A 72,089-nucleotide genomic window follows, 5' to 3' on the forward strand; every position below is an offset into this window, starting at 1 on the left:
TCGAGTGATGAAAATATCCGTTATTCACTCGTTTCAAGCAAATATTTTTATTTTATGCTGACATACGTTGGCTAACTAAAGTTTGTGACACAGTGAATTAGCAGATTTCTTACGGTAATGTCAGCTGTTTACCATACATGTTCTGTTGTGCTATGTGTACCTGCGCACAAAATTAGTTCCACATCAGATTGATAACAATTAACTGATATTTCCAGAATTATGCAATTTCATAAGTTCTCAGCTTTTCCATTTTAATTTTGGTTGCAGACGCCACAGAGATGACAATGACATGCACATAAGGAAAAAGTAGTTCACTGACACCAAATAACTGAAGTATGTTCTGACCCATAAAAGTAGTTCATGTAGTAAACAAATATTGTTATTTTTCACTACAGTGAAATATCAATAATATTTTAATTAGAAAATCATGTAATTCACTGCTTAGCATAAAATAAAGTTAATTATTTCCTTCAACGACTCTGATATTGATAAAGCCCACATTTTCAGAGTTTGGGGGTGAATTCCATGTAAACCAGCTGATTTATTTTTGTCAAGTTTATTGAGAATATCAAAAGTGTCAAGGGAATGTTGAAACTAACATGATCGGGTACACTTTCATTCACGAATTTAGTAAGTTTGTCTAAATTAGGCTGTGCAAGATTAGACATGTCAACTGTTTGGGATATATTAGTAACAAATAGGTTCAGTGGGTTTGCAATATAGAGTTCATCAGTGTAACTAGTGCAATCAACTATAATTTCACATGGATTTGCAAGTTTCGCTGAAGTTAGATTCCGCAAGTGATTCCAGATGGATATGTTATCGGAGTTGGAGATGTTGGCGTCTCTAATAAAGGAGCGCTTGCGTTTTACATCGAGCAATTTGACTTTGTTCCGCCACAAACGATAGTTGGTAAAGTCTTTATATTTAAGATAGCAGTTTCGTTTGCGTTGTGCCTCTGCGATTTCATTGGTATAACATTCTGGTTGTTTAGGATTGTTTAATTATTGTGATGCAAATTGGGGCTTGTTCATTTAGAATAGTAAGAAAACATGGGTTCCAGATAGACAAGTCATAATATGTGACTTTTTTAAGGAAGGTTACCGAGATAATGTGTTGTGATAGTTGCCATTTCGTGTTAGTATCAGAGAGGAAATCAACATTAAAGTCTCCCACGATAATTACTTCATTGTTGGAAGACAAGGCAGGCTCTAACTCATGTTCAAATTGGTCACTCCATGAGGAGAGGGAGTTTGGGGGTCGGTATGCTGAGCAGATAGAGATAAATCGACTACAGAGGAAACTTAACTCGATCCATATTGATTATACAGTATAAATTTCAAAATCTGTTTATTTGAAACGTACATGACTATCTCTCCTATATACTGTGGTCGATCTTGTCTTTCCAAATTAAAGATCCTAGTCGATATATCACAGTCGTTTACATTACAAGATAGAAACGTTTCGCATAGTCCAATTACTGCAAGGTTGAATCCATTTTGTAATAAGTCTTAGTTCATTGATTTTTGGTACGATGTGTCTTACAGTGAGGTAGATAAGTTGCAAACCTTTCTTTTCCAGACCAAACTATGTACAGTTTACATGTTCCCAGTCGTTGTATGAATGAATACAGATTTATCAGTTATTTAAGATGATGAAGAAGTGACCTTATAACGGTGGCATGCACAATTAGAATTAGTACTTTGGGCAGAGACACTCGCAACAAATATCTCCAAAAACATGATACTTTTTTTATTGAGGTGTATATTTTGTAACGATTGTACCAAGATTGACGTACCTAATGTTCATACTTATAATTGGGTACCGCACGTCATTTGCGTACTGTTCTATGATTGAAGGGTCCCTTTTCTAAGGTCTTGTATTACGTTCGAGTCTGCCTCGATAACCATGCCATGTAATGTTTATTACGTTGAAGTTTCTTTTCCCACTCATTACGGGCTTGCATTGCAGGTCTGAGGCTTTTGTTTCCCATGTTGGTTTTGCGCAGATGGCAATTACTTATTCACGTTGGAATGTGTTGTTTTGAGTACAGAAGTAACACACACACACACACACACACACACACACACACACACATATATATATATATATATATATATATATATATATATATATATATATATATATATATGTATGTATGTATGTATCTATATATATATATATATATATATATATATATATATATATATATATATATATATATATATATATGTGTGTGTGTGTGTGTGTGTGTGTGTGTGTGTGAACAGGTTTGTTGTGCCCGATTTTTCACGTGGATCAGGTCAGCGTGAAACAAAATAGATGGCAGCTGACCCGACGCGAGCAAAAAGCTGTCGTGGTTTGATACGTATGGTAGTTTGAAGGATCTGTAAATATTTATCGGTATGTCATGATATTGCGTCCTATCAACTTCACGTCTTGGAATAAGGCAAGATATAACGTCCTTGTCTACCTGGATTAAAAACTGGTTCATGAGGGACATTAATTTGACTTCAAACTGATGTAATTCCAGGTCTCAAATCGACGTCCGTTTCACCGACTTGTACAATAATTGCACGGCATTTTTGTAGGCCAAGTTTGTTCAGTTCTCTTTTGAGACTATTAGTGGTGGCACCAGGGTATGGCTTCACATCTACCTCGAGTGAATCTCCTCTGGTGTTGATACACTTTAGGATAGATGATCCTATAATCAGTGTCTTTGTTGGTTTCGGAAGAGAATGACTATGTCGATTTTGGCCTGTTTGAGAATGTTCATATCTTTATTTAGCTCGTGTTAGTTTATCAGTTCTTGGTAGAGTCTTGTCGGTCTGACTAGTGGTTGTTTCATTACCTAACTTTGGGTGTTTTGTATTAGTTTTTATCAATTCGATTACATGTTGTGTTTTAATCAATGAAACAGCTGATTTCTGATTTATTTCAAGTTTGTCATGTAGTGTTTGCTGTTTTATTTCTTCAAGTTATATTGAGGTTGAATTGTCATACACAGCCATGCGGTTTATGATGATGGATATTTGGTCGTTTATGTTTGCAAATATTGATTCTATACTGTTTGACATTATTTTTTATTTGGTTTAAAATGACCGTTGTACAAGAATGTAATTCATTTATGGAAGCCTGAACTGTTATAAAGTCTTTATATATTTTTCTAAATAGGGTACAGAGCCAGAGTCATATTGGGTATGTTCTGCTAATACCAACACAAGTATCATGGTTCATGCAAATATTACACCTTGTAATATTTTTGTTTTGACTTGCTTGTTGCTTTACAATAAGAGCTTCCCTTTTTATACATTATCAGCTTCAGCTTCTGCGTGATTTTCGTCTGGGTTCGTCGGCATACTGCTCGAGGTTTTATATGCCCGTTTCACATGTTTTATACTGTCGTCTTCAGTGCTTCGTTTGTTGTTCGTTCAGGGTACACATTATGCACCAATGTCATTATCATCTGATTCGTCGTCTTCCTGTTCTGAATTAGGGTCATGACTGTCTTTGAATGTGCAGGTTGGCTCTTCGGCAGGGATTTTTTTTTCTTTTTCTTTCTGGAGTATTGACTTTGTTGAGTATTGCCTCCGTTTACGAGCTTTTAAACGCTGTACCTCAATGTTGAGCGTGCTACTGATGTAGTGTTCCGCGCTGTCAAGAGGCGTCTTGTTATGAGTGCACAAATCAAATCTCTATACCGAATTATGCTGCATCAGCATAATTCGTCCTGATAAAGAATGTGCATCTTTGTAGTAATGCAGTGTCAACTTTTGCAAGATCTGGATCCGTTTTAACTGGTACAGAATGAAGGTCGCAGATTCACTATTGAGGGTTTTATAGTAAAGTTTCACTTTAATGTACTTAAAGAAGATTTGCACGGAATATAACATATGGACGATTGGTTATTAGAGTAGATACGGTACTTTGTGATGTTCAAGCTTGGATACTTTGCACACACCGTAGTCTACAGTCAATAGGTTGACCTGCATCCTTTGTTAAACAGATGCACTCCAAAAATAGATTACCTCATTAAGATAAGAATAGACTTTTGCTTCGTTGTTGTTGTTGTTATAGGGTTTAACGCCATTTTTTCGCACAAGATAGGCTATACATGGCGGCCAGTATTAATGGTGGAGGAAGAACCCGAGAAAACCCCGGAAAGAACCACCGACCCACGAGAAGCTACCGGCAAGCTTTCTCACATATCCACTTTTGCCGAGCCCGAGATTCGACTACCGTTTCGTCCGACTTGGATAAAACCAAGATACATAAGAATCAATAAAGTATCAAAACTTGAGTTTCAGTGTGTGTGTGTGATATTGCTTTTCAATGTAGCTTTATCAAGTTTTAAGTCATATAGCTACGATGTCTGCAGTGTGGCAGTGTATAGTGATGTCTTGCACTGGGACATCATGCCTTAGAGATGTAGCATTATGTCCCACCCAGTCACATTATTCTGATACAAGGCCGACCAGTCCTAACACTAACCTCTTAATGCTGAGCGTCTAGCGAGGCAGCTGTTAGTACTATTTTATGAAGTCTTTGTTATGGCTCTGAAGGGTTCAAACCCATGAGCCCCCGCTTCTGAGAAGGAAACTAACCACTAGGCCACCGGAGACATCAAAACTTGACTTTGAACTGATTAGGTTATTCCAAGATGAGATAGCTCTTACCTTTGCATCAACTTTCGCAGAAAACGTATTCCATTCCGTTAAGTACAACTATCTTTAAATCCGGCTTTTGTTGACAAAATCACCCACAGCTTCCGCTTCTGCTTCTAATGACAATATCAAAGATATGCGGCGTACACGACAGTTTTCGATAGCTCAGTGGCCTTGAAAATGTCGACATGGTCCAATTGTGTGCAAACAGCAGCTGGACATTATTTCAATATCGCCTAATGATTCACATCATCGATCGCCGTGTATAACTGTATATGGATTATACACATCCTGCTAGAACTAAATTTGTAACGGAACACTTAAGAAGGACCTTTGAACGAAATTGCCCTTCATCTTCAGTGAATGAATATAGCAAACAGTACATGGCTCTCGTCCCAATCCTAGTTATTTTAAGAGTCCGCGTGCAAAATCACTTTAAGTCTTATCGTACAGGATCATGTACGCTACACCAGTGATGTTGATGTTGTTGTTGTTCTTGGGTTTAACGCCATTTTTCAGCACAAGGTAGGCTATACATGGCGGCCAGTATAACTGGTGGAGGAAGAACCCTGGAAAACCCAGGAAAGAACCACCGACCCACGCGAAGCTAGTGGCAGGCTTTCTCGCGCACCCACGCCTACACCAGTGAAGGATTTATTCAAGTACAAAACAGTAAATAGCTTCTGGTGTATTTTATTCTAGTATAATAGTTAGCCATACTTAATCATTGATGATATGCAAATAGCTGTTCCCTATCCATATTTTACTGCCTGATCTTGTCACTTTTTTTTTAAATCTGATGGCATGAAAACTTAAAGTATAGAGCCATGCTACTACACGCTTTGCAAGTCAAGTTGCATCTTTTGCGTGGGCCAATCACTTGTAAGTAAACACTGATGCATCTCTTGAACACGCAGTATGTACAATCGGTAGCCCCGCCACTTATGAAACAAAATAATACACGCTTTGCAAACGTTAATACAAAACCCACAAATACGTAGCATATATACAGCTGCTACATTGAACGGTATGAGTGGAACTGGGCGGCGAAACAAGCCACTACCATTTACGTCCATGGATAGTCAGAGTCGAAGAGAATTTCTTCAAATATTTCTGAACTTTAAATGGTCACGACATGGATTGGTTGGTATAATCGTTTACAACAGCTTGTTCAGCACTTGTCTACATCGCACATATGAAGTACGAGCCATATAACTTTCTTGCAGATACGCCGAGGTATGAGCCATATAACTTTTTTGCAGATACGCCGAGGTCAAAAGCAATTTGGACGAGTGATATACTTTGAACTTTCTTTCAACTGATTTAAATAATGCTTACCTTGACCGTATGTTTCAGCCTAAATTAAATCTATGAATTAATTGTTATGACTTTTAGGAAGCCATGCCTAGTCAGGAAACACGGGGAACATATGGCACAAACCCTGACCTAAAGAACGCAGATTAACACAAAGAAAAGCACAAATTATGAAATGGTCAAGGTGAACAAAGTTTCAGAAAGATTTTATTTCTCGTGAACAATGTCATACCAACCCACGTGACCCCACCAAGGAGAGCGCAAACAAAAGTGCTACACAAAAAATCTAAGCGCTCTCTGGACCGTGAAACAACATTAATTGTACTTGAATACTCCAGTATAATAATAGCATCAAAGAAAATGACCTAAACACCAATTATGACCTAGAACGTATCGAGTCCATCAGTAAAGCGAGAAATTAATAAATCGTGAAATAAAGGCCACAGTGACGTAATGTCTACAGATGGCATAGCAACACTATTGAATAAATTACATAATTCCATAGCAATGGTATCGAAGAAAGTAAGCTATACTCAAGGTGAAGGAAATTAACGAAATTCGAAAATGATCTTGTCTTTGTAGTGACATATACACAAGGAGTAATAATCGTTTCCATTTCATTCGAGCTCCAGCGTGTGTGCTTTTGAAATGGGAGGTGGGAATGGGATGGGGGTGGGAATGAACGAAAATATTCATTACGTGGAATTATCAAATGTCTTTAAAACAACAGCTTACATATGCAGTCCCAACAGGATAACATCGAGAAATGTACATTTTGGGAGTTATTGTCAGTAATTTTACAATTTCCCTAGAGCGTTCTGGGTAAGAGCCAGCCCATATTAACCTAGATAATTATTGTCAGTGTCCTGAAAACTTCACTAATCAAAGCAAAATACCAAACAGACCATGACACAACTATAAGGACTGAAAAACTGATCCCGCCCCCTCCTCGAAAGTTTGTAAATCCTAAGTAAAAGTGACTGTGATACCTTTATATCAATAATAAACTGCCATCTTATTATTTACTGCATCGTTTTCCCATTTTTTCCATTTTCCTTTCAAATTTGCCAAATGGTGGAGATTATATTAGAGCCGATTGTATTTTATATAACAAATTTTCATTTCATGTGATGTATTATTTGCACAAATTGTTTCGAACATTTTTGCATATACATCATTATTTCTTATTCAGATGAAAATATATTATTTAGAATAAAATATGGCTGTATAATTTATTCACTTTCCTTTTTCAAACCATGCTCAAATGTCACGAAGAAATTACCTGCCAATTCAATAATGCTATGCTAATGTGATTAATGTAAGCTATTATTTGTGTTTGTATCGTCTTATCTAACGCACATCACCAATGCGTACTATTTAAACCATTTGGATTCAGTTTACTTCTGGGAGGAAAAAAATAAACATGCAAACTCTACATGTATTATTATAAAATGAGCTATTTCCAAAATTCATTTTACAGGTCATCGTTTTCCTTTGAACATAGCATATTTTTGCAATTATCTTTAATACAAACTTTCAAACCAAATATGTTCATGCCCTTAAGTTCTGTTTATATATACCTCGATAGTGCAATTATGCGAGAGAGAGAGAGAGAGAGAGAGAGTGGTACTTTTTCCAACATGGCTCCAAATTCCCTCTAATCCCAATTCTATCCTCCGTATAAGATTTGGTCGTCTATTCCTCCTGTATGAAGATTCCGCAACAGCAAGGCACAATATGCACCAAACAAACAGAATTTGCCTCATTTTGCTCATATCTGAAGTTGCATATATATATATATATATATATATATATATATATATATATATATATATATATATATATTGTGTGTCTGTGTGTGTCTAGCAATGATACAGTCCTGTCAAGTTTACTGGGTTAAGTCTGAGATTTCGTGTCTTAGTGTTTGAGTAAGACGATTGCAGCAATAAAAAATAAAAATACATAAAATAAAATAACACTGACATACCACAGGCGGATCCAAGATGCCCCTGACCCAAAACATTTATCTAATTTGGGTAGCTCATCACTGCTAACCTACATATTGAAATTACGACTATTATTCGTGCTATGTTATTATAGTTAACCACGCCTAAATGATATAAGAACGATAGCATTGCTTTATTTCTTTTCAAAACTTACACACTGTACAACAGATGGTACATTCGGTGTTTGTTTTCTTCTTCTCAGTTTGGCCTCATGGATCTATCACATTCTTCGTCGAGATCACATTGAGGAATATGTTCGAGTTTTTTTGCAGTGATGGCAATAACGACGATGATGAAGAAGTGATGACATGGATATTGCACGAGTGCTAATTTTTTTTGCATATCAAGAGCAACACATTTTAGGCTCAGGTAATGAGCCATTTTTCGAACATAAGTAGGATTAGACCATTTTAACAATATCTACAGGAAAGTTAAACGAGATTTATATATTAAATTTATTGAAATTACTGCCTCATTACTGGACTAACCATGTTTCGCTGTCATATAAATTATTCCTTTTGCAGAATTCAGACCTTTGGGCTTATGATCAAAATACATTTCAATTTATAGTCAAGTCCGTTATATTATAGAGATATCAACATTAAAATGTAGTGTTGGTTTTCAAAAGGGCTAACTATGGACATTTTTGCTTTTCTTTATCCAGCATTTCCGGAAGGGGGGGGGGGACAAGATTAAAAATCAGATAAATATATCCGCAGTTATGGTGATACATTTAGAAATGGTGATGGGCACAAGTCAGAGGGGAGGTCATGTGATATAAAGGAGATTTGATGATATAAGACCTGAACTTAGCTCTAGTATCCACTAGAGATGAGTGTTATCGCCAGTCAAGTTCTTTGCGTTATCGTTGTTGTTGTCGTTGTTTTGGGTTTAATGTAATTTCTGAGCGCACATTAGGCAATAATTGCATCCAGTATAGACTATCATGCGTTGAAAATGGCGTTAAAGACAAAACAAATAAAATATAGCACAAAACAAAAAAAGAAAATTCCAATAGCCAGTATACTCCCCAACTAATTTTTGTTCTCTTCCTTGTTTTTCCCTTAGATTAAACGCACACTCACTGTACTGAGAATAGTTTCATTTTAAAATGTAAATAGAGACCGGTAAATCATTTAAGTACAAGGTAAATTAGATGCTACTTGTCGGTTTTCAAGCAAACCGAAATGATATATATATATATATATATGGGCAGAGCGTGATTGTAGCGTTCTGGTCACCTTTGATTTCACCTTTGACAAAGTAATTCCAGCCCAAAGCTGAGAACACCCATTATGAATTGTACATATAGACCGGTCACTCGTTTAGGTACAAGGTAAATTCGATGATACTTGTCGGTTTTCAAGCAAACCGAAAGGATATATGGGCGGAGGTTGATTGTATCGTTCTGCTCATCTTTTAGCTACGATGTCGTAGCCTCAACTTGATTTGTTGTGGTTGAGGTGTACGTTTAATTTTTGTTTGCTTCTTTGTGTGTGTATTTTATTTGTTCTCAAGGGTGAAATCTTTGATCATCCGATCACAACCATTATCTTCCCTCCTTGTTTATGATGTGTTTGCATGAAATCTAAAACACGGTGTCGAATTTATCAAACATGGTAACTAGTAGCCGTGGTCTGTTTCACCGTTTTGAAAACAATTTTTTTTAGTTCGCTATATATAAAGATTTACATAGGAAACTTACGCTTGAAGAGCTAGCATATATGAAAATATGCACATTAATGGAATACATGCTTCCTTAGCAGTACCTCCCTATATCCATTTATCGGGATTTTTAATTACATTGTGACAATAAACTGCCAATTATAAGTACAAGCACATAATAACTTTCAAAGATTATATATATATATATACATTGTCTTAATGTATCATTTATACCATATATGTATTCCTTTAATATAAATGCCCTGCCACATCAAGAGAGCGTACTTAAGAGACGAGAAAGTAAACACTACGTGCCTCATCGATATTCGCGGCGGGTCAAAGGCACATGTAACCATTCAAACCTAAACTTTGGATGCGGAGCGAGATAGAGAGAGAGAGAGCATGGATATTTGTTTATGATAACATGTTTAAATATTTACTCACCAGTTAAGATGTGTACTCCCCAATACCAAGCTATTAAATATGAGCTTTATAGCTTAGATACGAAAAATGAATCATACTCAGTTCTGTGCATTTGTAACTCAGGCACGTGCACTACGTGCAGCTTTTAAGTGCGCGATATAATAGTGAGATTAAACCCATTTCATGAACTAGCCAAATGACATTCAACGACAGGGTCAAACGTAAAGTGTATACATCTAAATTGAGAGTCACATATACACAGAGTCCGTGCGTTCTTGAATGGATGCGTGAAACACATCACCACATACACAGCTAAAGAGATACTGAACTTGCTCATTTTACTATTCCATCCTTTTGTTGTGCGATAAGTAAACAAACAACTATAAAGTGCAATATAAAGGACTATAATGTATACACAGACCTAAGTCTACGAACATCACGCGTCCATCTGACCAGAGAGATCGCCACGAATTCTTGTTCAGTGGTATAAGGTCGTCACTGGGAATATCACATACTGAAGGAACTGACTGACAGATTAACATTTCAAATACCAAATATATTTTGCTTGAAGTCTGAGTCGATCTATATGCGAGTATTGACTGACTAGCAGGTTTTAGCACTTCAGAAACATTAGGTATACTCTAAACATATCCACAGTCATGTATTCCTTTATTTGAAATTGTAACGGGAAAATTTGGGTTTTAATTATTTAATGATGCAAATTTCTCAGAAAACGAAAACTAACGACATTTCAGTGTAATTTAGTAAAATATGTACAGTAAAGAGGAAAACGTTTTCGTGCGTAGCATCGACAGCATAGTTTGCCGCTTTTGTTATGGCCTATGCAAAATTTAATATCCAATTAAATGGAACTAATCTTTGTCAAAACCTATTTATTTCATTCGTCAACAACAATACGTTGTAATTGAAACTGAATAATTCAACATTTCCGCAATTTCTTCCTTAATAATGCTAGCGTAACCTTTCCGTAATTAATCAAAATGTCTGTCTATAAATCGAATAGGGTTGAGGCCTTTTGATATAATCCGAGTTGCTTACACGTCATTATTTCCTTAGAGTATTTGCAACGATCATCTTCCATTATCCTGAACAGTTTTGTTTATCATCTACTAATGATAATTGAGATATTTATATTGACATGGTCTCAGGTCACACACACACACACACACACACACACACACACATATATATATATATATATATATATATATATATATATATATATATATATATATATATATATATATATATATATATATACATAGATGATGATCAGTGAGCCATATTCCCTTGCTGACACTAATCTGTGCTTGCTGCTAATATTACAAATTGGTGCCTATTTTGAAAGTGAACATCATAAACAAGACTGATTATTTGTATTTTTATTATGTTGGAAGGATGAGAAAATGACCCTTTCTGCTATGTACTCAATATATCCCCCAAATTTTGTTGTGTTGCTATCCATTATAGTATGTCCGGTCTCTATGCACTTTGTTATTTTACTTTTGTCTCCAAGGACCGTTCTTATGTAGTCTGGGAAAGTTTGACGCATTCTTCATTATGCCGTAACATCAGTCGAATTACCTTCGTTATCGCTAGACCAAATGTCCGCATTATATTAAAAGAATCATGACGATTTATCTCGTCATCATTCTATATCCGGGGATTGTAGTTGATCTGCTGGTAGAGCATCAAACTCTTCAACCTACGGTCATTGACTTGATACCCGCTATGGCCAGCGGGTCGTCAGCTTGGGATTTTCCTCTTCTTGGACAAGGTAATTAGCTCCCATTTTATCAGCGTGATACAGCCACTGAAGTGCTTAACAGGTCATTAAAATAGACATTAACAGCAACAAATCAGTCTACATTATCTCTTTGCAATCTTCGGTGTCCTCTTTGTCCTGAATTTTCCATTCCATGTCCGCACGATAACCCTATCTACAATTGATGAATTTCTCAAATAATATTTTTTTTTGCAGCTTACTATTGACTATGTTTGCATTTGGATGGGATATTGTTTCTGATTTGACACATATCGATAGATAGATACGATAGATAGATATATATATACATAGATATATAGATAACAGCGGAACACAACATACAAGTGTTTGTGAAATTCAATGAATAATTTTTTCCCTAGATTAAAATAGGGAAAATTTAAAAGGAACACAGAATATTGTGAATCAAATCCTAAGTAGAATTTAAAGTTACATCACAAGTCTACATGAATTAAGTTTCAATTGAATTCCAGTGGTGTTCCAAATATATTGCAATATTAAATATGTTGGTCTGCTCGTAGTCTCGAATGTACTGGTATGCCAATGGCGTGTACTGTGTCATTGCATTGATAATCTTTTGAGGTGTCACAATAATGCAATCTAAAATATTCTTGCCTGAATTTGTTTTTCACTATAATTCCAAATTAATGATTTAATATAAGAAGCATTAATGAGCACAATGAAATACAGGTAAATAACTAAATAAATCCACCCAAATTAAAATCTGAGAACGACAATCGGACCGATTCTGCTATGGATGTTAAAGTATGAACGAAAATCCTCAAGTAAACAAGTTTTTCATACATCTCCAAGTTGTCCTGGTGGAAATTACCGTTTTCTGCAAATACTCTGTCAACAAAATGGGGAAATTTCTAGCCTGAAACACTCTAAGGACACAATCAAGACTTTTGAATTCAAACTGAAGGAAACGTATTTACAATTATTAACGATCTGAGTTAAACTATAAATATTGAGAAATATAAGCTATGTATTATGGTGTTTTCAAAATAAATGTCACTAATCAGTTACACCATTAACTTGACTGTGGGTCCCTGAGTGGCCGAATGGTCAAAAGCGCTCACCGTTACGGATAACTGCCGGTATATCTATGTCTGCTTGGGTTCGAGTCTCGGGCTCAGCCAATATGGGTACGTGATAAACATGCCAGTTGCTTCTCTTGGGACGGTGGTTCTTTCGGGGGTTTTCCGGGGTTCTTCCTCCATATTTATACTGGCCGCCATGTATAGCCTATATTGTGCTGAAAATTGGCGTTAATATAAATGTGTTTGATTCGCAATTAATACAATCGACCGTATGATATGTTCTGTGTAATTGGTTCAGTTGTGGGTACTGAGCTGTTGTTTAGACCCTTAAAATATAAAACAATGAATCTGCCTTGCCAAAAACAATATGCTTGTACTAAAAGCATTTACTTTAATTAAAATCAGACGTTAACTGTTCTGTGAATGCGGCAGAGGAGGGGGTAAATTTAAACTTTGCTCAGTGTCCATGCACAAGTGCACCTATATTTTGCTACTCCTCACGTGAAAATACTGAATTTTTCACCCACTCGATATTCGTTGTTTACTCATTTTAAGCAAATACTCTTCATACCTTTTGGAACAAATAAACTACAAGATATATAAAAGTTTTCGAGATGACGTATGCATTTAAATATACAATATTACATTATCATTGAATTAATAATATTCCATGTTGAAGCCATAAGAAGCAATATGCATTTATAATAAACAATTACGGTACATTTCAGCTCAGATTTGATGCTGAAATTTTACGTTTCATGTAGTTAAAGGAAATTTGTAAGCTTGCGGTTTGTAATATGCCTTATTGGGTACAAAAATAATTTATAATCTTTCAAGAATTCGTTTTATTTCATCTTTGTTCTACAGTTTCGGTGGCCAATTGGTTAAAGCGTCCACCTCTGATGCGGGAGGTCACGGGTTCGACTCCCGGTTGAGTCATACTAAAGATTTATATAAACAAAACTGGAACTAGCAGCTGCCTCGCTTGGCGCTCATGATCAACAGGCTAAGGATGAGACTGGTCGGCCTGGTGTCAGGATAATCTGACTGGGTGGGACATCATGGTACATGTCTGTGGCATTACGCCCTATTGTTAGACATCACCATAAACTGCCATACGGCGGACATCGTAACGATATCACTGAACAATTGTTAAAGCTACGTTAAAAATTCCAAAACACTCACACAAACGCACATTTACCCTCTATATTGTACATCTTGTAATCCCTAATTCCAAATTTATGTAATAGAAAATGTCTTTAAACTAAGCTGAAGAGGGTAAATTTGAAAGACTTAAAGATTGCTTGTTAAGTTTTGAGACATATGGAGACGACAATAACAATACAATTGACGCAAATCAATTTTTTTTTTGTTTTTGTCTCAACTCGCATCGCATTTTAAACCATATCTGCTGTCATAAGGATAATCGTTATCCTGGCCGTGATTTCCGGTAAAGCTATTCATCAGCTCCAAAAAGTGCTCAATACCACCAGTATTATCAGGCTTTCCCGGGTACCATTTTGTATACAACATGGGCTTATATCCTCCGTCTCGTCCCATCCACCGCCATTCGTTCTCTGCCAGTCTGTCGGATCCGTCTATCCAGTGATGCACATCCTTCGTAGATCCTGTGAATAAACATTCATCGCAATACAGAGACTTATTTCATTTTAACTTATTTGTTTCTTTGTTTGTTCCTTTGAATAATCTCGGCTTTCAAATGCTCAAAATATTTTGAAAACACAAAGTTTCGTTATCGGATCAACCAGACCTAATTGTCCATATACAAAATGAATGAAAGAGTAATTAACTCGCAAGCTAAGTTAGTATAAAGCAGCTACCAAGCTCAATACTTACTAACTAAATTAAGATCTCGAGTCAAAGATAAATCAGGTGAGAGACAAGGCATTCAAAGTGATTCCTAAATACAGAGCTTCCAGTCTCTGAAACCTTTACTTAAGTTACCGCTCTCATGTTGAACCATCTCTTTCAATACCAACATAATGCGTGACAGAATTAGCAATTGCATAGGAGGATAATGTCACCATTAATGTAGTTAGTGGATCGCACAGTTTACTTTGAGTACAGTAGGCAGGCTTCCGTCATTTTTGTTTGTTGTACAATTGCCCTTCAAACATGCATGGCGAGAAGGTAAAACTGATCCACAATCAGTGAAACGCAATCAACGAGGATATATGTGGGCATATGCAAGCTTTGTTGTTGTAGGGTTTAACGCCATTTTTCAGCACACGATTGGCTATACATGGCGGCCAGTATTAATGGTGGAGGAAGAACCCGGGAAAACCCAGGAAAGAACCACCGACCCACGAGAAGCTACTGGCAAGCTTTCTCACATACCCACATTGGCTGAATCCGAGACTCGAACCCACGCAGACAGAGGTGAGATGGCAGTGATCCGTAACGGAAAGCGCTTTAGACCACTCGGCCACTCGGGGCCATATGCAAGCTGAGTTCATCTTTGGTAGAGCGCGGTGTGTCCTTTCATCTATGCTAAATGAGGCAATTGTTTTGGCAGGACTGTTCTTGGATTGCAGGAATATTTGTGTCCTGGAGGCAGGTACAGCGGATACTACCCCCAGAAGAAGAGAAAAAAAAAGCTATCAAAGGGAAGTTTGGAAAGAAAGGCAACTAGAGAGTATATTGGCATTTGGCTGAAATATCTCTATTTAATATGTACACAACCAATCTCTCAAAGAGGACTGCAGACGATGGAAGATGCAGGAAATCAGTGAAAAGGTTGAAAGACTAAGACTCGCAGACAAAAAGGGAAAACCGAAAGAGAGGCTACGGGTATTAGAATGTCAGCGCAGTGCTCATTTAGCCTCAAGTGATGGACTTCAGGCAAATACTATGTCCTTAGGAATGTATCTGCGAGCCTTTGAGCAGAACACAACACCATAATAATATACGGTATAAATATCAGCGAGAAACGAATCTGCAGAAACATGTGCGGAGAGGTTGTCAACCTACTGAATAATAAAGTCATGTTGCAGTTAGCAGACGCACAAATTCGTACCGTCCATCTCCTTATACTGTGTGTGTGTGTGTGTGTGTGATTTTGATTGTTGTACGTTATATTAACAATGGTGCAATCATATCGTTGCAATGTATGCAGTGTGTCAGTTTACAGCGATGTCTAGTACTAGGGCATCACGCCGCAGACATGTAGCATATGTCCCATCCAGTCACATTGTCTTTACAGAAGGCCGGATGTGTCCTCCTGTTAACTTGTTTGTCAATAGATAAAAAGGACATGTCTGAACCAATCATATTGTCTTGACAATACCTTGTCTAGCGCGGCTTCCATGAACTGCATAATATCTTTATATGTCTATATAAACAAGTGTGTATGTAGATAATCAAGTGTGTATGCACATAGGAGAAGGTACACACACACACACACACACACACACACACATATATATATATATATATATATATATATATATATATATATATATATATATATATATATATCGGCAGCTAACTGCAAGGTTAAGCATTTTTTTATTCTGGAACAGAGAAAATGACTTGTGTTGTAGATGCATCATAACTAGTTAAGAGAAATCAAAGAAATAAACTTGATTCTGTGTCGATTGTGGATAGTTGGTATTTGTGTTTAAACTTAGCATGTGTAGCCTATGGTCGCCTATGGTAGGCAACTATCCACATAATCTGACAAAATATATTGAACCCTAGAAAATGCAGACCAGGCATATATAGCCATACCACACACTTATGCTTCAGTGTTTTAGCAAATCCAGACGGAACATCTTTATTTGATTGGTTCAGTCTAATATGGATTGCAGTGCACTACACGGTCAAATAGATGTTATCATGTATCATTGTTGTTTCAGAGACCCCCACCCAACCACTTAAAAAAACAAACAAATTATTATCTTATTCTGACATGTCCTGGATATTTGCTAACGAGTGAAGAATATTACTTGGATTTGATAGAGGTATTATTAACATCGAACAACAGAATAAAATAATTTTAAGAAGTCAACCTCTAGTCATTTGCAATTAAGTCATTTAATGAAAAGTGGGTTTCATTAAAAGTATTCTAGGTTGTTTATACGAATACTACCATTTTATAAATGCAACATAATCGATGCTAATTTGTTTTATATTTTGTGTACAAAAGTAGTGCCGAATATAACTGACATGGTCCTGGTATATCTGAACTTGTAATGTATGTACTGGATTTCCTAAACAAATGTGGCAAAGTAAATAAATCGTATAATGACAGAAATTAGCGTAGGAATACATTTTATGTTCAATGCGTTTTGAGTAGTTTTTAGCGTACCTTTCGAAACCCCCATTAAAGGGGTTTCTATTTCACTGTTTTGTTTTTATTATTGACGCCTATATCGGATGTCGCTTCTGCATCATTTCAATAACTTTAAAAGTTCAAATGGCTGAATTTCTGTCGAATTCGGTGAAAATGTGTTTAGCGGTTTTAGATAAAGAAACTCGTTGGTACGTACATAGTTTGCTTTTACTAACGTGGGTTATTTTTGTAATAGGAACCGGCGTTAATTGTACAGAATGAGCGACCTCATTGCAGAAACGATTCTGTTATATTTTTTCAAAGTTATGTCCGTAGTTTGTGAGCCAAGGTCGTTTATTGACTTTCTATTTTTTTATAAAGGCGATTTTTAAACAAATGAGATGCAATTGTACCAAGATGGTCATGTTCTGTTTATATTTTTTTAGGGTCCATTTAATTATGTACGTTATTAGTAACAGCATCTATTTGATAACAAATCGACCTTAAGTTTACATGCCAGAAAGCTTTCGCTGAAATCCAAGTAGAAATAAGGGCTGTTAAGATTCTTGATACTGGTCAATTACGAAGAAGTACTGGACTTTATACAAGCCGACGAATTTGAAAATGTCTACATTGCGGCTTATTCTACACTCCATGCTCGCTTAAAAATTCTACGAAGCTTTAGAACTGTTAGGAGATCATGTCCTGTACTTCTTCCAAATGGTTGAGGGCTATTGATGATGTGCAGTCGAGAAGAGAAAAGTATGACATCACCGATGGAAAAGTGATCATTCATATGGCATACCTTGTACCTCCATGGGAAGAAGACGATGACTTCACTTGATCTGCTTACCGATAAATTTACCTAGCAAGATATATATAACGGCAAATTTACGAATGAAAGGGAGTACGTGACTTGAAACATCAATGCTAGGAGACAAGTGGTAGCTGAACAGATTTAAAACAACGGGTGTGAGAGATATAGAGAGAAACATTAACTTTATCCTATTTGATTGATTGTTATTTGTATTGTTTTAGCTTTTTCTTATAAATGAAAATTTAATGTAAATAAGTTGGACATGTGGTGATTTTTAGAAAGGCGTGACCTTTAATTTTAAAAACTAGTTTAATAGAACCAATAACTAAACAACTAGTAAGTAGATTTGTTTCACGTCGAAATGTTAATGCATTAAATGTTTAGCGCTTAGACCATAGCACAGACCAGATAACAAATGTATATACTTGAATAAATGTTTTGTACCCATACAACAGAGTTTTCTGTTTCGAGTCTCTATGTATCTGTGAATCTTTCTTTAGAACATTTGTTATCTGCTCTGTGTGTTTCCATCTTATTTTTTATAATGTGCATTTGTTTGTTTATGTATGTCTATTTTTTGTCCCATCAACCTTTGTCACTATAAATGCATTTCACCCTATGCATAGTTTTGACCCTATAATTCCCCAGGTACAATTCCCATGTTACATTCCCGTTGTCCCTATACATGTCCACCTATATTAAATTCCCAAGGACCTTATAGTGCCGTGATACCTTTTTGTTAATGTATTCTTTTTTTTCAATAGTTCGGTAGTATCTCATTAATAAGTTAATATCTGATTCAACACAGATTAATGACTACTCCACACATGATGGGATTAATATGAAAAAATCAAATTAAATCCTGGAAAATGTATGAAGATTTATCATGAAAAATTCAACGATAGTGAAGGAGTACCTAATACATGTGCACGTCAGTGGCACTCATCGTTTATTGCACATAAATTGAAAACAATGCTGTATTGGCATACGTTAACAAACACTTTACAGTTCGTGTTTTCCATAAAAAATTATATGCAGACTAAACATGCCATTATCAATGAGCTAGCACCTTTGTGTTTTTAGCACAAACTGAATTTAGTTTTCATGTTAAAATTAGGTTGATTTAGTTTTATAGTGCTTCATCTCTCTCTCTCTCTCTCTTCCGCATAATGTCTCCCTCTCTCTCTTCCCCCGCTCTCTCTCTCTTTGACCTACATACATACAGAACATACTGAGAGATGTGGTCCCCTCATATAAAAAGACAGACAATTAAAAAATACTTGGTGTGAAACTCAAATGTTTTATATAAATGCGTTACATTAGGTGCACGTTCCCCAGATATAAAACATTAGTACACTTTTACATTGAAGTGCCCACAATGATACCCAGTAGTACAGTTTTGCATTGAATCTAAAATTCCATTGATTGCAACAAGTATCAGTGTAATGTGAGAAAGCAGAAATGTTTCTTTTGCACCTGCGGATAAACACAAACACACTTATTTTGCATTTCTGCCATTGCTGTAATAATGCACAATTTCCCTTTTGTTCTACTTTATTACTGACTTCATGCTGTTGATATTTAATTAGGAATAACACGTATGCATTTCGCACTCTCTTGATAGATGTTCAGCTTCCTCCAGTTACAATCTTCCTTAATTAACATTTTCTCTTTTTTTTTTGTCTTTCTTCCATCTGCTATTTTATTATGGGGTGGGGTTGGTGTGAATTTTTTAAATAGCTATGTGAACTTGTTATTTGCTAGATAATGAGTGTTTCCACATTATATTCATACTGTAGTTTGCATTTATTGTTTCTTATGTGTCTTATGTGATACACAAAAAGTTATTAATGCATATATGTATACTGCTATGCCACTAATTGAACAAGATTATTAAGTGTTCTCTTCTGATCTGCCCTTGATGCATATCAGTTGCTCCTGCGCTGAACTCGTAATCAAGTGATCGCTGTTTCAATACAAAGCAAGGCCAGTTATCACCTATGTAACTATGTAATCGGCTTGAATAAAACCAATCATATGTTGAAAGTAACTATTAACTATTAAAACCAAACAACCATGCGGCCACTAAATACCTGACATATGGAATGAATCGTAAAAAACGCATACTTCCTGCACTAACACTACTTCTTGGACTGAGGGAGAGAATTATAAATAGTACCTGCTTCCTACACAGGCACTACATGTTGCACCGAGGGAGTAAATGGTAAACATTGCCAGCTTGTTAATTATGTTTGACAGGGGGAATAAATCCTACATAACGCACTCGTGATTAAATGTCAATGCAGGTTTGACCGAAACATACTTCTAAATAACGCCATGCTGATGAATATTAAACTAGATTTGTCGTTGTAAAACTACAAGGCCGCCACATAAAGCAAGATAAGTTCACACAAAGTCAAAATCGGTAAAACATATAAAAATTATAATTGAACCAGATCAAATACATCTTACTACAAATATGATTGTTATATTTCACTGATCTACCTTTCATGTTTTCTCCTTAATAGGACAAATCAAGAACAAAAACTGTTAGGAAAAGATTTTTAATTGGTTGCTCAAAAATCGGAAAAAATGTTGTCATTTCCAGCAAATATACTCAGCTCACACACTTTATGTCCGCGATACTGTAATAGTTTGTCTGCTTGTGCGATAAAACGGATTCGAACAATGGTGGGGACATCAAGAGTCCTAATTCTAGAGAACTTTTAACCTCTAAGTAATGGTAGACCACGTGATTCACGCTATATCAGAAACAATATGTGATGCAAACAACCTTATATCAAGAACAGTTTATTCAAGGCAACGAACACTCCATTGTCTCCTAAACCAAAGTGGGAGGTTGCGCGCACATAAATAAACAAATTACCATACCATACTATTTTTTGGTAAAATTGTTTTCAGTCACATACGTTTAACGATAATAACAATTGTCGTGGACATTTTACAACTAGAACTGAAATTTTAAACAATCTATATTTAAATGTTCAAAGCATTTAAATCAGTTCAACATTTTGTCAACAGACATCACATGAAAACAGTATTATCCAATTATTTATGGGTTGCCTTGTTCCACACTAAAATAGAAGAAAATACTTTCCATTTATTTGACAAATGTTTAAGAAAACAGAAGAAAGAAAGAAAATTATGGTAAGCAAATAAAGGTGAAGTTCGTCTGTAATGGCTATGCTAAAGACAACCTTTCCAACTCAGTAAAAAGGAACTACAGTTGAATTAAACGTTATTGAATTAAATCATTCTTTATTACAATAAATGTTGCAGCAAATACGCACACACAAACCTGCACACACGTACACACACACACACACACACACACACACACACACACACACAAACATATATATATATATATATATATATATATATATATATATATATATATATATATATATCGTGGATGTCAGCCCTTCATGTATGTTCATCAAAGCCTCTGTCTGTAATGACATAGAAAGACACACACACACACACACACACACACAAATAAATATGTATGGAACGGGACAGAAGCCCTAATTACCCATCCCCCGTGTATGTGCGTGGCGGGGTTGTAGTGGGGGTGACGGTAGTGGTATTTTAACCATATAGATGGATAATCGAACATGATTCAACCATGGTAGCCGACCCTGATAGTAGTAAATGATAAATGACTATGCCACGCAGCAAATCCTGACTGATCCAGTTTTGGAGATCAATCCGGCATATATTCCGGCAAGTTAATTTAGAGACAAGACGCCACCCGTGACAGCCCCTATACGCTTTTATATTGCGCGCCAAATCCTTCAAAGTTGATGAACTAAAAAATCGTAGCACGGGCTGCAGAGATCGTACGAAGAGCTGAAGAAGGCGAATTGGAAATAGCCTAGGGCGAGCAGAATCAATCGTTCGGTTAACTGAAAATATCGAAGGGTGAGTCTTATTAATCGTAAGACGAGCTGGAAAGATCGTAATTTGAAGTGGATTTTTCGCAAGATGACATGGGCTAATACATTTTTGAGCTGCAGCAAACATATGATGAGTTGGAGTTGGAGAGTTCGTAGTGATATATGTAGTAATCGTAGAGGAGCTAGAGTAATCGTAGGACGAGATGGAGCTATCACATGTGAAGCCAGAGAATAGATCGTAGGGCGAGCTGAAGTAATTGTAGGGCGAGCTGGAACACTTGCAGGGCGAGCTGAAGAACGCGAGCAGGAGGAGAGGACGAGGTTGAGTAATCTATATTGTATTTGTGATAGCGTATATGCTATCAATAAACTGTGTCGAGGCTCTAAAGCAGTGGTTCAGTGAACAGTGTCATTACATTGTATTGTGATTCCAGACCAGCGTTTTTATATACTGTAATTGGTCTTTGTTACCATTCCAGAAAGAAGGCTATTGAACAGCATAATTATATTTTGTCGACATTCTAAACCAGTGGATCATTTAACAGTGTTATTATAGAAAATCGTTTTTCCAGAGCAAATTTTATCTGACAATAGTTAGTCTTTATTATCATTGAATAGTGTCGTATTTTATCGTGATGGTTCTTCTGACTGTCATTTGTCTGCATTATCATTCCAAACAGACTCTTCCTTGAACAGTATCATTATATTGAATTGTGACTGCAGAACAAAGGTTCGTTTTAGAGTAATTGGTCTGTAGTATCAGTTCAGACCGTTTGTTCATCTGACAGCATCGACATGTTTTATCCTTTATGCCATGTCAAAAGCTGAACTAGTATCGATCGGTCATCATACCAAACGTTTTTATGATCAAAAATTATAATGGTTCCACTGATAAATCGGTGTGGTTCAAACCAATAATGGTTTGATTTAGTGTTCTAGTCCTTAGATCTAATGTGAATAGATGCCAACATGCTTAACACGTTTCACGCTACATTCATGTCCTCCTACTGAAGCTAAAATTAGAAAATTAATAGATGTATGTGTTAGCAATTCAATGCAGTACATTACCTATCATGACTCGTTAAAGCGTCAACATTGATATACAAATTAAATAATGGCGGCAATTATGTTCCCAGAGACGTGTAACGGAGTAAAATACATGTTCAATTCTTTTTATCCTCGACTTAGAGCAAAGACCAGTTCACGTAATCGATATTTAGTTACGAAGAATATACTTGAATGCCTCTTTGTAGCAATGGACTTGTATTAAATACACAACACTGAGTTCAGTTTCTTTTTTTCTTGTATATAGTACCAGGAACAGCAGATCGATATGTTTCAATCCCTCACATTACACGGACGAACGTTAGCGTTTTCAACCCAGTTCATAATTTTTTTTGAAAAGTCACACATATGTACTTCAGTGCATAAATTACTACCTTGCCTTGATTTCTGCAAACAACAATTAATTTTTCTTAAAAATAAAATGACGCGAATCGCTTTGCAATGACTCGCCGTACAGAGAAGTTATGTTCATCGCTTATCCTTTATTGTTCAAATTTCTTTCCACCTTTCTTTCCTAACTTTGTCAAAATCGTTTCTTACACATGTAAAATAACAGTTTCTCATTTTATCTTCTTTCATTTACTTATCGTCATCATTTGTAGTTTATCTTGTCGCTTTATATATCTTGGCGACATACTCATGTTTGCAAACTGGTAAGGGAGACTCTTTACTTTGACTAGTCAGCAAATTCATTTTCTGTCATTAAAACTTAGTATTATTGTTAATCATATATCCTCATACATTCAAACATTCACATATATGTATAACTTGTGCATCGTCCAAGCGGAATAACATCATAATCTATTGTTTTTCGTTATAAGCCCTCATTAGTTTAAGTCTTGAAATTATTAACTACAAAGTTATGTAGTAAAATATATTTAGACCAGCTTTAAAAAAAAAAAAAAAATAAATATAAATCTCCAGGTACATTATCGGATATACTGAGATAAAAAAGAAGACAATGAACGAACAAAAAGAAATTAGTTTGCCTCACCTCGCTTCGCATATGAAACCACGTCTAACGTCACCAGGTATATCGTTGTAGGTGCCTTGGACAGCATTGATGAGCTCCAAAAAGTGCTCAGTACCAACAGTATTGTCAGGTTGTCAAGGGTTCCAGCTTGTATACAACATGGGCTTTGATCCTCCGTGTTGTCCAATCCATCGCCATTCACTCTCAGCCAGCACGTCTGATCCGTCTACCCAGTGACAAACATCTTTTGATCCTGTAAAAAAGAATTTTTTTTTTTTTTTTTTTTTTTTTTTTTTTTTTTTTTTTATCGCAATGCAGAGTTTTATTTATGTTATGTTATTGGTGTCTTTTTATAGGTGTGTGTTCTTTAGAATGATACAAGAGCGAACAGTTCATCTGAATATGGACCGGTGTATGTTTGGTTTCTCTGACAAAATATATAGCTCCGACCATATATCCCACAACCAGAACATAAACATAGTAATAGTCATGACATAATAGGGTAGACTAGGAACGCGGACGACGAAATCTTATTTGACATAATGCTTCCTTTCGTATACAACCATTAAATATGGCAACACTCAGTGTCTGCCATTTTCCACCTTTCCAACCGAGGATATCCCATATATTTAGTATGAAGAGAGACTTAACTGGATGATATATAAGGTCTAAACATGTTGCTGTCAAAATACTGGCAAAACGCGAATTGGATATTAAAGTAACATGCAGACTGCTTCGGAGGTCAAGCTGTAATACGTAGAGTTAACACTGGATGAGATTTTGTTACTATACATTTTCATGCTTCCCTATTATTAATGTACGGGTAATTCCATTGATAATCGCATCCTAGATAATTTTCACTTTCAGCTTATATCCGCCAACGGGCAGTCGACTAAGTTCCCTGGCATATTTTGTCTCTAAGTCCTGATATATATATATATATATATATATATATATATATATATATATATATATATATATATATATATATATATATATATAAGTAGTGAATAGGGATCCTATAGCGTCAATGGGACTTATCATTAAAAACACCCCTGGGAACATATAGCGTCAAGGGAAATTTAACATGGAGAAAAATTGTGGGAACATATAGCGTCAAGGGAATTTAACATAGAGAAAAATCGTGGGACTGTATAGCGTCAAAGGAATTTAAACAGGGTGGGACTGTATAGCGTCAAGGGAAATTGAACATGGGATTTTTTAAAAAATTTTTTTTAAAAAGGGTAGGCAATGGAAAGGCTATCTCTTTTCGAGAAATATGGGGGCCCTGAAAAGGGCCTTTGGTTTTTCTTCTTCTTCTTTTAACTTCTTAACTTCTTCCACCATCCTCTTATTTTGTCCATCATTCTTTCTTCTTTTTCTTTTCTGTTTCCGGCAGCCAGTCCGGGTGGCCCATGGCCCGGAACTTCTCTTGGATTTTCATCCAGTTTGTGTTCAGTTTTTCGAATTCATCCTTTTTTTTCTATTTTCTTCTTCTTTTCTTTCCTTTGACCACTTTTCTTTGATCTTCTTGACCTCTTCGGTCAGCACATTCCTCATTAGTTCTTCAGCTTTCTTAAGTTTTTCTAACCCCCACTTCGCGAAACACCAATCTGTCCATTCTACAATGTCTTCTAGAAAGCACCTTGCACTCGTCACATGATCTATCGCTTCTTTTAACTTACCCACTTTGACATACGGTGGGTTAATTAAACCTCTGATTCTCTTCTCCTCATCCTCTATCATTTCTTTTACAATATTTACGGATAAGTGGAGGCTGGTTACTTGTCTTGAGACGAAGTCTTTTGTCACTGCATACCTCCATTCCTGTTCAACCCTTTCTACTACACTCAATCCATCCACCATCCAATACCAACTTCCCATAAGATCGTTGTATAAAGCTGAAGCTGCTGGCATCTTCTTGTTTGCTTATTCCGTAGAATGGGTTCCAATGGCCAACACTGTTAGTTTTATACTGAAAGCGCGGACGTGAAGGAAAACATCCCCTTAAAACATAAAATTGATCTTACCTAGATTATGACCCAACAACGTGCGGACGTGAAGGAAAACATCCCCCACTTTTCTCATTTCATATAATAAAACCCAAACTATACTCTTCACATACGCTAAGAAACAATAAATAAACCCATAATCTACTATTCACACAAACTTACGCAAGCCCTTACAAACACAAACACACCAACACATACCCTCACATTTTTTTAAAAAAGAGTAAGTGTTTATATTCACACTACTCTACCTACACACATTGGCAAATTAATAGTTATTTCTTTTCTAGAGTATTGTGTAGCCCTTAAAAGGGATGTTTTTTTTTTTCAACTCCAGATGCACCTATCTAATGGTTGCACCTTCCAGGCCTGGCGCCACACACGCATCTTTGACTCCAGTCTCTTTTTACTTTTTGTCTTGAGAGTGCAGAGGCGGGATGATTCGCTTCAGCACCCCAATCCTCTGTCTCGGGAATATTGTATGACATCCTCTCTTCTATTTTCTTTTCCTCTTCTTCCCTCTCTCTTCTTTCCTCCTCTTCTTTCTTTATTCTTGCTTCTTCTACGATAGCCTCCGCTGATAGTTCGTTTACTATGCGCCTGGCATATTCCAGGTGCATCTGGAGTTCTAACAGTTTCACAATTCTGGTGTTCATTCTTCTGGCGGTGTTGATCAATCAACAAGGGTAGCTGGACTGCCTAACGAGTTTCAATTTATACTGAAAGCGCGGACGTGAAGGAAAACATCCCCTAAAAACATAAAATTGATCTTACCTAGATCATGACCAAACAACAACGCGCGGACCTAAAAGAAACACTCACTCACTTTTTATGCTACCCATCATTATTTTAAAATTTTTTTTATAAATCACTTCAATAGACTATCCACATACGCAAAGCAATCCAATCGAACTCCAAATATACACCTCAAACACCCCAAAAAAACATGATTTTAATCTACTATCCACACCAACGTACATGAGCACTTACAAACACACAAACACATACCCTCACATTTTTAAATAAAGAGTTAGTGTTTATATTCACACTACTCTACCTATACACATTGGCAAATTAATAGTTATTTCTTTTCTAGAGTATTGGGTAGCCCTGAAAAGGACTGTTTTTTTTTTTGTTTGCTATGGCATTCTTTTTTGTTTCTAAGAATGCAATGTCCTCTGAGGATAGACTTTCTGGCGATAGGTCTGCTTCTTCGGAAAGAGAAGAAGAACTCTTTGGTGTCGATACGACAATCGACAAAGCCTCTGTCAGCTTCAGGTTGCTGCTGCTGCTGTTGTTGTTGTTGTTGCTGCTGTTGCTGCTGTTGCTGCTGTCTCTGAAGTCTGTACTTCTCTGTCCATTCTTCTTTTTCCCTGTTCATTTCTTCTCTGAAGAGTTCTTCTATCAGGTCTTCAGTGATTTTTAACATTCTCACGTTCTCTATTTCTTCTGGCTTCGGTATCAGACTGTGTCTGACCCTATGCAAATTCACGTAGGTTTCGTTGAGTTTAGCTAGTTTGGAGCACATCTTCTTAGGAGGATGAGTCGACAATGGATGGTTAGACTGGAAACAACTCCGGTTCTTAAAGTCAAAGCGCGGACGTGAAGGAAAACATCCCCCACACGGTTTTCGAGCCGCAACGTTCAGTGAGTGTCATGAGAGGGATAGCAAGAAATGAAAGAGCATCAATCCAACATTCTTATAGCTAAACAAACCACAAAGGCATTTTTTTTCAAAACACAACATTTTTTATCCAAAAATCACTTAACACTAAACAACAACTCTAACAGTTTTAACAATAATCCAACACTATAACATCAAACATTTTTCTTCAAATACAATCTACTTTAAACAGGGCTGACAACGTTGTGAATGAAATTATGATTTCCACTGTTGGAAATCATTAGGCCATTGATGGACACTACGTTTCCTAGCTTGAGACAAAATATAAGCATAATGGTCACAGAACCATCGATCTACTTTCACATCTTTTCTAGCAGAAGAACGAGGATCAAAATGAGTCACTAAATGTTCTAAGGAATAGCCCAGGCTGCGATGATGCAGAAAATACACACAATATTGTCCACACACCAAGGAATCTGTGCCTTGTAATTTCACATTATTGAATCGGGTGGTTTGAGCATTTCTTCTCATAAAGTCAATGATATCGTCTTCCAAAGGGGGCAATCCGTACGAATCGAAATATTCCACACATCCTTCTTGAGGAAAGTAGACGGCTACCCAGTGGGTTCCTGGGAGATGACTGTCGTCCGTGTTGATCACGTAAGCTTGATGGTCTTTAGGTTTGCGATGAGGGAGTTCATCTTTAGCACAGACGACAGGATTCCAAGAAGCCGTATACGAACTGTGGTTCAAAAGGTAATAAAGTTCCCAGGTATCCATTGACTTGTGTGTGCTTTTTTCTTCTTCACAGGTAATAATAAGTCGTCAATTCGATCCTGACTTTTTGCTTGAAAATGTCTGACGAATAAACGGTTATTCGTTCTGTTTCCTCACTCTGATTCAGGAGAGCTTCGATACGATGGATCTCTTGAGTGGTTAATGGTGGACAAGAATGTTCACGCAAGTCTTTATACCACTGGTGCAACATGTCTTTGTTTGAGATGAGACTCCAAGCTTCGTCCAGATATTCGTCCAATTTTTCTTCTTGACTCAACATCAGGCATTTATCGTGTTGAATTTGACTGGGATGATCGTTTTGACATCCATAGCAATTTTTCTTGATCAATTCCGTCATTTTGTCGACCAAGTGTTTGGCAAAACAGGAGACTAAATAGGCTTCTTGTTCTGGCCATCTTGACTTCATCATGACAACTTCTTCGTCTTTGTCTTGGGATTCTTCTTCTTCCACAGTTTCCTCACATTTCATGTCTAAAGTTTCTCCACTAGGTAAAGAGGGATAACAGTCTTCCATGGCTTCTAGTAATCTAGAATGACTTCTCTCAAACTGTTGATTTCTATGGTATTATCAAATTCTGCATACAGGAGGACGTTCACCGTTACATCAGGGTCTCGGTTTGCAAACTGAATTTCCACACGAATCTGGCCTGATTTTATAGGGTGGAAATGTCCCTCGTCGCTGCCTTGGTCAGGAGTGAAATCGAAAGCCCACAAAGCATAGCCTCCTACATAATCGTCGTACGTAATACCGTGACTGGTGTTGGTTCCTAACTGGCGGGTGGCTTCGTACAGGGACAAGTACGATCTCAAGTAATTCTTCTTCTGAAAGTCAGGCTCAAAGGGTCGGGTACACAAGGTCTTGCCATCGCGACTGACTTCGATCTTGGACACGCCAAAGTGTTGAAAGTAGAAAGGATTTTTAGCCAAAGCTCCGTTGAAGGCTTCATTTTCGACGATACCAACGATCAAACGCTTGGGTAGCTGTCCTTGGAACAGATGATCTTCGATCATGGATCGCTGTCCCTTGGGAATGGTGAAGGTTTTCACTTCCACGCGTCGGATCGGATACTTAGCGGTCGTTCTGCTCAATGTCTGACTGATGTCGTTACCCACTTTAGGTAACACTTCTACGCGTCGTACGTAGAGCCTGGCTCCCTCGATGACAGTTTTGCAAGCAGTAGTACCTATCAAATGGAAAGCGGCACTGCTACGATTCAGTCTCAGGCGGACATTCACCCCGTTCAGCAAATATTTCTCTTGCAACCACATGTCCAAATGCAAACGATCCATCAGTTCTAAACTTTGTCCGTTTTTGATTTTGTCTCTTCGTTCTACAAATCCGTCATTGTTTGGTGTTTTGGTTGCATCAGTTTCGAATGTTTCAAACTGGCCTGCTTCGTCAGCTTCCCATACCACACAGGCATTGAGATGAGTGTTCTTGGCGTCTATTCCGTACGTCAAGAGATTTTCCAGGTACGCTCGATAAGGATAAGTATCCATGCTGCTGCTGACCAGTTTGTTGTTCAAGTACAAGTCCACTCCGCTAAACAAGGAATGCATGAAATTGTTGACGGGATCTATTACCTCATCGCCATCTAGAGTCGAATTGTCCTCATCGACAACTTTGACTTTCAAGTACAAGTAACTGCTATTCAGATCGATGTAATCTTCGGGCTGTCCTTTGATTTCAAACTCGATGGGAGCTGAGGCTGTCAATGAGGAGACGGGGTGAAATTCCACCCATTGGGATTCTTGCATCGTCATCATGGTGGGGGGCATGGCAAACAGATCCAGTTCCGTCTTGGAACAAGCGCAAGACTCTCGGTGCATCATTTTTTGGCTCTTTTCTCAATAATCGAAAACGTCTAAGTCTCGAACGGTTCTTCTTTTCTTGGCCTTTCTCGCTTGAAGTCTGGTGAAAGGGTGTTTTCTTCGTCGTCTCTTTCTGCCTTGTCCTTGCTGAATGCCTGATTCGGTAGCGTGCAGGGCATTTATAGGTGTGTCTCGTCGGCCTAAAATGTCTTTGCCCGTTTGCAGCAAGACATTTTTGCCTGCCCTCATGAAGGCTTCTTTAGGGTTTTGTTTGTCGATGATGACATTTTGGAGAAATTCTTTGCCTTGCGTCAGTGCCGCATCTTTCAAGGCGTGCAATCCGCGTGTCACCATCGGTTTCAACACCGGGACCACCGAACGAAAGGCCGATTTCAGCATATCTCCTAAACCGTGTCCTCGTTGTTTTGCAACCCCTTGGTACACTGGATACATGACTTACGAGTCGTGAGAAAACCGTTTTCGAAAATGGAGTTTCACCGTGACTTTTCCTTTGGTGAATGGAATATTTTGTCCCAAATCTCCTTTTATAGTAATGTTGACCGTGTCCAAATACGACTTGCTGACCGGCAAATAGTGAGGATGGACAAATTCGCGGTGGACGTGGTAAGTGTTTCCACCTTCCTCGTCAGCGTTCGTGGCAGAATCCACTTTGAAAGGAATGACACGCAGTAACGGTACGGAGGTGTGTCCCACCACGTTATACTCCACCACATCGGAATACACAAAGATCAAATTCAGTCCTTGGTTCAGTTCTACCGGGGTACGAAAAAACTTGGCAAAAGACTCGTTGTAGTAAACGATGGGTAATTCGTTTTTCTTGAGCATGGTCTTTCTCATGTCCGTGTCTCCGCCCAACATGTCAAACAATTCAGGACAAAATACAATGGACAGGATTTTACTCCGCTCAAATTTCATCAAGAAGCGACGTGCTACTTTGTGGTACTCCAGGGTGACACTTTTGTTCTTGACAATCTCAAAAGCTTTCCCAAACACACCATTAAACCTGGAGGCTATGGCGCTGACCACATGATGACCACTGAAATAATAGCCTGGGAGAATGGACAAGTGGTAGGTCCACTTTTCAGTTTTCTCATTATAGGTTTTAATGTCAGATATGGTTGTTTTCTTATCCAGCTCCTGTTGCAATGGCTCGTCATGAACTTCCACATGAAAACAATTTTGATTGGGAAGGACATTGAGGACTTGGGTCGGGTGAATCATTTCTACTAAAGCCACTTCCCAATGGGCTTCGTGATCTAAGGGGATGGCCTGAGGTAATTTAGCCGTGTAACAGCACAACGTGTTGTGGGGAAACACCTCCATGGAACTGTCACTGGGTAAAGTTAAGTAAAATTGGTTTTGGTGACTCATAATTCCAGAGTTCTGTGGCTCTCCGAGGGGTTACTGGACGTCAGAGGCGTGTCTCCGCCCAAAATGGGGTTCTGATTGTTATTGGAGTGGTGACTGGCACTGGCACTGGACACAATGTTTCCGTGGTTCCCGTTCGAGGAGAATTTCAGGGAGGGATTGGGAAGCAGGTAACCGATGCAACTGCTCAATAAAATGGTCCACAATTGTTTGTCTCCTTGTTGCAAACTCAAATTGGCAATGGCTGCCCCGATGACACAATACACCACGAAGATTTGGCAGAAAAAGACGATTTGCGTTTTAGGCACACGTTCTCCACACCACACCCACAAGGGTTGTTTTTGTAAATCTTGCACAGAAGAACTGGGTGAAGGAGGAGTGGTCGACGTAGCTGCGTCTGCTGTGTGAAAGGGCATGATGGTCACTTCTTTTTATAGTCGATGACTTGCGAAGCGTCGATCCAAGAATCGAAACTGGGTGGATATCCTTTCCAACGTACTTTGACTTCTTTGACACGTCGTTTGCCCACTTTACGGGTTCTGCGTTCGAGAATGCTTTCGATGTCGTACACGTCGTCTTCTTTTTTGGTGACACGTTGTAACTCGGGTAAATAAAACGTTCCTTTGAGTACTTCTCCGTTCATGTCTCCCAATTTATAGACGGCAGGATGACGACCATGCACTCGTCCAGTGACGCGAAACAATTCGGTCGTCCAGTTAGGTAAGTAACCTTTGTCGAAAGTGCGTTTGGTTTTGCCAATGCGCACCCAATCTCCTACGGCCAACTCTCCACTTTTCTTGGGGACAGCCCTCGTCGGGGACGTACCGAACAGGGGCTCAAACACCAACACTTCGTTGTCGGGAGTCACGTCTTGCGGGGCACGTCCAATGCTTCGATTGTAAGATTGGTTATACGCTTGCACCATTTGCGGTAAGATGTCGATGTACTTCAGAGTGTGGTGATGCGTAAAATATTTCCACATGCGTTCTTTCAAAGTGCGTTGAAAACGTTCCACGATGCTGGCTTTGGTTTCGGGATTCTCGGTGGTAAAAAAATGAATGTCACGTTTCTTTAATTCTTTTTGGAAAGCTTCGTTCAGAAATTCTGTGCCTTTGTCCGTTTGCCATCGAAGAGGGTGACGACCGCTTTGTTTCAACACCCGTTGCAGGGCTCGCACTAACTCGCTACTCGATTTGGAAGTCAAGGGCACAACCCAGGCAAATTTGGAAAAGACGTCGATGACACAGAACAAATATTTGTAGCCACGATTGTAGCTGGTCAAATGAGAGACATCGGTTAAATCGGCTTGCCATTGATGATCGATGCCTTCCACTCGGGTACGACTTCTGGCAAACTTGCGTCGAATGGGTTTGTGTAAAGTGTAGGTAGCTTGTTCTTGTAACCATCGTTGCACTTGAGGTAAACGGAGACGTTTCAGCCGCGTTTTGGCAGCACGATACAATTTTTGAACTCCTGCGTAACCTGCAGGATGCGAGGGATCGTAGTAAATGCTGGCTAAGGACTTTTTCCATTTTTTTGTGTGTTAATAAGTCACCCACTCTTCGGTGATGCTACTTTGGGTGGGACGAAAGGGTGGTTTGGAAACGGATTTACGTGTCCGATGGGCTACGGGAGTAGAAGTCGAAGGTAGTGGTGGTGGAGGTGGAGGTGGCAATGGAATGGCTTTGGTTTTCTTTTCTTTTTTCACTTCCGGTTTCCCTTCTTTCTTTTTCACTTCTGTCGAAGGAGGCGTGGACATCATCTTTTTAACCCAAGCTTTCATTTCTTCTCGTTGGGGTGTGGGGGACGGGGTCAACAAGGATGCTGCAATCTTACTCGAAATGGGAGCTGCTGACGGTGTTTGAAACACTTCGCGCATCTCTTCTTCCTCAGGTCTTTGTGGGGTAGCATCTCTGGTGACCCTTGGGGATGGCAGTGGTGGTGGTAATGATGATGATGGTGCTGGACTTTTCATCAAGGTCTTAAAATCTTTCAGAGTGGGTAGAGCTGTTTCGTCTAAAGCTTTCTGGTGAAAGAGTTGCAGTCGTTGCAAGAGTTGACCGTACTTTTGCGATTTTTCTGTTTCGGACAAATCTTGGCGATCCATCAAGGACTGCAATTCGTGTTGTAACTGGGACATCTCGCTCAAATTGGGATTGGGAGGTAAATGCGGGGTGCGTTGTTCTTGCCACCGATGGTATTCCATCCATCGTTTGTAAGGCACTAAAGCTAGTTTTCGTCCTTCCATGGGGTTGTCAGGGGTGGATTCTGAGATCTTGGGACTTCCGAGGGCCTTTTTATCTTGCTCCCACCAGTCCTCCCAACATGGTTCCCAAGACTCCTTTCAGTATGGGACCTAACAAGAGAGGTAAAATGCCTCCACGTTGGACCAACATCTTCTTTTTTTGACGAATGGGAATTTTCTTTTGAACCATTTTCCGAAGAACGTGACGATGTTTGCCTAAGCATTGTTTCTGGTGTTTGGACAAAGGGATCGTGCCTTTCAAAACGTTCAAACAGCATTCGCACACGGTATCGATGACCTCTTTGGAGGCCGTTCGAATGAGTTTTTTTCGTAGGGGTGGAGAAGCTTTGGACAGGACAGATAACATGTCCCCATGTTTGGCTAAACGTGGTGGCAGTCCTTTCCTTTTCTTTCCTTGGGGTTTTCTGGAGGGTGACATTTTTTGCTTGTGGGTTCCGGAACATTCACCGAACAGACACTAACATCGATGACTTAACGCACACCCTTTTATCTTTTTTTTGGGGACTATCGCTTTGTCATAAAGGTGACAATGTTTATCCCAAAATCGCCAAGGAATCCTCCCCTTTGTTGACGCCTGTTTTTCTTGGAACGACTGTATCTTTTCTTAGGGTAATGTCGATGCTTGGCTAAGCGCTTTGTCGGATGACGCGTCTGCCTTTGTCTCTTTCTTTTGTGGCTTATTGGAGGTGACATCTTTTACAAGTTCACTGATACCCCCGACTTGGTCACAGGCCTTTTTTATACTGGAACGCGTCGCCACTGATTGTCTTTACGTCGTATCAGTTTGAGGACAGGCATGACACGTCGTGCAGGGGTACGCAACGGACTAAATCGAGCCAGTTCTTGCTTGGACAAATCCAGTAAACTTTGTAACATGCCCGATCTTTCATGGACTTTGATTTTGGGAGAAGGTACTTTGTGAGCAGCAGCCACTGCCGCTAAATTGGAAGGTCCTGCCACTGGGGAAGTTCTTTTGGGGGTCATCAACGGAGAAGTTCTTGATGTGATCAACGTCTCCAAGTACTCTTCAGTTCCTGGTGACATCAACGGAGAAGTGGATAAACGTGAGGCTGCCGGAGACGCAGTCACCGCTGTGGCAGGTCGTGGTTTGCGAGTGTAAGGTTGCGTCCTGGCCGAAGTGCCTCTCTTGCGACTAGTTTTCTTCTGTGGACTTTTCTTTTTCTGGGGACTTTTTTTCTGTTTCTTTTTCTGGGGGCTTCTTTTCTTTTTCCGGGGTGGTGTCTGGTAAGAGGAGGGTCCTGCCACTGGAGAAGTTCTTTTTGGGGACCTGGTCTTTTTCTTTTTCTTCTTGGGGCTTTGTTGGACTTTTGTCTTGGGGATAACTTTGGGGGCATTAGGATCCCATCTTAAGAGAGAGCGAATGATGACCCCTCCTAGAGTACCGCTCCCTCCAGGTTTCAAAATGATTTGTTTTTTGGTTTGAGTGTCGATGCGGGGATCGGCCAGTTGGACCAAAGCGACTTTGTTTCGACCGAAAAAGCGTTGGGTTTGATGAGGAATCTGAATGATTCCTTGGAGTATTTGACGTGCCGTCACCGTAAACCATCGTAAGACTTCTTTGAGACTAGCTTCTAAGACACGAGCTCGTGTTTGTGGATCTTTTTCTCGACTGATGCCATACAAGGCACGAATCAATTTGACAGGAAGATGCGACTGAAGGGACGTCATGTTCGCACTGTGTGAGACAGACGAAAAGGGGTCTGAGGTTTTTATATATTTTTTTATGGGGAGTGAAATGAAGTCGAGGACGGAGACGTGTACAGGACAGGCCCTCCGTTTTGGCATCAGTGGTGAAACAAGTGGGTACGAAATCGCAAATCCTCGGGGGTCGTAGGTTTCAAATCGACGAGTAAATAGGCGTTTTGAGTTTGAGTGGCATCGTCGTACGCCTGAGTCAGCCAAGGCGTTCCTAACTGTTTGGCTAAGACTTGCACTTGCGATTTATCTCGAGGGCTTTTAAACAAGACCACGTAATGCGCATTGAGACTGATGGTGCGATGGGCTTTACTTTGTTGAAACAAATTTTGGGTGATGTAAACGACACTGGCATTACGGTGATGCCCTTTGCGCGTGAACCACAGTTTAATTTCTTCTTCGTCTTCTCCTAACATGTCGTCGAAAATGACCAAATGGGTTTGACGGGAGTCAGAGACGATGCCGTCGTCTTCTTTAGGAATGCCTTCCACAAACACGATGGAATCGCCTTGACTTTCTCGCAAGAGGCTGTACGCCGATTGCCACTCTTTGTAACACCACACGATCCGTTGAGGGGGCCGATCGATCAAATGATGTTTATGTTCGATCAAACGTTTGACGAATTCGGTTTTGCCAGAACCGCTAGGTCCAGCAATGAGCATGTTAAAGGGATGGCGAAGATAAAAAGCCTCCCAACTGGCACGATCTAAGTGTTCGTCGATGACTTTGACAGTAGAGGAAGAGGGAGCAGAGACAGCAGAGGTAGCCATAGTGTTAGAAATGTCACTTGTGACACGAAAACAAACAAGACAAGAGTTTATATACTTTTTCAGAACACGTTTATTGAATGTTCTTTTTTCAAACATGAATACGAAAGACAAAAATACATAAAAGCCAAAGGCTTAAGTACAAGGATAAAAGGCACATGATAACTATGAACGTGGAATAAACACAAGTGTCTGTACAACATGTTTTGGGTAATGTTCTAACCAGTTCTATAGTAGGGGGTAAGGTCACACAAGTGTCCTCCCGAAAGGGTCTTTCAGGCCTGTCCACGACAGTCCTGTCCTGGGTGACGGGTTCTTCTGGCACCGTCACTAACACGGGTTGAAAAGTAACTTTTTCCTTGAACAACTCTCGTGCATACTGAGCCACTTCTTGGGTCCAAGCCTCAAAACCCCATTCTTTCCAGGCACGGACATCTGTCCAATGGGGATGTAAGTCACAAGCTACACACACATCGTCATACACGTCTTGGGTAGCTAAAAGTTGACGAATCTTTTTTTCCTGTTGAGGTCGAGAAGTATCCAGATGAAATCGCAAGGCTTTGAGCAAAAGGAGTTTTTCGTGACCATTTAAGGCCATTGAGGTGGTAAGTACTGGTCGTAAAGAGTCCACAAAGAATCGGCTGGTAAACGAAATCCCAGAAAACAAGTCACTAAGACACACACCACTTGTCGTCCCAAATTGAATGGATACAGTTCTTGTAATAATCGATGGTAATGATCCACGGTTTGAGTATGGTCATTGAGTTCCTTCCACTGAATCTGTTGGATGACATGTGACATAAACCGTGGTATGGCAGCCTGTTTTTATATTCTCTTTTTTTCGGATGCAATACACGTACTTTCTAGCCAGAGATCTTCGTTCTCCAGTAGGGAATCTAAATCTTGCATACTGTAACCGAAACGTCAGAGTTCGTTTAGGTGTTTCCTCTTCCGCTAAGCAGATTCCACGTAAAATATGTTTGTAATCCTTTACCTTGTCTTCCTCAATGTATTGCTGTAGGTGAATCTCGAAGTAACCATAATCATGAACATGTCGATCATTAGCGACCTCAAAGTTTTGAACAATGTCTGACCATTGAAAGAATTTCTGACGAATCAGTTCTCTTATACCATTCAGGTACCAGTGGTTAAAGATCTGGTGACGTATCGGATGCAATTGTTCTTTACGTTTGACTTGTATTTTGACCAGCTCTCGGTAAATCCTTTCTCTCAACTCCTCAGGCAAGCCCAAAATGTTCTCTTGTAAAGTATCCATAAGTATATACACTGTTTTTGGAATCGTTGGGTGGTGACCAATAGCCTCGTTTAACTTTGTGCCTAATGTAATATCCACTCATAATCAGTCTTCTTGTACTTTGGAACATAGCATAATTTAAAAACGTATGAATCACTTTGAGTTTGCGTTTCACTTGTATTTTGATCAGTTCTCGGTAAATGCGTTCTCTCAACTCCACAGGCAAAGCACGAATGTTCTCTAGCAAAGTATCCATGAATAGGTCATACTAAATCCTCTTTGGTCTGACACAAGAAATGTACTCTTTGCACAAACATGGTTTTACTTCAGTGTCGAATTTAAATCGTTGAGTCACTAATCTACACATTGCAATTCGTTCAGAAGTTTCCTCTTTCACCAAGTTGACATTGTGTTCAAGATGTTGGTAATTCGTTAACTCTTCCTCTGGAATTCGATGCAGTACGTTTACAATGATGTAGGTAGAATCGTCCATACCAAACCAATCCTTTTTAAAACTAGACGATCGTTCATCAATGTCTGTCCGATGAAACACTTTCAATTGAATCAATCCTTGTATAGCCTTCAGGTACCAGTGGTTCAAACACCGGTGACGTAACGGATGCAATTGTTCTTTACGTTTCACTTGTATTTAGACTAGTTCTCTTGTAAAGTATCCATGAACAGATTATTATGGTAAGAAGTTACTTCAATGTCTCGGTCCCACTAAAGGTAAGTAATGACAATTCGGTGACCATCGAGCATGTTCTACGTAGGCCGAATCTTGCGGTTCCCAGTGGTGAAGTGACACACCGCAACTGAAGCACTTGACTTTATCTCCTTCGCCCAAGTAGAAAAATCCGGCTCTGGCTAATTCTTCAGGGGTCGGTCCTCCCAGACACTTTGGCCATTTTCCTTTGAACGATTGAAGACGATTTTCAAAGTCGCAGTATTCCGACAAACGCACAGGAAACGAATATTCGTCTTTCACAGGTTCGTTTCGATGAGGGTTGAGTGACATGGGCAGGAGTTTGCTCAGGGCTGGATGACATCCGTAGGGAGGTAAACGTGAAGGTCGACATTCCCCTTTAAACCCGGTAAAATGTCTAAGAGGACGAGCGGCATCGCTTTCGCATCCCTCAGGTTTGACACGCAAAGCATCACTTTCCATGATAGGGGCAGTGAGAACAAAGTTCCCATGATGCTTTACGGCATCGCTCAGGTCACAAGGTACAGCATCGTATCCATCGCAAGGCTCACAATCGCACTCGTCTGCAAACTCCGCTACGCAATTACAATGGTAACCACATGGACAATCGCAGTTTCCTTCCGGACATTTTCCGTCGCAATGTCTGGGTCTTATTCATCCAGTATTAGTCACACTAGAGGAAGATACAACTTTTTTACAATCCCCAAACTGGAACGATGTCTCTTTCAAAGTATTCATCTTGTTCGCTCGGTCTTGGTAGTCACAATGAACTATCGATCTTGCCTAGGGTTCCTTTTTTATATACAGACCAATACCGACGTGACCGTACGGCAACGTAAAGTGATTGGGAAGTCTCACTCGCTTCTGGTACACGATTTGATAGACTTTTTCCAAGGGTCGACTGACGATGTGGTGAGTGGGTTAACGTACAATCTTGTTCGGTTGATAGGTGGTCACTTTAAAGTTTCCATCCTCTCCCGATTGTAAGGCTTCTTTCAATACCCCAAAGTTGACCACTCGACTGGTACGATAATTTAGAGTCAATCCTTTCACTTTGCACGTCGTGTGCACTTCTCCTTGTTTGTCCCGGTATTCGTAGCCGTAATTTTTGGGACCGCCACTGACGAAACTTAGAATCTTGTCGTCGGGATGCTCGTCTGTCCAGGCTCCTAAACGGTCTCCTTCGATGTCAGGGTGATGTTGAATCGGGTGATGGATGTAAATGCAACTGTCCGTGTCAAAGTACAGGTCGCGTTCTTCTAACAGTTCTAAAGCTTCGTACAATTTTAAGCGAGCATGAGCTGTCACGTAAGCCGCAATGATGACATTTCCAAAAGGGTCGTCTTGTACAAAGTCCAGATCTTCTTCGTAATTGACCAAGATTAAATTCTCTCGAACGACGTCCACGTGTTTCATGTATTTGGTTTTGTCGTGAATCATCTGGAAGTAGCGGAAAGGTTCTGTCAAATATTCCGTCTTGGGTAAACACGGTCGTTGTGCCATTTTACCCCACAAGCAATTTAACATCACTTTGGCAAACGATCGCCTGCCTTCGTTTTTCTCGATGTGGTCTAAAGTGATGCCTTCTTGTTCGTAGTATTTCTCTTTGAATTTTATTTGGTCTTCGGGAGTGTGACACCAGGAAGGATAGCCGCTGGCTTCTTGCTTCAGTTTCAAAAAGGCATCCACGTAGTCGGCGAAAATGCCTTTCTGAGTAGGGTCACCCTTGCGGTATTGTTTTGTCTTGGGAAAGTGGCAAATTTCGTACACTTCTAACAGTTGGTATCCCATGTCCAGAGCTTTGAACAATTCTACGCTGACCCAGGTTCCCGTCATGGCCCGTTCTTCCTGGCTGTGCTGACAAGGTTGGTCTTGGTTGCACGTTTCGGCACAAGTACGGCACAAGGGAAACATCAGTTTGCCTTGACAATGGTGAGGTAAGACGGGATGGTACAAGTCCGTGGGCGGCAAAACTTTACACTTGATCAAGCCTTCGTATTGTCGAATGTTTTTCAGGTCGATGTGTTCCGTCAGCAATTGCGGGTGGCCTACAGGAAAGCGACAATAGTTGCACACGTAGGGATACAGCGAACACACGTCCAAGTATTTGATTTCTTCTCCTTTCTCTTCGTCGGCTTGGTACAGCAAACAGGTGGCATTGGTCCTTCCTCCGTACAAACTATCCCTCGGGTTCAGCGGGTCCATGAACTGGTAACTTTCCACGACACGTTTAAACTCGGGATCGGTTTTCATACGGTGATCGTACTCGTGTTCCCACATTTCCACCACTTGGTATCCTTGCTGTTCTAACTTTAGGCGCCGCTGACAAGTGTCCTGGTACAAGTCTTCCATGGTTCGTTGCAAAAACTGCTTTTTAGTGCCACGGTCAGGGTAACAGACGGGACATCCGTGAAATAAGCAACCGTTAAACTCGTAAACGATCTTGGGGTTTTCTAAGTCCCAGCCATCGACCGAATACGTTCCGATGGTCTTTTCGCCCCCTCCGTTGCGGGCATGCTGAATCCACTTGTTTTCCTTGTCGCACAAGTAATGTAACCAACGTAGGGCTTTGACCGAGTATTGACGTTTGACAAAGTGGGTCGTTTGAGGACTGATGACAGCCACGGTGTTTTCAGGCATGGATCGTTGTCGATACACTAAGGAACACGCTTTGGCAATGGTGCAAGCTTCTTTCAAAGGATCGACCCCTCCGTGTTCCATGAAGAGTTCTCGAAATTTTCCACAGCAACGCCGTAAAATGTCCACGTCGGAACGACAATACTTTAGCATTTCTTCCTGAAAGTCGAAAGGGTCCGAGGCGTGAGCCTGGTACCAAGCGTAGAAAGCTTCTCGTTGTTCGGTACGCATGTTGTCGGGGTCGTAATAGTGAGCCTCAGGTAAATGGGGTAGAACGGCATGTTGATTGGCTTCCGTATTGAAAAAGTGTGGAAAGTACCCTTTAGCCATTTCTGTCATTCCAAACGTTTTAGGCATTCGACTCAAAGGCATGGCCAAATAGATCATCGAATCTTTAAACTGTACTTGTCCCACTTGCATGAAAATGATTTTGGCTCCGTTCAAAGTCACTTTAGGACGCTCGGTGCCTTGTTCCGTATAGTATCTGAGAAGAAACTGTCCATCGTATCCGGAGAAATTGTGAGCCATCACCGTGGCATGACGAAGACAATCTCCGTAACATTCGATGTCCTCTTGGCTCCACGTCTTGTCGACGGGGTCTAAGACCCATTGGGCAAAATCGGCTAACGTGTTCGGCCCCCGAAAGATTTTTTCACGCCCTCCGGGAATCTTGCTGCAGTGAGGGCAATGACTGAAGATAGGTTCTTGAATGCACTTCTCGCACGCTCGATGAGCCACGCAGAAATTAGGAATGTGAATGCCGGTTTCTTGCATGCATTCGAAATCGAAAAAGATGAAATTGCCTTTCTTCTTGTGACCGTCCTCTTTCTCTGGTGGGGGTTGGTAATTTTGCACGTAACATTAGTGTTCCAAGTCCACGATGTGGTGACAAATGTGACATTTTTTCTTTCCTCGACAAACGTGTGCCTTGGCAGCACTGGTACATATGACTTGTTCACACGTAGGGCACAATCTCAGGAGTTGACAAGCACATTTCTTCTGTGAACCTTGCGTTTTCAGATGTTGTTGGTAACAGGTAGGGCTGACAAATGTGCGCAGACAAGTTGAACAAGGCACTGGTTCTTCGCTCAGACAGGGTGAAGAGGCCAAACATCCTGAGCATTTCAATCCACAATGCTTGTGTTGCTCTCGATTATTATAACCATGGTCACATTTCTCACAGCAATAACCGTATCCCAGGAATCCGGTGATACTGGTAATGGTATCGAAATGGTCATCGTGATGATAAACATGAACGTATTTTCCGTCCTTAAAGTCTTGCCCTCGAAACAACAGAGGCCCGCGCACTTCTTGAGGGTGCACTTTCAAGGTGTATCGTGGAGCTAGGGCATCTTGCAATTTTTGCATCTCAGGAATGCCACAGGGTGTGTCTTTGGACAGGCCAGCTTGTTGCAACAGGAGTTCTGCTTCGTTTCGTTGTTTGGCTCGGTCCGATTGTTGAATAGTTTTCCAGGTTCTTTTCCATTCTACCGTGTCGTTCTTGTTGGCATAGGTTCGTCCCACCACGATGGCACGGGCTAAACACATCTGGTCATGAGGATTGTGAATTTGGACAAGGCTACGCTTAATGCTGCGAAGCTCGTTCACCAATAACATCTTTTTGCGTCCGGTCCCTTGAGGAGGAGAGACGTGGGTCATGTCCAATGTGGCTTTTCCATCGGTGATGTCAAACTGGTCATTAGATTGTTGCACGTGTTGAATCTTGTCCATGACTTTGGAAGCGGTCAAATCTGCAGGGGTGCTAAACTCGATCCAAACAGGGGATTTCAAACCGTCGTGTTGTAAGGAAAGTCTCAAGCGATCGTCCTCTTTGGGTTGACATTGTTACTTGAGTGCAGTGAGCAAAGAATCCCACACCCCAGTGATAAACACTTCTGCTTTCTCTAACGCCACTTCAGCCTTGAAATCTTTAAACTTCACCGTGTATTTGTAAGCCGTGGTTCAAAATTTTCTAGAGGAACGCTTTTCCGTCTCTCGAATGGAATAGTATTTTTCAGGGTTGAGTAAGGGTGGTGAACTTGGTTTAGAGGGTTCAAATTCTGGTTCACTCATGTCCTCTTCAAAATCACTGGCATGAATTTGTGCCAAGATTTCAGCCCTGGTTCGAGGCGATAGATCACGTTTCTGCCTCTTACTTTCTTCTTCTTCTTTCTTCTCGATTGAATAGGATTGTTTCATCTTGACTGTAAAACGTCAAATGACTCAAGTTTAAACACCATAGACTAATTTATAGTCATGGCAGACCAGCGTATATAAAAGGGTGTGTGTCTTGTCCTTTCACTATTCATTTCACTCTCAAACCGAGCACAACGATGGAAGAGACTACCCAGATGGAACGTTTCGTCAGAGCTTTGCGAGGGGTCATTAGAAAATTCCCTTCAGACCAGCCCACGGACTACTCTCCTTCCTTTCGAGATAAAAGTCAAGATACTTGCTATATCTGTCAGAAAAAAGGGCATTGGTCTTCAGAGTGTCCAGACCGTCAAAAAAGAACAAAAACAGGGGTTAAAAGAGACAAAAGTCAAGATACCTGTTATTACTGTAAAGAAAAAGGACATTGGTCTCCAGATTGCCCAAAAAAGAAACAAGAGGAGTCAGAAGAAAAGAGGGATTCTTCAGAAGAAGAGAGGGATTCTTCGGAAGAAGAGAGGGATTCTTCAGAGGAAGAAGAGGAAGAAAGAAGACAATTCTATTTACAAGAGGCAAAGAAACAGGAGAAGAAGAAAAGAAGAAGGGAAGATAACGAGGAAAAGACAGTGAAGAAATTTAAAAAACAGAGAGACTAAACAAGGAGAAAGAAGAAGTCAATGAACTTTTTATTAAAGTGTTGTGTTGTGAATTGTGAATTGGATTGTACAAAATGGATAAAAGAATAAATTAATGATATAAGGTAAGTGTCTTTGAGTTTTGATTTTAAAATAAGAACGTACACTCACGCACTCATACACAGACACGTACTATAAGGGTAAAATGGGTGGGGTTTTTTTTGAGTTATTGGCAAATTGAAATTGTATTTCTTTTCAAGAAATGTGGGTGGCCCTGAAAAGGGCCTTTTTCTTCATGGTGAAGGGGTGAGTTTAAGCAATCAACTTTAACCGCCTTAAGCCTTTGCCACGGCCAAGGCCTACTTCTGGACTGCGTAATGTTGATGATGATAATGATTGGGTTGAAATCACTAAGGGTGGTACGGTAGGCTTAGTCACAGGGTTGACTTGTTTAGCTCGGGAAGGTCGTATTCTCTTCGGTCGTGATAAAGAAGTCTGATACATTTGTTTCAGACTTCTTAACTCCGCTAAAATGTCCAACAGTACCGTGACCGTTTGATTTTCACCCTCTTGTTTATTTGCTGCTACTTCTTCTTGCTGTTGTTGGTGTTGTTTTTTTCTTACCTCTTCTTCTTGCTGCTATAGGAGAAAAGCTTGTTCCGCTTCCTTTTGTCGTTGTATAAATTTCTCCAATTCTTCTTTCTGTCTCTGTCTAAAATTCTCCACTTGCGGTAATGAAGAAGGTAACGAAGGTTCCGGAACAAATTCTTGCGAGGAGAGAAAATCCACAAAATCCCAATTCACCTCTTCTGAAAGTAATTCCGGGTTCCCTTGGGCGGTCTCCCCTGCTGGTGCACCCCATTGGATCGTTTTCTGAGTTTCCGTCATGTTGAATCACTGTCGCATAGATTGACTGCACACAAGCGCTAGCGAATCTATATAGACTACGTGACGTCACAGACTGCTCTCTTCGGATTGGATGCGGGCTGACTGAATTTTGTAACGCGTGTTCGGATTGGTGAATGAACTCAATCCGTTTCAATCCTACCTCTGCCTATAAATAAGCGCAGTTCACTGCATTGATTCACCTGTTCTCGTCGCTTCAAGATGTGGACCACAGTTGAGTCATCCACCCTTGTGTCTTCCATGATGTTTCGGACAGACTTGCTCATGTATGTCCGATCCAAGTGGACCGTTGTCCACAGGACAAACACCAGCCTGTGGATACGTAGGATCTACGTCGAAAGACAAGGATGCCTGAAAAGAGTGCTGATTTACGGACCAACAGTAAGACGCAGCCTAAGAACAAGAAGAAGACCAATGCGGTGCCCTTTATGTTAATGAATACATTAACATAAACCCAAAGGCCCTTTTCAGGGCCAGCCATATTTCTCGAAAAGAGAATGACTTTCCATTGCCTACCCCTTTTTTAAAATTTAAATTTAAAAAAAAAAAAAAAAAAAAAAAAAAAAAAAAAAAAAAAAAAAATCCCATGTTCAATTTCCCTTGACGCTATACAGTCCCACCCTGTTTAAATTCCTTTGACGCTCAACAGTCCCACGATTTTTCTCCATGTTAAATTCCCTTGACGCTATATGTTCCCAGGGGTGTTTTTAATGCTAAGTCCCATTGATGCTATAGGATCCCTATTCACTACTTATATATATATATATATATATATATATATATATATATATATATATATATATATATATATATATATATATATATATATATATAAGGCCAGTCATTAAGTGTTGACGATTCCAAGAAATATGCAGGTAGATATACCTAACTATCGAAGTATAAAAACAATTAAATAATTTACTAAGTAGCTGTATACTAGTAAGTACGTTAGAGAGGAAGCAAGCAAGTTACATTAAATTAGTCATATATAATTTAACTGTTCAAATTGTTTATAAAATAAAGATATGCACAAGCGGATCAAACAAACTAACTAACTTTCTAATTAAGAACATACTAATCCATTCACTAAGTAACTAAGTATTTAGCAAGCTAGCTAACTAAAGTTAAATGAAAACTCAAAGGTCAATAAGAGGTGAATGAATGACAGTGATTAGTAGAGGTATAACAAATATACCTTTGTATATTTATTAAGATTTTTTATATTTTTGGTCAGCGATATAATATATATGTGACTTACGAACACGGAGGTTCCAATTTATGAAACCCTTACGTAACTTATCAATGTTATTTTGGAGCTACCCATGCAATGAGCACATACGCGTACTACATAAATGGCCGGTGCAAAGGAGTAATCATTCGCAACTCATGCAAAGAGTGGTTGAATAGTATACCTTGAGAACAAAAGCCATACTTCAATCTTGTTTTTCGTTGTGCAACAACGCTTTAAACTTGAGAAACCGTTTCACATTATTTCTAACACAAGGAAGCGAAGATCGAAGAAGTCAGAAAATGCAGGGTATCCCTTTATTGAATTTGTGATTGGAAAGGACTTTTCTCGGAATGAGGGATGCAGACAAACAGAAACATACCAAAGAGGCTATGTAAAAAAATGTTTGTAAAAATCACATACAAAGATTATCTTAATAAACAGCTGAATTATCTTATCACCGAAGCTGTTATTAAATCTGCCAATGACCACGGCTCAAAGAAGGCAACCGAAAACATCAAGAGTAAGATGAAATAAATCAATAAAGATGTTGAAATATGGAAAATATATCTTTGAAGCGCAGACAGTGCGAACAGCTACGTATTATAATTTTAGCGCAGTGCTTATTGAGAAAACTGTTATGTTACGCATACAATAAATATATCCTGCGAAAAGTCCATCTAAGCCCTAAAGCATTACAGAAGGAAAACACAGTGCTACTATATGGTACATATGGCAAGGAGATAAGACGTATCTACTGAAACGTGTGTAGGGAGGACCGTCAACCTACTGAAAAACAAAGTAAATATGTAGTTAACATAGGCTGGTATAATCGCCCATCGCCTAAGACGAGCTACAAAAGAAGTCACCAGTCATATTAGTTTTCAATGAAGAAGAAAACGCTCGACGCTATTATAAAAGAAAATAACTCGAAGGGATCCAGGAAAATAATCAAGAAGACGTTTCAAGATAATCTTCCAAATTCCTGGAGAAAGTTAAGGCCCTGAAAGTCGTTAAGTCTGGACGGATCTTCAGTGGCTATCTTATTTGCAAACTAGCCAGAGTAACATAAATCACGCAGGACTCGTGGAAACTCAAGAACAATTTCTTAAGAAGAATTGACACAGACAATTGACACCACTAATCATAACTGTTGTCTAAGTTATCACCTTGTTAATGATGCGACTAGTGTCACCAAATAAACATGCCATCCAATACATATAACGCATAGTGAGAAAAATGTATAAAAATATTCGGGTTGATTTTACTAGTTGAATCCCCTTTCTATTAATCTTCATTAACTATGTATTCATGTTTATTTCGCTCCACACCACTTATACTTACACGCACACACACGGAGAGATAAAACATATGCAGAACAAATTAGCAAAGCCTGCATTTATCTCGCCCCAAGTATTAGGGGGGAGGGTATATTCAGATAAAATTCCATGGGAATTTACATTATATGTATGTATCCATAGTACATATGTGGACTGGTTAACCAGAGAGAATCCGGAAGATTGATTACAGATTGCAGATATATTCGTCAACATAATCAGACAAAAATCCCAGTATTAAAGGAATTTAGTTAAACAGAATGTCTTATATCACATTATGCATATAACACATTCTTATTCTTGATAACTCTGAAAAGTTACTAAAATCAGCATCTAGTCTTAATTATGAATACTCTAATTGTACGCCTTGTCATAAATATTACTATCTATATTTAATATGCATTGGTTGTTAATTATTTCTTTTATCTTTTTTACTTTGTCATATGCTATTGTAATGCAACATCGTATGTTGGACTTAACCATGTCCAAAGTCAAGTTTATTTTCTACTTGACCTGAAATATTGATTTTTTTTTTTGTTCCGTAAATAATTAATACATAAATATAATATTCTCTGTGTGTATGGATTTAATATCAGGATCGTTATTAATTAGAACTATAAATGAATGTGAATCAGGAACCTGTTGAAAATATTCCGATACTTTCCAACTGGATGACTGAGTAAAGAGGGTTATTTGGCGATGTAGATATGTATTGTGAAGTGTGTCACTTGCGAGGTTTTCCAATATAGATCAAGTTGGAAAATAGTGTCACAAGTCCAATCAGTAGACAATCAATTCATGCCCAAGATGTTGTCTTTCATATCAGTCTGCAAATGTATTTAACGTTGTGCTTAGATATAACTTGAGATGACTCATTTTTATGAATTATTCATTTGAATTCCAAATAGCCCATTGATCCTGGACAAAGCAGTTTTCTGGAATTAGTGTGAATTCATTCAAATGAATCATTGATAATGGCGTTGTGATACAAAAAAATTAGTAATTAAACTCATTCGACGGTATTGGTACATTAGTACATTCTAGGAACTGGAATTCTTTCGGAACAATCTATTATTTTGGGCTAGTGATATAAAAATGTTATGACTATTTTGGATTTTATTCCCAATAATATAAGTTCATCTTAAAGTTTCATTTTATTATTTAGATAACTAAATTATGTATTAACGGTTATATAACGTATCTCCTTGTTATGTAACTTATTTTAAGACGAAACATGATAATATATGTATGTATGTATGCATGTATGTATGTATGTATGTGTGTGTGTGTTTATGTGCATGTGCGTGTGTGCGTGCGTGCGTGCGAGCGTACATGCATGTATGGGTAAATTAAAATGTTCATTAATGTTGGAAAGATTAAGAACTAATAACAGAAAGTAGAAATGTTGCAATATGAAAATACTACTATGCAATATACAGGTATATCTATACTGTTCTCTCTCTCTCTCTTTTTACAACCTTTGGACACATTTATACTAGTTATATTTTGGCTGTTAATATTGATTCATTACTTATAAATGCCCAAAACTTATTGTATCATAAATTCACATTGGCTCATGCATTATTAATGTTGAGCCTAAGGCCTTTAACTTTGCCAGCACAACTGTGGCTGGGGTAATACAAATAAATAAATAAATAAATAAATAAATAAATAAATAAATTAAAAAAATAAAGAAGTAATATTCCCCCAGACATCAATTGTGTATGTATTTTTTAATGGAAAATATAAAAGAGAACACTAATTAACAAATCCAGAGACCAACAACTTAGCTACGTAAGTTACTATGAATAGATTATCTAATTTAAAATCTCATTTAATATACACAGTAGATTTAATAAATTCAAATAAGTGTGGACTTTCTAGTTTTACATAATCACCATTATGTTTGTCTCTCTTACTGATAACTAGACAAAGGTTTTAACGAATATAAATTCAAACTGCCACTGTATTTGTTAACTCCGACTCATGCGAACATACCATGCAATCGCTGTACTATTCCCGTGATTATAGCGTGCTCGTTTGCATCCTCAATGGCAGCCAGATCTCCACCAATGAGAGAACAATAAACCTATCACGATAAAACATGTCCTATCAGTTCATTGTTCTCCTCTCCATTAACTAGATAAGTGGAACGAGTGTCGGAGAGTATTGAGAAAAAAATATTAAATTAATTTTAACATATTTAGAAGCAAAAAAATAGCTATATATGGTTTTCATAAACTAAACCTCTGATGAACGAAAGCACGACGTTAAACATTTTACCAGCAGGTGGCAGAAACAACACCGTGTAGTGAGATTTGAACTCGTCGCGTATTGTGAGTGTGCCCCCAAAATCTCATCGGAAGTATCCTTGCTCTGTTTAGGGAAAAACAAGGTTCTTCCCATACATGTCCCTTATTAGACCGCTGCAATGGCTTCTTCTGTTAGTGCGTTCGCATCGGATGTGGGAGGCCGCGGGTTAGAACGCCAGCCGAGTCATACCATACAAGGTTGGTTTTAGCAATTATGTCGCCTGGCGCTCAGTATTAAGAGGTTAGTGTTAGGACTAGTCGGCCTGCTGTCATGATAATATGTCTGAGCAGGACTTGATCTTAACGCTCTGCAGCATGATGCCCCAGTGCCTAACATCGTTATATACTGCCTTTCTGCAAACATCATATCGGTATGACTGAAACACTGTTAAAGCAACATTAAAAAACGAACAACTCTCTCACACACACATACACACTAAATTATTAAATTTATTGCCATTGCCATTCATTTTTGTTAGGATGAGATTGGGCGTACGAGAATATAGAACAAAATATTCGTATAAATGGAATGTATCAAACAGACATGCATGAAAACGATCAGACACGTTAGCCTGATGAGTGTGACAAATCTGTAGATGACGGTTTGACGCTCACTGGTCCACTGAGTTGTTACTGCATCTTACTGCGCTTCTTAAGATAAAGCAATTCTATTTTTTCAGATTGTTTTCGATCAGCTTTGACAAGCAGTACATTATGCTACTTTATCCAGTAGAAAGAAACACTTAAACCTTAAGAGAAAAAACAATTTTATTCCGTTCTGCCTGTTTTCTTTCACAAGAAATCAAACAGGATTGAGTATGCATGCTCCATGCTCCCAAAAGGTTACTTGGAAGTTTCAGTGAGTAGTTTCACGAAGCTGTACCGCTCCGGTGGCCTAGTTGTTAGAGCGTCCGCCTCGGATGCGGGAGGTCGTGAGTTCGATCCCCGGCCAAGCCATACTAAAGACTTACAAAAATGGTACTAACAGCTGTCTCGCGTGGCGCTCAGGATTAAGAGGTTGGTGTCAAGATAATGTGACTGGGTGGGACATTATGCTACATGTCTGCGGTATGATGCCCCAGTGCTGGACATCACTATAAACTGTCACACTGCAGACATCGTAGCGATATGACTGAACTTTTTGTAAAGGTATGTTAAAAAGCCATATCACACACACACACACACACACACACTCATGAAGCTGTTACTATTTTCAGAAAATGTGACAAAAAATTCATTATGCTGATTTGTTTGACAAATTGCATTCAAGTTTGTGAATCACATAAAATGATATGATCTCAGTGCATTCAAACTTATTTTAATGCGATCAAAATATAGAACAATGACGAGTGTAAAAAATTATCTCAAAAATGGTAGCGATGTCTTAAATAGTACAAAGAGTATCAATCCAAGGCGAGCATGTCGTAAGAATCCTATACGTTTTCGTAAATAATCATGCTATGAAAATAGATAACATACACACAAACATATCATTTTTTGTGCGGATTTGAAGAATGCAACGTTGATAAGCAGCTCTTCCCTTGTCAAAGGTAAGAAACATCAGAATATATCTAACAACAATGCATCTGCTGCACACATTAATTTGACATACTGTTGCATATCTTTGAATGTTTGAACCTTCACTTTGAAGCAAACAAAACTTGATTGCAATATTGTTAATTTGGGTTTTGACACCATTTGAACAGAACTCTTCTCCAAAATGTGAAGGAATATTTTTAATTGTTTAGGCGCTGCATCATATATCTAGCCAATCATCGTCAGTCTTTATCGAAGCTCTATACTCACACCTTGTTTTCTCTGTTTATGGACAAGGAGATGATTTATGCAGTCAAGATGAAACAGGAAAATACGATTAGGAGTTCATTCAATTTATTGCCAGACACATATTAAATATTTTCCAATTAAAGCGTCATATTATCCCAACTCAAGATCCTCGGCAATGTAGACGTCTTCTGGCTACTAACGTCGGTACATCATTTGTATTTCCAAACATGGCCCTTTGATCTATACAAGCTTCTATGTTTCAAATTAACTGCCCACAACTGATGCGCTTACTCTACATTCATTTATATATAGCTTAGATGTCCAAACCTAAAATTTATCTTTGTTTATTTTAGTAATGTCTGTCAGATATGAATAGGAATGGCATGAATTATATATAGAGAGTTTCAATTTCGTATGAATAATTTCTGTCCAGTTTGGTCAAATTGTATTTAGCGGTTTCTGAGTCGAGGTAATGCATTTACATTTTGCTTTTAATAAAGGATATCTGCGTCACTGGTAAACCACCATTTGGCAATTGCACCAGGAAGACCAAGTTCTGCTAAGTTGATTTATTTTAATTGTTGTTTCTTTTTTGTATAAGTCATTTAATTAAGTTTCTTTTTAGTAACAGCAGTCATATTTGATGCCAAATCTGCATTAATTGTAAGAACTGAGAGGTCTTCATGCCAACATGTTTTATGGATCTTTCTTTATATTTGTTCGAAACATATGCAAATGGTCTAAAGCTGTGTTTACCAAATGATCGTTTGGATGTTTTGCACTGTTAGTAATGACAGTAATATTTGATGACGGGATTAAATCATTCGTACAAACCTGAAAATCTTTAATGCTATAATGTTTTTTTCCATGTTGTATAAACTGTATTGAACTGATTTTCGTTTTGTCTTTTAGAAATCATTACCAAAAGAGTTAAACGCACTTAGCAAAAGTGTTGTTTTTTTAATCCAATTTGCCGAATTATGTTTAACTATATTGGAGAAGTCGTTATAAAATCATTTCACCTTATGGGCACTTTAACTTTCCACGTATATAATTGGCGTACTGTTAGTAAGCTTTTGTTTCCCCATAACAAAATGAGATTGAATCATATGTGTTACCTTAGCTTCTGCCCAACTTGAGAGAACGTCCAACACTTTGTAACATCGGTTTCCATGACGTTCAAATCCTTCTGGACAGGTAGCACTTAAACCTAATTTACAGAAAATTAATATATCATTCCTTGTACAGATTTTATCACTGCCGTATCTGAATTTGAAATTAATTTGATATCAGGCGAAAGAGACAACGGTATCATAATATATTGGGAAACATTTTGCACTCAGCTGACTAGCGCAGGTGCAAATCATAGCCAGGTTCTCTCTCTGTCTCTGTCTATGTACGTCTGTCTCTCTCCCCGTCTCTCTCTCTCCTTAAATCTCGACAATTGCATATGCGATATGATATCAAGCTGTTTGGTATTATAATATCGAATATGTTATTAAGGCACGATAAGTACACACACTCACACACACACACACACACACACACTCACACACCACACACACACACACACACACACACACACACACACATATATATATATATATATATATATATATATATATATATATATATATATATATATATATATATATTATTTGCGAGTGTGTGTATGTAAGGGGACTGTTTATAAATATATTCTATTTGGATCCAAGAAATGCATATAGGATATAATATGTAATGATAGATGTGTCCAAGAACACGTTCATATATTTCCTTCCTTCGAAAGGGCACATACATTACGAAATATATTGGACCTGGCAGAATTCGAATCCATGATCTTCTGGTTTTGAATCTAGTAAGCTGACAACTGAACCACCTTAACTCTTAAGGAATGTAAAACAAATAAACAGGCGTTTAATACTTGATCTAACACTGAACGAAGACACAAACTGCAAGATAAAGTAGATCTTGAAGATAAAATCGTTAAACTATGAACTCATATGAGATAGGTTACTTTAATGTAGTCTTTATCGCGGCATATGCACCCCCACCCCACCCCCGTTAACTTATGAAAGGTTATATTGTAAAATTGCGGGAAATCCTTAAAATGATTTCAAAGGTTTTAAAATAGTTAAATTATACAACAAAAACGAGTTGGATTACCAAAGCAAATCAGAATACATGTCAGGATAAAATTGATAAAGTGGGGGATATTATAGGCTTCATTTTAATTGATACATTTATGATAAGGCCACTATTGGAGGCGCCAGTCCACACTTTCTCACAACAAATTTTTCATAATATTACTGAGATATATCTTTTAATGACCCATACAGACTGTAATTTTTATTCTCATGGAACAGTAGATGAAAAAAATGAAAATACATTCAAAAGCGACGTCAGTTCATATTCTAACTGGATTAATTATCAGCAGGAAATAATTATGATATTTATTTTAAAGAGAAAGTTAATTACATGTATACCAATACAAACTTACCATCACCAAGTACAATCAAAATACATAACCCAAGACAGTTGGATATTGACATCCTCCTATATCCTATTCAGCAATATGAATGTTTCTTGTCCTTTACCCAGCATAATCTTTAGTATTGTGTGACCTTAGAATGTAACACAGGTCGCAAACATTAGCAACGCTAATTACCTTTGAAATCCTCAGATGTTACTCTGGGACGACATTGCGACTCAAATCGTGACACCGACAGAGGCATAGTCAAGAATTTGATTTAATTTAGGGCAAGTGGATTGAGCGATGAAAACAAAGCGACCTGACACAAAGTGTTTCGAGTGCACGATCTTTCGATGCGCCATGGATATAAGGCTGTGCATATATATGTGCGTGTGTGTGGAGTGGGGCATATATATATATATATATATATATATATATATATATATATATATATATATATATGCCAATGTCTGGAACATGATATGAATGTATTTCTTGTCAATGCTTTGCTAATATGGCATGGATATGGTTAGTTACTATCTGATCCACCGAAATTGTTAAGACTACTCCAAATAGGATGGGAGTAATATAGAAAGCAAATTAAAATCTTGGAAAATCTATAACTGTCAAATGAATGATAGTGAATGAGCAACTAATACACGTGCACATCTGTGACACTCCTCTTCTGCTGCACATAATATGAACAAATTATGTAATGACCAACATTCACTGACACATTACAATTCATGTCATTAGGTTAGATGCTGTTAACGCGATTCGTTGTGTTCCATACAAAAATATATGCAGCCGATATGGTATTAGCATTGCGTTAGCACTTTTGAGTGTTTGGAGTAAAGAGACAAAAATGCTAACTCAACTTATTTTTCATATCAAAATTTGTTTACCCATAGTTTTATCTCTCTCTGTCTCTCTCTCTCTCTCCCTCTCTCTCTCTCTCTCTCTCTCCCTCTCTATCTCTCTCTCATGAACATGACATTCTGAAATATTTTGTGGTCGCACGTGCAAGGTCAGATAAGGCAACAACAACTGCTACAAAGATCAGTTGTTTTCAATAAACGAGATAACAGGAAAAGCGGAGTATGCATTCCCCACAGAAGTACAGTAATATCAAAGTGCACTTTACATAGAATTCACGAAGTATAATACGTTAGTACAATTTTGCGTAAAATTCCCGAAATGTGATAAGTAGTACCGTTTATACTAAATTCCAAAAAAGGCGCAAAAAATACAGTGTTAACGTGAGATTTTTCAAACGAAACAGACTAGTACAGTTTATATCGAATTCCCTAAATGTAATAATAACACAGTTTTATATCGAATCCTTAATTTCATGTTACAACAATGACTATTGTAACATGAAACATACATAAATGCATATTTTGCGCGTGTGAGCGGACACTCAAAGAGAGCCACACAAACACACTTTTTGTGTTTCTAACTTAGCTGTAATTATACGTATTCTCCCGTTTGTTCTACTTTAGTATCGATTTCATGGAGTTTATATTCTGTTAGAAACAACAGCCATAATTTTGGCACTCTATTTGCCGAGATGCCTCTTAATCCAAGTCAGAATCGTCCTCTATTTGTTTTCTACCTTCTGATGCTTTTGTTTTTCTTCGGGGGAGGTGGGTCTCTAGTTCACTGACGAATGGTAAATAAAGCCTGCATTACCAATAGCCACAACAAGCTTGAGATAGAGAGAGAGAGAGAGAGAGATAGAGTTAATTCGAAATTAGCTCTCTCTTCTGAATATTAAACTATATGTTTGTAAAGCTTCTTGGCTGCCGTTGCGAGCATGATACGTTGAAAACATTCAAAATGTGTAAAACAAATTGGAGATAAAATTTAACTAAATCAATTAAAATTTGAAAAAAAATTAGCCTTCTATATTTCACTGGTCAACCTTAAGTGTTTTTCCTTAATTTGCGCTTGAAAAAGTGTTGCGTTGTTTCGGGATTCTTAAAAAAAAAACATAAAAATACATAGAGTAACTTCCAAAAGGCTTCAAAATGTTCGAAAATTTTAAAAAATGCCGTATTTTCCAGAAAATCGAATCATCTCAAATACATTATAACCGTGATGTGGTGCATAATATATCCTAGCTTTATGTTACATATTTTGTTTATAAAAAGTTTCTAACTCTAAAACACTTTTAAACTTAATATATGGTTGACCACTTTATTCGTGCAGTAAAAACAAATCTGATACAATACATGCTGTAAAAAACAACCTTACGGTCAAAGATTAAAGATTTACAATTACCCTTGCATAATGAAAATATATTAAATATATAGAATTTCCATTGCAAAACACTCTTACTTTACATACCTCTTGACAATAGTTCACTTTAGTAATACTATTTTGCTGTCCACCTTTATGCTCAACCATGACCAATAAATGTCCCCACCTCCTGTTTTTTTATGTTGGTGGCTTGAGGTATTATCTCACTTGTTCAAGATGTGCTGCAGTTATTGCAGACGTAATCGTCTGCAACATTAGCACATCTCGCTAGGCACTAACGAATATTTCTTTTGACTCTTGATTTGATTGATGTAGCCTCTTGACACTCAGACAACATGTAAATCCATGTCGAAAATCAGCCCTACATCATGTCGCTATTTAGAAGCACTGGGCTACATTGGCAGTTCAGTGAATATTGAGGAACTTGTCAGAGGCCACAATAATTATATTTGTAAACGGCTTACTTTAGATTATTGCATGGAAATGTTTACAAAAATGGTAACAATGTAGACGAACATGGACGTGACTGTCATTAATGCATGACATACTCGTTCAAATTAAATAATATATCTCTATATCTTTGTTTAAGAGGATCTTTTTGTGCTAATTCCTTGTTTAAAGTATATGAAATTTTCTTGCAGAATGTGATATTGCTAGGAAAAGTGAAAGCTGAAAAGAATGTGTTGAATCACACAGTATACATTCTAGTATACTAATATTGCTGAAACTTTTATTCTTTAAATGTCCTCATTTGCATTTGAAAATCTTGATCATTTACATAACCTTTGGCAAGTCACATTTTCATTTAACGAACGCTGTTTCAAGTCTGTAAGCTACTGTACTATTTTTTAGTTATTGTAGATTATGCAAAAGCATACTTTGTATAAACAGTGTTTGTTCCAGGGATCGACATAATGGGACTCAAGGTGCCCCTACCAGGCCAGCTAGTCTAATCTTTTAGAAAAAAAACAGGGGTTGCAGGTACATTTAACTTTATCGTTTTTTCTTCTTCTTCTGAATATTCCAGCACATATCAATATTCCCTGCTGTGAACATTCAATAGCAGAATATTTATTCCACAAGTGTGATTACAAATTCTCCTCTAACAGTCTTTAATCACTTGAGTTTACAGTCTGTCTAATATGAATTGGAAAAAAATCATAGCATTACTTTTGCTGATGTTTTATCTTTTCTTCTATACATTTTCTAGGAATGATCATTGACTTCATGTTATCGATTGTTTCCCCAGCTAGTCAAAGTCATTAAGCCATTTATGTCAGCGAATGAGATTGATTGTCTTATGCCTGTTTGGCAATGAGTGCACACTGTTCAGTAAACCAGCTTGGAATGTGTTCAGTTGAGTGAGTCTAAAATCAAACTTAGCCATATTTTACATTGATTTATGTGGTCTTCTTTATGCACCCAACAGATGACATAGAAACAGATTTATTTCATCAAAGATGAAAAGCAGCCTTAATTGATATTTGGTCTTGTCCATGCATGTATATATATATAGTTGTATACAATATACAGTATAATAACAATCCGAAAGGAAGTTTAGCTTTATTCAACAAAGACATGTCTTTGCAATAGAATCATTATGAACACATATGCGGGAAATCAAATTATTTCTAGTCGACTTTCCATGGGATACACATAAAAGATGTCAGATGAAAGCCTAACTTGCAAATTTGAGGAATCATTGAGTTTTTAATTGATACAATCATATGTCATTGTTGAAGGTATTTTACATTTTATTTGAATTTAGAAATGTTGCAGTCTCAGGTGTCACTTCTCTCATTTGAAATGGTTACTTTGTTCATGTATAAATTTTTCATGCCACTATTATCTTGGTTCACCAATGCATCAAATCTAACGGAGGGCAGAATTTTTCTGTATTGTATACCAAATTGATGAGAACAATTTTAGGTAAGATTCATTTTTAATATGATGCATTGCTGAACAATGATAATTCTGGCATCACAATGGCTGTCACAGTACATATACACAGATACTCAAGTCACAACAACAGCAACAAAAAAATATTTTAGATCAGTACAGTGGCTTCTGATCTGTTTCTTAGAATGTTAATGGAACAGCTAATTATCCAACGATAATTCTGGTAAATTAAAACGAGAATAGATAGGTAGGAAGTATGCTTGTGTCTTTTCACGTGGATTTCCAAGCTAACAAAGCAATGAATTTGATATAGAAATATGTTATACAGATTGTTATACAGATTGCGAATTGTCCCCCTCAACCAACCACATCTCCAGTCATGAGAAACACTGGTATTTAAAGCAATTGACATGTACAATTTTGCAGACAAACTTGTCTGGAATAACTACAGCATTAGAAATAGGCGAGATCAGGCCCATAAAGATACAATATACCATTAAAGGTTTCATTTCAAATTTATTGGACTATGTTGCACCATGAAAGATGTAAAGGTGCCGCATGCTACCCGTGTCTATCTGTCCATTAATTTTATATGGCCTAGTTATGTGATTGAATTCATTGTTGGCCCTGTGGTGGGGCTTTTCGTATCATATATCTAGCATTTTACTATTACTGTAGACATGTATCATACTTGAAGAATGGTAGGAAAAGATTTGGGGGATGGGGGCATTATACATACATGTCGGTGAAATATGGACATTATATGTTTAGTAGTAATCTTTCATCTTATCAAATATATACAAAGTATTTACTTGCCAGGAACTCCGGAACACCTGATAGACTATATTTCCTTTTTCCAGTTATACGAATATACAGGACAAGCAGAGACTGCAAATGATATGCCTTCAGTGAAGAACGTATGTGTATTTAGATTAGACTTTCCACATCACAAATTACATACAGATGGAATGAGAGCATGGCAAGAGTCATATGTTAAGCATGGTTTTGCACTTTTATGTTTTATACATTAGTTTAACTCTTAGATTCTCAATAAGTCTCCATACCGTCTAGTTCTTTTTATTTGTGAGAAGATTTATAAAATAAAATAGATACAAATATATTGAAACCATAACCACACTATCTTGGAATCCCCTCGAGACTGAAATTTGGTTTTTAGTCCTGAAGTTTTACTTTGTAGATATTATATTCCCAGTAAACTGAAACCTCTCAACTCCGAACACAGAAAAGAAAAAAAATCACAAATTTAAATATTGCATTATTAAAATATGCATACAGTATAAACTCTTTTGAGACTTTGAAATAAGTTTCAGGTGCTAAATTCTTTACACGTTCTGGAAGGGCTTAATTAGAGTTAGTGAGTAATCGTGTGGACTGATCTTTGAGAGCAAAACCCAGAAAATATCCCAAGGGCATATGTGGTTAAATCAATACTTGTCATACATTCCAACACATATTAGGACTGTGAGTATGCTAATATGAATTCATTTTACGGCATATTATTTAGAACAATTTAAGAAAGAACGTACTTGCCATTCATGACTTTGTGATTGATCCCATTCGATTATGTATTGTTTGCTTGTTGTTTTAATTAACTGTCATGGCATTATTAACCAGTCAGGTGGCTGGGTATTTGATGCTTTGCCGTTGTTTTCATAATCTTTCTTTAAATAATGTGGCTTTTGTTATGACTCCATTTCTTGTACAGTGATCATAGCACGAGTCCTTAACAAACACCAAGTTTGTAATGCTCTGTACATGATCTATAACTTCGAGAATCATCTTTGATAATGTTATTGAGAATATGCCATTTGATACCGCTTTGTCGTTCTCTGTTGGCAATGCATCAAATACAAAGGGGCCTTTCATTCTGGTGAGGATACAACAATGCTCTATTTGCTTAATTGTATTCAGTTAGTTTAGGCATGTGATTGAACCTGATGGTAGTTATATCCTTGGATATTGTTCTGCTGATGGAAATACTTGACGCAATGGTTAAAAATGGCTTTAAAAGGATGTCACCACACTAATTTATGTAATAATGTTTCAAATGCTGATATAAATTCTCTTTTGACATACAAAGGAAAGAAACTTTAGAAAAATAGTATGTTATAATTTAGTGCAGTATGCTTAAAGTAGTGAGAAGGACCATGCCTATCAATATCTCTGGAACTGTGTTCTCCTATCAGAGCTTAGATAAATTAGTGTCACTTCAACCATGAGTGAGGCCCCACCTGGACGAATGGTCTAAGCTGGTTGCCATTGCAGATCAATGACATCCACCTTTGTTTTGTGTTAGCTTTAGTCTTGGTTAAGCCATTGGGGATATGTGAGAAAGTTTGCCAGCATTTTCCCATGGTTTAGTAGTTATACCCAGGGTTTTACCTCTACCAACTATACTGACTATCATTTATAGCATATCGTGTGCTGAAAATGGCATTAAAACCAACACAAACATTCAGCCATCAGAATCATCAATATTTTCAATACGCTGATCTGTGTTTTGTTATTGCCTTTTCTTTCTTTGATTTGTGTGATTCTTTCTTTGTAGACCCAACACGTAGGGGCAGAGCAGTATACAAGTGTAAAAAACTAGTTTTTTCAGTGAGAACTTGAAATTCTTTTTCTCGGGTGCTTTTGGTTATTTTGTCAAATCGAAAGTAACAGTGGACATAGATATAACCAATCCATACATATTGCCACACGAGCTGCAGGAAGAGAAAGCTGTGATAAAAGTAAGACCCCGAAGTGAATACATATATATAAAACAATTGTATGTAAAAAATGTTTGGTTCGGTGTGTTATGGCACAGCACCACTAGTCGGTGATGTATTTCCAAGCCAATTAGAGCATAAAGTGTCTTACACACAATGACATACGAGCCAGCCTGGGTTCATAAAGGTAAACGATAACCGTTGAAAAGGGAGAGCTACATGTGTCATGTTTGCGACTCTTCGATAATCCCTTCTTTATTTACAAAACAGTGGTATATTCAAAAATAAGTTTTTATTTAACAATAACTCGATTCAACTTTAGGAATCATGTTCCATGGAATAATTAGACATTGTCTTCTTCACTGCACATATATCATATACAAGATACACTATTTTCAAAACAGGTAAACTATGCAGCACACACGTCAACACCGAAATATGATTGGCTCAAAAGGTTATGCATATTGTCACATGAGGTCGGATTTGTCTCAGCTCAGCAGTAACACTTCGCAAAAATTGCACGTTTCGGAGACCACAACTTCAGTTTGGTACAACGTAGAAAAGTCAATGATGGCTTGATGAATAGTAAATCATATCTTGAGTAAACGAAGCTATACATTATGGTCGTGAGCTTTTAAAAACGGAATTACCAGAAGGAAATCAAGGGTCATGGGTGGACTGAATTATTTGGAAGTTGAGTGCGTTCTCTCTTATATAGTATGATAGAGAGGGCCCATCTCAAAATTGGTCATGGGGATAATCTAAGTTATTTTTGTCACTCTGTATAATTTTTTCCTTCAAATTTGTTTCTTTCTCAACATCATGCTAGCGACGAGCACATGTGGGAACATCTCAGGCACTTGATTCCGGGGTAAACTAGTGTGTACACTAACCTATTTGCGAAATATACTATACAAGTCCGTTATTGGGATAGTTAGTCATAGTACTAAAACAAAAATAATATGTTCAATGTCTTACATTGTTGGGCACTTCCAGATCTATCTTGAAGCTCTCTACTGTTTGAGCACACACATCACTGTCACTGTATTGATTCCACGCAATATTCACGGAAAAAAATATTAACTAATAAACAATAATGTCAGCATTTTAAAATACCTATGTAACATAAAAAGATTTGTTTACACTGCATTTTTGTTAATTTTTCACCATCCCAGTTTGGGTCTCACATATTGTGACACCTCCCCAGTTAAAATCAGAAGACATGCACCTAATTATCACAAGCCTATCATTTATAAATTCAAACATAAGCTAAATATATAATGTGGTTTAGATTTACTTTGAGTTAGGCTTGGAAATGGGTTGGAATTTTGGTGACTTCCTGTCACCGTTAGTTGAGCATTGGAGATCAAATGCATAACATTGGCTGCAAATGAACAGCCGACTTGACTTACATAGTTATGTGTGTCTGCTACAGAGGTAAATATTAAAAAATCTAGATGGCTGAGGGTGATGTAAAGCATGCTAATTTGTTATAGTACTATTGAACTTTATTCTTGCATGAGGCACATTCTGATTCTTTTCCTTGCCTTGTCATGGAAAATTATTAAAAATAGCTACATGCTGTTAAAAATGAATGTAAACTTTAGGGGTTGGTGGCAGTGTTTGTTCAGTATGAAAGCCACCATTTGCACCAGGAATTAACCTGAATGCCACAGTCAAAATCACACATGTATGCTTTCTACAAAAATCATTAGTTTGTTTTCGTTTGTATCTTCAGTGTACAATTATTCTCTTTTTTAGTGCAATAGGTCATTGTCGAATGAAAATTAACCAAATAAGCTGTCCAGTGAGACATTAAGAACCGGTGTCATTTTTGCAGTCTTGCCAAAAGTGATTTCCTGTGCCATAATTTCCTTATGACCTCCATGTCTTGAATCTGTCATAGTTAGGTATTCCAAACATACACTTCATATTGCGTTGATAGCATGTAATCGCAGTAGAACAAGGGAGTAAACTTAACACTGCTAGAGATACCAGGCATTGCTTCTGATCCATTATGCTAATGAACAACACAAGCCATACAAGTTTCATGCAAGGTGATGTAATTGAAGTACTTTACATACTTATTCAGCTTATCAATATTTTCAGTACATACTTAGTATATTTCCTAATTTAATGATGAGTGCCTTAATTTGACGCTTTTACATACATATCTACTCTTGATGTAATGTTTCAATGCAAAATTTTATCTTATTTCCAGAAATTTAAGTTATAATAACATACCTATATATAAGAAGTTCAGGGTTTTATTTTCGTGTAGGCCTCAAGGTGCATGTGAGCACACCTGCCGAAGTGATACCGATTTCCTTGGGAGTCAGCGTACCAAATGTTGTGGAGCTTTAACAAGAACAAGTGTATCTGCATCATCTTCATTTGAGTGTTTGGTGAGTTATGTGATATGGATGTCCCGTTTTACATCGTGTTATTTCTCCTCCCCTCTTTTACTTTAAGCGATTTTCTGTTTGCTTTAGATTTGATTATATGCAGGTTAAAATCACTAGCAAAACAAACGTCTCTAAATGGCAACAGGTTCAGTAATACTATGTGATGGCTAGTGTGAAAATGATGCAAAGGTGACATTCTTAGTGTTCTTAAAATACATTATCCATACATATTGTGTTATCAACAGATAGGATGAATCTGGGTATATAACTGCATTGTTTAAATTTCCCAACCGATGTGGTTCAGTTTACATAGATTGGTCCATACATTGTACGTTACCTGATGAGTTGCCTCACTTACATTCTATCTCAGATTTCTCTGTTCTAGTATAGATTTGACCTTCTTTGGTTTTGATGTGGAATGTGAATAATGCCTTGCAGTACTTGACGTGCTGTCACCGTAAACTATAGTAAGACTTCTTTGAGACTGGCTTCTAAGACACGAGCACTTATTTCTGGACTTGTATAGTGACTGATGCGGTACAAGGCACGAATCAATTTGACGGGAAGATGAGACTGAAAGGACGTCATTTGACGCTGCGTGAGACAGATCCAAAGTGTCAGAGGTTTTTTCAAAGATTTGATGTTGTTGTTTTTAAGTCAAATAAGGGGACGTGTACACGATAGGCCCTCCGTCTTGGCACCAGTGGTGAAACAGATGGGTACAATATCGCAAATAATCGGGTGTGGTGGGTTTTGAATCAATGAGTAAATAGGCTTGTGCGGTTTGAGTGGCATCGTCGTACGCATGAGTGAGCAAATGCATTCCTAAATATTTGGCTAAGACTTTTACTTGCAATGTATATTTAGGGCTTTTAAACAAGACCACGTAATGAGCATTGATATTAAAGGTGCGATGGGCTTTACTTTGTTGAAACTAATTTTGAGTGATGTAAATGACACAGACATCACGATGATGCCACTTGTGCGTAAACCACAGTTTAAGTTTTTATTCGTTTTCTCCTAACATGTCATAGAAAATGACCAGGTTAGAGTGACAGGGGTGAAATACGATTACGTCGTCTTCGCTAGCAATGCCTTCCACAAACACGATGGAATCGTCTTGACTTTCGCGCCAGAGGCTGTTCGCTGATAGCCACACTTTGTAACACCACACGATCCGTTGAGGTGGACGATCGATCAAATAATGTCTGTGTTCGACAAACGTTTGATAAATTCGGTTTTGCGTGAACCGCTAGGTCCGGCAACTAACATGTTAAAGGGATGGCGAATCTACAAGGCCTCTCAGTTAGCATGATATATGTGTTCATCGATGATTTTGAAAGTGGAAGAAGAGGGAGCAGAGACAGTATGGGTAGCAGTAGTGCAAGGGCTGTCACTTTAAACACGAACACAGACAAGACATGAGCTTTCATTATTTTTTGAGGACACTTTATTGAAGTTAAAATGGATCAACACGAAATACAAAAATAAATAAAAGCCAAATGGTTAAGTATAGCGATAAAATCCACATCACGACAACCAAAGTGGAATATAAACAAGTCACTGTACAAGACATTTTTGGTAACAAAGTTGTCCTTGCGACAGTGTGTAATGTTCTCAGGGTCTCTACATTGGGTAGAGGCACACAGGTGGCCTCTCTGAATGGCCTTTAGGGAATGTCCATAACAGTCAAATCCTGAAGGGAGTGGTTGTCCTCGGTGACGGGTTCTTCTTGTGGTACTGTCACTAACACAGGTTTAAACGTTACCTTTTTCACAGAACGTTTGAATTTAGGATCACAACTCTTGGTCTTCGTAGTTACAATGAACTATCGGTCTTGGTTGTTTTCCCTTTTTATATGTTGACCAATATCGACTTGTGAAAAACGGCAAAGTCAAATGATTTCGAAATTGTACACGCTTCAGGTACAGGATTTGATACACTTTTTCCAAAGGTCGACTGAGGATACGGTGTGTGGGTAAACGTACAATCTTGTGCGGTTCGCAATCTACAATTTTGATCCTGTCCAGACCGCAAGGCTTCTTTCAATATGCCAAAGTTAACCAATCGACTGGTGCGATAAATGAGAGTAAATCCTTTCACTTTACACTTGGTGTGTACTTTTGCTTGTGGGTCCCGGTATTCGTAGCCATAATATTTAGGACATCCACTAAGAAAACTTAGAACCTTGTCGTCGGGGTGCTCGTCCGTTCAGGCTCCTGAACGGTCACCTTCGATGTTAGGGTGCCGGTTACCCGTCAGTTCGATGTAGATACAACTGTCCGTTTCAAAATACAGTACGCGATATCTTAACAGTTATATAGCTTCCTACAATTTTAAGCGAGCACGGGCTGTTAGATAAGCTGCAATGATGACATTTCCAAATTCTTCAGCTTCTACGAAGTCCAGTTCTTCTTCGTAACTGACTAGGATCAAGTCTTCACGAAGGACGTCTACCTGTTACATGTATTTGCTTTCGTTGTGAATCGTCTGGAAGTAGCGGGAATGATCGGTCATCTACTTGGTTTTGGGTAAACATGGTCGTCGTTTCATTTTGCTTCACAATCAGTTTGACATTACATTGGCAAACGATCGCCTTCCTTCTTTTTAATCCACGTGGTCTAAAGTTATGCTTTCCTTCACCCAGCGTTTCTCTGTGAATTTATGTTGACATTTGGGAGTGTGGCACCAGGAAGGATAGCCGATGACTTCTTGTTACAGTTTTAAAATGGCATCCACGTAATTTGCAAAATGCCTTTCTGAGTTTGGTGGCCATTATTTTAGTTTTCTATCTTGGGAATGTGGCAAATTTCGTACACTTTTAACAATTGGTATCCCATGTCCATAGCTTCGAACACTTCAATGCTGACCAACATTTCTGTCAAGGCGCGTTATTCCTGGGTGTGATGACAAGGCTGGTCTTGGTTGCACGTTTTGGCACAAGTACGGCCCAAGGGAAACAAGTTTTCCTTGGCAATGGTGAGGCAAAATTGGATGGTACACTTCCGTGTGAGGCAAGACATTGCACTTGATCAATCCTTCGTATGTTTGAATGTTTTCCACGTCGATGTGTAATGGGGTCCACCAACGTGTCACTTTCCACGATACGTTTAAGCTCGGGATAGGTTTTCAAACAGTGATTCTACTCGTGTTCCCACATTTCCACCACTTAGTATGCTTGCTGTTCTAACTTCAAGAGCCGCTGACAAGTGGCCTGGTACAAGTCTTCAATGGTTCGTTGTAAACACTGCTTTTTAGTGTCACGTTGAGGGTAGCAGATGGGACATCAGTGAAATAAATACCCGTTAAACTCTAACCCGATCTTGATGGTTTTCTAAGTTCCAGCCATCCACTAAATAACTTTCGATGGTCTTTTCGCCTTCTTCGTTTCGGGTATGTTGAATCCATTTGTCATCGTAGTCGCACAAGTAATATAACCAGTATAGGGATTTGACCGAATACTGACGTTTGATAAAGTTAGTCGCTTGAGGCATTTTGGCAGCCATTGTGTTTTCGGGCATGCATCGTTGGTGGTATACTTAAGGAATACGCTTTGGCAATGGTGCGGGCTTCTATCAAAAGGATCGATCACCCTGTGTTCCATGAATAATTCTCGTACTTTTCCACAGCAATAACGTAAAATGTCCACATAGGAAAGATACTACTTTAACATTTATTCCTGAAAGTCATAGGGGTCTGAGGCTTGAGTCTGGTACCAAGCATAGAAAGCTTTTCGATGTTCGGTACACATGTTGTCGGGGTCGTAGTAGTGAGCCTCAGGCAAATGGCGTAGAACGGAGTGTTGATTGGCTTCGGTATTGAAAATGTGCAGAAAATAGCCTTTGGCCATTTCTGTCATTTCAAACATTTATATGCATTTTACTCAAAGGCATGGCCAAGTAACTCATCAAATCTATTTGTCGTGCATGTCCCACTAGCATGTAGATGTTCGTGGTTCCATTCAATTTCACTTTAGGAAGTTCGGTACTTTGATCCGTATAGTATCTCAAAAATAATGTCCATCCTATCCCGAGAATTTGTGAGCCATTACTGTGGCATGGCGATGACAGTCTTCGTAACGTTCGATGTCCTCTTGGCTCCACGTATCGTCGATGGGGTCTAAGATCCGTTAACCAAAATTGGCTAGTGTGTTTGGTCCCCGAAAGAGTTTTTCACGTCCTCCAGGAATCTTTCTGCAGTGAGGGCAATGACTAAAAATAGGTTTTTGGATGCACTCCTCACACGCTCTATGAGCCACGCAGAAATTAGGAATGTGAATGCAAGTCTCTTGCGTGCATTCTAAATCAAGAAACTTTAAGATGAAATTGCCTTTCTTCTGGTCATCTTATTAATGTTGGGGTTGGTATTTGTGAATGTAGCATTCGTGTTCCAAGTCCACGAATTTGTGTCAAATGTGACATCGTTTCTTTCCTGAACATACGTGTGCCTTGGTACTATTGGTACGTATGCCTTGTCCACAACTATGGCTCAATCTCAGGACTTGACAAGCACTTTTCTTATGTTAACCTTGCATTTGCAGATGTTCTTGGTAACAGGCAGGGCTGACAACAGTGCGCTGACAAGCAAGGCAATGCACTCGTTCTTGTCATTGGTCAAGATAGGGTTGAGAAGCCAAACGTTCTGCGCATTTTGATACGCAATGCTTGTGTTGCTCTCGATAGTTATAGCCATAGTGGCATTTATCACAGTAATCACTGTATCCCAAGAATGATGCTATACCGGTGATGACATCAACATGTTCATCGTGATAATAGAGGTGAATGTATTTTCCGTTTTTGAAGTGTTTGCCTCGAAACAATAGAGCTTCACGCACTGCTTGAGGGTGTACTTTCAAGTTGTAGCGTGGAGCCAAGACGTCTTCCACAATTTGCATTTCTGAATGTCATAAGGAGATTCTTTGGATAGCCCCGCTTGCTGTAACATGAGGTCTGCTTCTCTTTGTTGTTTGGCTTGGTACGATTGTTGAATAGTTTGGCAGGCGATTTTTCATTTTTAACGTGTCATTTTTGTCGGCTTATTTTCGCCATACGTTCGTTCGACTCTTTTATCGTGCTGAGAAGGCTGTCCAGTGAAAACACCTTTTTGTGTCCGGTCCCTTGGGGAAGAGAAACGTGGGTCATGAACAATGTCGTCTTTCCATCTTTGATGTGAAATTACTCATTGGATTGTTGCACGTGTTGAATCTTTTCGATGACTTTGGAACGTGTCAGTTCTGCTGGGCTACTAAATTTGATCCAAACATGGAACTTCAAACTGTCGTGATGAATAGAAAATCTCAAGCGATTGTCTTCTTTGGCTTGACATTGCCGTTTCAGTGTGTTTATCAAAGAATCCCACACCTCGGTGCTTTCTCCAACAGTAAATCTTTAAACTGCACTGTGTAAATGTTAGCGGTAGTTCCAAATTTTCTGGAGGAGCACTTTTCAGTCTCTCGAATGTGGCAGTACCTTTGAGGATTTACTAGTGGTGGTTGTGGTGAACGTTGGTTTTGGTGTATAATCTCTGGGTCTTGATTCTGGCTAACTCATGTTATCCTCAAAATTACTGGCATGAATTTGTGCCAAGACTTCAGCTACTGTGCGAGGTGATAAGTCAAGTTCCTGCCTGTTACTTTATCCTTTCTCCACTAAATGATGCGATCGTTTTATCTTTACTGCAAAAAGTTAAATGACTACATTTTAAACGCCATGGATCTATATATATATAGATAGATATATAAAGGGTCAGTGTCCCCAGCCAGGCCTTGTTTTATTGGTAGAGTTATGAACTAGCTGAACTTACCCGTCACCCACTTCCTGCTGCGTGCTGAACTAGTTGTACTTACCCGCAACCCGCTACCCGCTGCACTAGCTGAACTTACTCGCTACCCTAAACAACAACCCAACTTTCCCTTGTCGCTATACAAACCCAATATTTCCCATATTCAATTCCCATTGACGCTAAACATGTCCAGGGTGATCTGAAACGTCTTGACGACAAACGTGTCCAAAGGGTTGGTAATGTATTGTACATTGAGGATAACCACCCCGAATATATTACTCATAAATACGACATCATATTTCTACCTATTTTTACTAGTTACAAATCTAAATCTACAGAGGAAGAGTCCGATGATTATCCTATGTGAAATATTAGAACAAGCCTTTACGTACAGTATCTAACGTCAACGCTTAGACGGATTTTCCATCGTGCTTTAACTCTAACGTAGACCATATTTAATCAAATGTTACTTATAAAATGCAACCCCCCATGGCCAAAGTTAGAAGAACGAATAAAGACAGTGTCGGATTAACATAATGAAGGAAGAATGAATTAATAATAATATATGAATGAATATGAATAATATATATATATATATATATATATATATATATATCTATATATATATATATATATATATATATATATATATATATATATATATATATATATATATATATATGTGTGTGTGTGTGTAAAGAGAGAGAGAGAGAGAGAGAGAGAGAGAGAGAAAGAGAGAGGGAGGATCTCAAATGGTCAAATGGATAATGCTTTAATATTTAATTTAAGAAAAGAGTTGAGTAATGTCCAGCGTTTGCGAGCCTTTACTGAACAGAAGTCTTAACAAAGATTATGTTTGAGTCCGATTTGCATCAAATATTTTCTGCGTAAATATGATGTGATTGGATAAACTTCTGTCTGTTGGTAGACTGGTTTATGTCCATATTCGTCTGTGAACAGAGCGGAGTTTATTTACTTCAGTAAGTTAACATGTAAACCACGTTTGTATATAGTGTGGATTTTATAAAGTGATATCTAATTGTCCACGAACACGAGGTCGTGCTGCCAGTGACAAAAATACTCACATAACAACTGTTTTATGCCGATTCAAAAGTACTAACAAGTAACAAAGCTGCAGATGTTCAAACGTTAAAGAATGGTAATTGAGACCATATATATCCCTGATGGGGGACAAGCTTAAGGTGTTAAAGTTTAAAACAAATCTCTCTCAATCGTTTGATATAATTGACGGATTACATACACCAATATAAATAATCTCTCTCTCTCTCTCTCTCTCTCTCTCAATCACTATAATGTACACACTCAAACTAACCCATCATCTCTCTCTCTCATACACAGACACATCCACACTCCAGTTCAAAAGAAGTAAGTATATTTGTATGTCTTTATCATCTGCTGGGAGGGACTAGTACATCTGAATAGCTACATAAATATGTGAGTTTTGTATGAAATAACTCGACAGGAAAGGACAAAAATGGCACAGTTTAAAAGTGAGCAGTTGTAAAGTGGATATACTTTGCTACTTTAATATAAACTAAATACACGTTTAGAAGTACATGGACGGATGATAAGACATCATTTTCAATAAGGTTTCGATGAGCACAATACTCTGGGTAAAGCTGTAGTTATGTTGGTATCTCACTTTCGGATAAAAATAAACATACCATAAGAAACTAAATAAAAACCAATCAAACAAACCAGCACAGAAATACACAATCACGGTTGTAGGATAAGAATGAATTTTGTTTAGTTAATTGCTAATGCTATATTGTCGCCACTTAATGTCTTTATCCAAATGCATTTTTTGTATTATACTAGGGCATGAGTTTGATGGGTGGATTTTATACATATTCTTTGTTCTCTATTAAATAAATGTATATATCCCTGAAATGCAACAGTTATTAAGTTACTTTGTCAGTTATCCTGCTTCACCATCTTTCAAGCATTCAGGATATTCTTGCCGACTGATTGGTGTGAAGTGTTCCGCATACCAATTATAACGGTAATTTGTTACTGAATTAGTCGAGCACTTGTTGTGAACGGGATGCAGAATACTTATGTCAAGAGTTATGTTTACTATATGGTAACTAGTCATCTTACGTGCACTTGTGTCACGCAAGTTGACCGCTGCTTAATCATCAAATCATATTCTAGCAGGATATTCAGTTAAATTTGTGAATGTACTACTTACAATTGACAGCCCAGCCCATGCAATGACTTAAAACAATACTGCGGCATGTCGGAATTCTTAAATACATTGCAAAAACAAAATATTTAAAGTGATAAAAACGTTTTTTTTTTTTTAAAGAGGTACAAATAGATGGATCCAATGTCCAAATAATATAAATATCCAGTGACACATGGACTTGTAAATTTCAAAACGGCATTAGTTTTCAACATTTGCTGCAACTTGTTTAAGTGAGCATATTTTGTATTCACTATAACTAAAAGTTTACGATTTACTTCGAGAATTATTATTGAACATTTTCTAAGCCAGTGGATAATTTATGTAAATAAACCAACCCAAATTAAAACGCAATACAACAATAAGGCTAATTACGCTTCGGATGTTAAGGCAGGATTGAATATTATTGCAGTTAAACAAATTTATATAAAAATCTACATGAAAAAATAAAGCAAGGACGTAGGACAATTTCCTCTCTAAAACATTCTACGTTGCCAACATGATAGTTATGTCCAAGTAAAAAACTAATATCCTACATTCAGATGGAAGTAAAAATGTTTACTTCCATTAGTAATATTCTTAGTATTAAACTATAATCTTAGATAATTGTTTACCATGCATTATATTCTTTACAGCCTAATGTCACTGGTCGCATAGACAACTAACACGTATTTTTACGAAGCTCAATTTCTTTCTCTCTCTCTCTCTCTCTCTCTCTCTCTCTCTCTCTCTATATATATATATATATATATATATACATACATATATCTATCTATCTATCTACATATATATATATATATATATATATATATATATATATATATATATATATATATATATTCTTGACAAATGTTAAATAGTTTATCAGAACTCAATTTATGTAATAAAACAGTATGGCGTGCATAATGCTTAATATCAAGTATTTTATAAATATTTAATCATATTATACCGATAATTAATTTATAAATGCACTTTCATTTTTAAAGAATTGGTAAACATATTTTTATAAT

General features: G+C 38.0%; 2 protein-coding genes across 2 annotated transcripts in view; both read right to left on the bottom strand.

Annotated features, from left to right (window-relative positions):
* Positions 1-10,210, bottom strand: part of LOC149784166 (uncharacterized) — a 16,936-nt gene extending 6,726 nt beyond the window's left edge. Inside the window, exons 1-2 of the mRNA XM_089932244.1 lie at positions 10,094-10,210; positions 7,609-7,755 (exon numbers count right to left, since the gene is read on the bottom strand). Coding sequence (XP_089788370.1) covers positions 7,609-7,753 — 145 coding nt within the window. The 5' untranslated portion in view covers positions 7,754-7,755; positions 10,094-10,210. The remainder of the gene's footprint in view (positions 1-7,608; positions 7,756-10,093) is intronic.
* Positions 10,211-14,227: 4,017 nt separating this feature from the next.
* On the bottom strand, positions 14,228-49,315 carry LOC149784167 (uncharacterized). Its single transcript, XM_089933222.1, has 3 exons — positions 49,223-49,315; positions 24,010-24,241; positions 14,228-14,547 (listed from the first exon to the last, which is right to left on the bottom strand). The coding sequence occupies exons 2-3, from the start codon at positions 24,074-24,076 to the stop codon at positions 14,300-14,302; spliced, it is 315 nt and encodes a 104-aa protein (XP_089789348.1). The 5' UTR covers positions 24,077-24,241; positions 49,223-49,315; the 3' UTR covers positions 14,228-14,299.
* Between the last annotated feature and the right edge of the window lie 22,774 nt (positions 49,316-72,089).

This window comes from Sinohyriopsis cumingii, chromosome 14 (genome assembly GCF_028554795.1).
Source record: "Sinohyriopsis cumingii isolate HCF-2022 chromosome 14, ASM2855479v2, whole genome shotgun sequence".
In the NCBI taxonomy this organism is placed as follows: domain Eukaryota; kingdom Metazoa; phylum Mollusca; class Bivalvia; order Unionida; family Unionidae; genus Sinohyriopsis; species Sinohyriopsis cumingii.

Bases quoted from the DNA above. Each gene is read 5' to 3' on its own strand.
- LOC149784167 (XM_089933222.1), bottom strand. From the start codon at position 24,076: ATGCTGTCCAAGGCACCTACAACGATATACCTGGTGACGTTAGACGTG. The intron at 14,548-24,009 runs GTGAGGCAAACT...GTTTATTCACAG, and splicing joins GGTTTCATATGCGAAGCGAG to GATCTACGAAGGATGTGCAT.